Here is a 72,089-nt window from a genome sequence, read left to right on the forward strand (position 1 = left end):
AGTGGCTGGCTCAGGGCTGGAGTGGCTGGCTCAGGACTGGAGTGGCTGGCTCAGGGCTGGAGTGGCTGGCTCAGGGCTAGAGTGGCTGGCTCAGGGCTGGAGTGGCTGGCTCAGGGCTGGAGTGGCTGACTCAGAACTAGAGTGGCTGGCTCAGGGCTGGAGTGGCTGGCTCAGGGCTGGAGTGGCTGGCTCAGGGCTGGAGATGGCTGGCTCAGGGCTGCAGTGGCTGGCTCAAGGCTGGAGTGGCTGGATCAGGGCTGGAGTGGCTGGCTCAGGGCTGGAGTGGCTGGCTCAGGGCTGGAGTGGCTGGCTCAAGGCTGGAGTGGCTGGCTCAGGGCTGGAGTGGCTGACTCAGGACTAGAGTGGCTGGCTCAGGGCTGGAGATGTCTGGCTCAGGGCTGGAGTGGCTGGCTCAGGGCTGGAGTGGCTGGCTCGGGGCTGGAGTGGCTGGCTCAGGGCTAGAGTGGCTGGCTCAGGGCTGGAGTGGCTGGCTCAGGGCTGGAGATGGCTGGCTCAGGGCTAGAGTGGCTGGCTCAGGGCTGGAGTGGCTGGCTCAGGGCTGGAGTGGCTGGCTCAGGGCTGGAGTGGCTGGCTCAGGACTGGAGTGGCTGGCTCAGGGCTGGAGTGGCTGGCTCAGGGCTGGAGTGGCTGGCTCAGGGCTGGAGATGGCTGGCTCAGGGCTGGAGTGGCTGGCTCAGGGCTGGAGTGTCTGGCTCAGGGCTGGAGTGGCTGGCTCAGGGCTGGAGTGGCTGGCTCAGGGCTGGAGATGGCTGGCTCAGGGCTGGAGTGGCTGGCTCAGGGCTGGAGTGGCTGGCTCAGGGCTAGAGATATCTGGCTCAGGGCTGGAGTGGCTGGCTCAGGACTAGAGTGGCTGGCTCAGGGCTGGAGTGGCTGGCTCAGGACTAGAGTGGCTGGCTCAGGGCTGGAGATGGCTGGCTCAGGACTGGAGTGGCTGGCTCAGGACTAGAGTGGCTGGCTCAGGACTGGAGATGGCTGGCTCAGGACTGGAGATGGCTGGCTCAGGGCTGGAGTGGCTGGCTCAGGGCTGGAGTGGCTGGCTCAGGACTGGAGATGGCTGGCTCAGGACTGGAGTGGCTGGCTCAGGGCTGGAGTGGCTGGCTCAGGGCTGGAGTGGCTGGCTCAGGGCTAGAGATGGCTGGCTCAGGGCTAGAGATGGCTGGCTCAGGGCTGGAGTGGCTGGCTCAGGGCTGGAGTGGCTGGCTCAGGGCTGGAGTGGCTGACTCAGGACTAGAGTGGCTGGCTCAGGGCTGGAGTGGCTGGCTCAGGGCTGGAGTGGCTGGCTCAGGACTGGAGATGGCTGGCTCAGGACTGGAGTGGCTGGCTCAGGGCTGGAGTGGCTGGCTCAGGGCTAGAGATGGCTGGCTCAGGGCTAGAGATGGCTGGCTCAGGGCTAGAGTGGCTGGCTCAGGACTGGAGTGGCTGGCTCAGGACTGGAGATGGCTGGCTCAGGACTGGAGTGGCTGGCTCAGGGCTGGAGATGGCTGGCTCAGGGCTGGAGTGGCTGGCTCAGGGCTGGAGTGGCTGGCTGCAGGTGGCACAGGCCCCACGGATGTTAGGTGACATAATATGATAAACCCCATCTGGAGAATTACCACAATTTCACATCATATACACAGTATTATGAAAGACACCTGGTTGAGGTTGGCCGTCCGTACTTGAGCTACCATTTTTGTGCACTCGGCTGCAGTTAAGCATGTCCTGTCAAGGTAGCTCTGCTAGCACTGAGAAGATCCTTCTAAAAAATTAACCCGTAAAAACAAAGTTTTTCACTATAAATCCTTTATATGCGTGGCGGCTAGAGTCCTCTCGTCCTCTGGCTTGAGATGGCTGCCACCTATGGGTCAGATGATTGTCTGCCAGCATTAAGCAATTGGTAATTAAATATTTTTTTTAAAAATTCCCTAAACGGTGTAAAATTTTTGAAAAAGTTTTCACGAATATTAATTGTCACGCACAACGAGTCTGTGTGCAAAATGTCAGCTCGATTGGATCACGGGAAGTGGGTTAAAAAACGACCGAAAGATTTGCACGGTCGTAAGCAAGCAAGCAAGCACGCAAGCACGCAAGCAAGCGAACTTAATATAAAGGATTTAATAAAGGATTTAAAAAACAGGCCAGCCACCTGACAGTACTCAGGCCTGAACCCAAAGTAACTGATCCCGGTTTGGGCTGGAACCGGCCCATCATTTCCCTGGCTTCGATCAAATGCGAATTGCGCTACTCTTGTGAAGTTAACAGGGGTTTCCCTATTCGGACTACTCCCCGACCAATAAAGAATGTGTATTTAAACCACTGATTCAGGGTTAAGCATAATGACATTGTCACTTTTTGACCGCATCATCCTAAAACCACGAAAGTGCTGCAAAGTCTTTTCAGGAGCATTGCATTGGGGAAATAAAAGTACACCGAGGAAGGTCTGCACTTATAAGCGAGATGGACACGGATAGCCCAGCAAACACGCTTGCTGCAATGTATCGTGCCCAAGAACCACGCTGCTCCTCCAGCCGGGTTTCTGATGGACACGTTGGTAGCGAATTGCCCCGGGGGTGGCACTGCTGGGCATTGTCCCCCTGTCCAGTTTCCTGCCACACGAAGCAAAATGCTCCTTCGTGGAATTGGCGAAGCATCCCAGTGCAGGACCCTCCTCAAAAAGAATTGAGTCTCAGCGAAGCTTGCCTGGGTAAAACAAATTAAAAATTCTGCATGATCTACCAACCTTGCACCGATCCAAGTTGGTGGATGTCATGCACCCAGTCACGCAGGACATATTGGTCGTAAAGTGGAACGTAGTTGCAATCACAGTGTAAGCACGATCAAAGAAAGGCAATCGCTCCGTCTCTGAGAGACACATTAAATGATAAACGGTGGCCATATACCTCTTTATTGGTGCCCACACCGAGTGTTCTAACCACGTGATCATATCTAGTGACCACGTGGTCATGTCGAGTGACCACGTGGTCATGTCGAGTGATCACGTGGTCATATTGAGTGATATCTCGCGTGCAGGTGACACGGACAACACGGTTGCTAGGTGATAGTAGAAAGGTTGCTTGTCACCACGGCTGCTTCGAGATATTTGTGAGGTATTGCGTTTTTTTTTATGCAAAGGGCTTCACAATACCATCATCAGATGGACGGCAAGGTTGAAACGTTCAACAACAAAAAGGCCTCTCTTCACCATAATGTTCCACGTGATAATTGTGAAAGGGAGTCCACACGAATCGTCCTGGCAAGGGGGACTTTATTGTTCCAACACCGACACGAACACTTGTAGGGCATGATCAACTATTGTCGACGAGCAGCCTGTTTTTAAATCCTTTCTATTAAGTTCGCGTGCTTGCTTGCGTGCTTGCTTGCTTGCTTACGACCGTGCAAATCTTTCGGTCGTTTTTTAACCCACTTCCCGTGATCCAATCGAGCTGACATTTTGCACACAGACTCGTTGTGCGAGACAATTAATGTTCGTGAAATTTTTTTTCCAAAATTTTACACTGTTTAGGGCAAACAAATTAAATATTTAATTGCCAATTGCTTAATGGTGGCAGACAATCATCTGACCCATAGGTGGCAGCCATCTCAAGCCAGAGGACGAGAGGACTCTAGCCGCCACGCATATAAAGGATTTATAGTGAAAAACTTTGTTTTTACGGGTTTACTTGTTTCCAGTGTAGCTACAAGACCATGGAACACGTTAATTAGACAATCGGAATCTTTCGAGCTATTTAAACCTGCCCTGACAACTCACTGAGGCCTATGCATCTCTTTGTTTAGAAGCGACATGCCCTTTGATTTTTTTCGGTAAATTAATTAAATCACGACGTTTCGGAGGCAACACAAGCTTCCGTCTTCAGGTGGAACGGTCACAGCAAAATTACTGTATCAATAAAATTATTGATACGTGACTTTACCCAAAAAAACCAAAGAGTATGGACCCTTGCAGTCACGAAAACTTCAAATCTAGAATTAAGCGACTTGCCCACAAATGATCGCCCAATGCAGTGGCGTATGTGGACATTTTCAGCAGCCAAAATACTCGAACGTATGTTTCTCAATGTGGCGGCGGGGAGGAAAAAAACTTAAAACTATCTTTATTTCACCAGGGAAGGCCGACTGAGCAACATAGCTCTTTTTCAGAAGCGAGATGGGCCACAAATCAAAACTCAACGGAGTGGCTTATCACGTGGAAATGTATAGCAGGCAAATACTCTAAACGCGTGTTGATTCTAAATATGTAGGGGAAAACCGGAGGACCGGAAGAAAATCCACACGACCACAGGGTGAACAAATATACAGGCATCGTCGGGGTCGGGATTGAACTCAGGGCTCCTGCGTACCAGGCGAGGTAGTTAACATCTCGCCACCGTGGCACCCCTGTGAAGTGGTAATTCCCTACGTGGTGTTTAATCACATTATATAGCAGTCTACCGTCTCCTAGACACACTCCTGCGGAGGGAGCTGGTAGGAACTTTGGGTTGCTCGGTCAATGGCCAGGGTCAACGGCGGCGTGGTGTATTCCGCAAATATGCCCGACTGTGAGGGCGGGCACAAGCCGGCGTGAGTAGGTTAAACGTTGAGTTTTATAAGGGCACCACGGGGTGACCAGCCCCTCCCCACCCAGCCCCTCCCCACCCAGCCCCACCTCCCCACCCAGCCCCTCCCCACCCTCCCCTCCCCACCCAGCCCCTCCCTCCCCACCCAGCCCCTCCCTGCACGACGGACACAATAATCCCCTGTGGGCTGGTGTAACCAGGAGGTTCCTACTAGTATATCCGTGGGGCCTGTGTCATCTGCACCTAGGCCCTCATGACCTCAAAGCCCTCTATACTGTAGCGTAAGTTCGGGGCTATTGTACTACACGATTATTGTAATTACAAAAAAAAATCTAATCTAGGACTACAGACGATTTCTTAGCGAAATTGAGTATTTGAATACGTTTTATTTTACATTTTAATCATGACGCCCAGAATGTATGTACGTCGCCAACGGCGCTAGTTGGAGGGTGAGAGTCCACTGCGAAGCATATTACATGTAATTGCTGTGGTTTATAGACCTGCAATATAAACCAGGGTGGCCTTGGACTCGACCACGAAGCCCTGCAATAAGTGGTAAATATGTAATCGATCGGCAACGTCACCGCCACCACAAATGTAAACTGTGCAAATATATGTAAAGGTCTCATCTGTATATTGTGTAAAAAAATATGAGTTTTCACCCATGCACCTTGCCGCCCATGTTTCTATGCCCACGGAATGCAGCCCTCATCGTCAGATTAAAAAAAAAAACGGACTGGTACCAGTGCTTGTGAATGTACGTTTAAATTAAACTAAAACTCAGATGATAATTGTTTTTTTACCCTTCTATCTGGCAACAAAACTGACACCTTTTTTACAAGGAGTCATGTTTGCATAGACCACAATACCTGCAGCCATAATGCGAACAAAAAACATAACTCTGATAATATATGCACTGTCCTTGAACTTGCTTGGTCCACACCCGATCAATTATCAGTTAGTGTTTTTTGTTTGCATTATGACTGCAGGTATTGTGGTCTATGCAAACATGACTCCTTGTAAAAAAAGGTGTCAGTTTTGTTGCCAGATAGAAGGGTAAAAAAACAATTATCATATTTTTTACTGGCAGATGAGGTTCCAATGGTATAAACTAAAACTCAGTTTAACACGTAGTCTTTCGCGACCAGTATTATTCATAATACAGTTGTTTGGGTTAGATCGCGTTATTTATAATGTGTTGCAACCCTTCTGTTGATAGCTTCGGTATTTCGTCTTTAGTACAAGACACTAGTTTTTGAATTTAGTGTGTTGTACTAAAGATGAATTACAGAAGTTATCAACAGAAGGTGTATATCGGATCAAATGCTTATGCGGTAAGTGTTATATTCTTAGTTTTTTTTCGGTAAAGTGACGTAGGTAAAAAATAAATAAATGAAAGAACAAGATTTTTCTTTTTTATTTATTTATTTTATACCTACGTGACTTTACCGAAAAAAACAAAGAGTATGAATCCTTGCAGTCACGAAAACTTCAAATCTAGAATTAAGTGTTATATTGGACAGACGGGACGTAACATTATCGTAAGACTAGAAGAACACCAAAGGAACATTAAATTATCCCAAACGCAGCTGTCAGCAGGGGCAGAGCATGCTTGCCAACAAGGACATTCAATACAATTTTATAACGTTGAAGTGTTATGCAGAACTACTTATTACTGTCCAAGACTAGTTATAGAATCAATGGAAATTGAGAAGAATTCAAATAATTTCAATCGCTGTGATAGCTATAGACTCAGCGCAGCCTGGAAGCGTATTATTATGTAATACACGACACACATTTAATTCCTTACAGGTGAGTCACATGCTAAGTGTCTGATTACTGATCTATTACATAATTGCATACACCCCCGCCTCTGATCTCGAATCCTGATGGGGTTCAACAATGATGACGTCATCCTGCACTATGTAAGACCGGAAGCAGGTGGATGGCTTCACTATTCTGGCAAATCGCCCCAAGATGCTGGATGTAATTACCAGCGAAACGTCGTACAACTCAAACTGTAAATGTTGTGGATTCACTCTTCAACACACCAACGGGCTAAAGTAGCGAACTATTTATCTTTTCATAATCAACGTTTTTGGGTTTAGATCGCGTTATTTATAAATGTGTCGTAACCCTCCACCACCCGACACGGCCAATCAGTAAAAAAGTGTCACGTTGACAAAAGACTAATAGTAGACTGCTTTAGCCCACCGGTGTGTTGAAGCCACACCATTTAGCCGGTGGGCTAAAGCAGTGAACTATTTGTCTTTTGTCAACGTGACACTTTTTTACTGATTGGCCGTGTCGGGTGGTGGAGGGTTACGACACATTTATAAATAACGCGATCTGACCCAAAAACCTTTATAATCAACTAAAACTAATTAATATTTTCGTTATTTTCATCTCACCAGATAAGATTTCACCATTATATGACCTCGCACACTTCATGTTCCCAGCAGACATGCCTTTTCACTATTTCTGGAAAGAAAAAAAGATGGTGTATTCGTGTCAGAGGTCGCAACCGGGTACCCGATACCCGTACCCTACCCGATACCTGGCTACCCGTACCCTCCCGGGTACCCTCCCGGGTACGGGTACCTGTTTGCGACCCTGGTGTGGCCGGGTACGGGTACGGGTAGGCCGTGAGTCACTGTTGAGTAACCGTTTGTCACTCATTTCTCAACGTCTTGTCTCTTCTCACAATTAAAGTTCCTAGAATCATCCTAACCCGCGCCTGCACATGGCTTCATCTCAGAGGTCGCAATCGGGTACCCGTACCCTACACGATACCCGGCCGGGTACGGGTAGCCAGGTATCTGGTAGGGTACGAGTACCCGCTTGCGACCCTGGTGCGGCCGGGTACGGGTAAGGAATCAAAACCCCTGATTCGTGTGCCTTTTCTGAGTAAATAAGTTATTATTTTGAGAGATAGTGTGTCTGTTTCCCACCGCCCTGTTCTTGAGATCCTCCACTGTTTTTTCGCTACTTGGTGACTGACGGCTTCCTTGCCGGGCGGCCACATCGCCATCATGGGACGGCTTCCTCGCCAAGGCTGGTCCTTCGCAGTATTACAACACTACGTGGGTAAGAGCTCTGTAGCATTACTATCCCCGGTGGCAAGGTCGCGGTGTACGGCAAACACTTACGATAATAGAGTGATAATATAATCATTCCGATTATGCACCGATCAAAGTCAAGCCTTAAAGGGGAAACCGGTAAAACCAATATTTCGCAAGAGTGCTCCTTTCAACCGCAACCCACAAGCGAATGATAGTTGAGGCGCGGATCAAGAGACTGACACGGAATGATAGACCTTTATCTCTAGCAGGGGCGGGGGCAACCGCAGGTGGGACTCGAAATTAATTAAATCTAGGAGCAAACATGGAAAAGCAGTTGCGAGTAGCAACATCGTCAACACCAGCTAACATCATCACGCCTCGCCCAAAGAGAAGCAGTTTCAGCCATCGCATTAGGGGCGAGTTCATTAAATGTTTGACCAAACATTACAGGCTAATATTGTAAGTTGATAAGACTGGTCAACACACTTTTATTGGCATAAGGTATTCCAACGGTTTAATGTAATTTTGGGGTGCTGATCCCAAATCTGGCATCAGTTTTTGTCTATCACATCAGGTTTTTGAGATATCAAATATTGCATTTTCAATAAAAACTGCAGAAGAAAAATATTAAATAAATGTGGATATCTACATAAAATGATATTATAAATACACTATCCTAAAAATACAGCACCAACTTTTAACACTAAAGCAGTCACTGACTCGCAACAACTTGCAATCATAAGTGACAGAGTTAATTTCGGGTAAAATCAATGAAAATGGGGTATGCCGATAGCATAAAAATGAGATGTGATAGAGCAAATCTGAGATCAGATTTGGAATCAGGCACCCTGAAATTAGTCTAGAACAGCTGCAAAAGTCCAGGCCAGAATTTTTTTTTGTTGACCAGTGTAATTTTGTATGGCCCGCGAATGATGTTCTAAATATCCAAATGGCCTTCGGCAGAAAAAAGGTTCCCCACCCCTGATCTAGAGCGTGCCCTCTGAGCAGCGCGAGTTATACAGACAACTGGGAGAGGACTCTCTTGGAAAAGAAGGGGGGGGGGGACGACTGGCGCCACACACCAGCAAAGGATCTGTCTTATTTCCTGCCTTCCATAAATGGCACATTGGGATCCTTTAATGAAATGCGCCTTACAAATAACACTCATCTTCTTGGTTCTTTCGGTAAAGTCACGTAGAAGGGAAGTAATAAAATAATAAAAATAAAACATAATAAAATTATTCTCACGACGTTTCAGCCACAACGTATTGACCGAGCAACCCAACGTTGTGGCCGAAACGTCGTGAGAATAATTTTGTTTTATTTTGATTATTTTATTACTTCCCTTCTACGTGACTTTACCGAAAGAACCAAGATGAATCCCTGCAGTCACGAAAGCTTTAAATAAAAAAAATAACACTTATTATATGTATTGTTAAATCAGCCCCAACTCCTTAAGTCTTGAATTCTGACCTCACTTCATCCACAATTGATGTCACTGCACCGATTGGCATACATGCCAAGTGTCTAAATCACTGTAAAGCATACCTACACGCTTAGACGTGTAATGAAAGAGGCTAAACGCCTATTTGAAAGGCCCCATGACTCTTTATCGTGCTTCCCTTGGAATACAACTTGTTTCACAACGTGATTCATCAATGTGGCTTGGTTGCTATCAATACTATTTGGCAGTTACAGGTGTACCTGTTGGTTTTTCCATCTCTTGCCCAACACAATGACGATAATTGCCAATGTTGATTGCAGATAATACACTTGATGTTGTCAACCATTGAACGTTGACTTGAGGCATTGGGTCTGCTGCCGGAATAATCTCAGGGTATGGCACCTCCTCCTCGCCGCCCACGTGGATGTACTTAGGTTTTTTCGATAAAGGTCACGTAGGTAAAAATAAATAAATAATAGAAATAACATTTTAGATCACGTTTCGGAGGCAACACAAGTCTCCGTCATCAGGTGGGACCGTCACAGCTAAATGTACTCACTTGATACAGTAAATCTAGCTGTGACGGTCCCACCTGATGACGCGAGACTTGTGTTGCCTCCGAAACGTCGTGGTTTATTATTTTATTTCTATTATTTATATTACTTATATTTTTATTACTTATTTATTTTCCCCTACGTGACTTTACCGAAAAAACCTAAGAGTATGAATCCTTGCAGTCACGAAAGCTTCAAATCTAGACTAAACACGTGAATGTGGTTTCACATTTTCCAAAGACGGGAACATTCGTACGCTTCTTGAGTTCATCCAAGGGACGTCAAGTTGCACACGTCAAGTTACTTTTCCCGTTCCCACTCGCCTGAATGCCTTTATGAGTGAAAGATGTTTTTCGAAAGAAGATCTGGCATCAGTATTTGGCCTACGGGAGGAGTCCAAAGCACTCGGAGAATTCCCACTGTGCATAAGGGAGCATGCCCAAAGATGGACGGACTCATGTAACCCACTTTCTGTACTACCACCTCGCAGCCTCATAGGTCTGGGAGTTGCACACATCTCCACGATCCATCCTTGCCTTTAATTTGTACACATCTCTACGATTATACACAATCCACTAACGATTGCCTCCAGTCTGTACAAATCTACACGACCCACCAACCCTCTCCGACACTCTGTTAAGCTCTCCATGACCCAAAGCCCACAGCTGAAATGTAATTGTGCAAAAAGTTACAAAGAAAATTCACGCACAAATGACAACAGGACACAATTGAGGGTTCAGTGAACAAAGGCTGCATGTTCATCCTAGGACGGTTGACAATGCAAAAGCAACATTATCACTCCGACATATTCATCATCACTGTACATTTCAGTTGTAAATAATAATTGCGCTAGAACAAGCTTTCAGTAGACTCATCACCTCAAACACAAGCAACTTGTGTCGTGTGTTGTTGGTATATTGAGTTCATCTCCAAGTTGTGCATCGTGTCAACCGTGTCGTGCCGTGTGCGATGCTGCGTACGTGTCTATCGTCGAGTAAATTAACTTATGTAACCACAGACAGGTCATCAGGAAGGCAATATAGATTGGTGTCTTATTGCTGTAACTTGTACCCACGCTGCAAACATCCTTTGCATTTGCATAAAATTCCAATTTTGAAACTCGTACTGATAAAACGAGCTCTGGGGCGTCCCCCTCTCATCGGTTGTCGGCGGCCATGACCGACGGATGTAGATCACACATTGCCGTGTTGGTGACCAATTTGACCAGCCTCTCTCCCTGGGACAACCTCAGTTCAACCTTAGTTCCGCGCAATGAGAACAAGGAAGCAGCGTTGCTCCCCCTGAGCAGAATGAACTCGCGACCTTCTGATTGTTGGGACGGGTTTCGTTGACCCTCTGCTAACCTGCCTTTGCCGTGCTAAGCGGTGAATTGTGTCGGTGCCGTCGTGCGTGCGTCGCGTCGCCGTCGCGCATCGCTTCATCGCCGTGTCAGCGGTAGAGGAAGTCCGCCTGCAGGTTGCTTGCAATCTCCGCTTCCCATTTGTCGCCGTTGTTCAGCAGCTTCTCCTTGTTGTACAGGAGCTCCTCGTGTGTCTCCGTCGAGTATTCGAAGTTGGGGCCCTGAAGGGACAGAAAGGAGCGCGCGATTACACGCAAGCACGCACGCGCAGACAAGCACACTCATGTTGCTACGTTGGCACAAACAAGCACACAGAAGCAATTACAGAGACACCAGGACTCACACGTACGTATGTTGAACTTTTTTTGCACCATACATAGACAACCGTGCTAATCAGGTGCGGGAAAAGAACAACAAAGCACCTCTTCATTAGTTTTCAATCGAGATGATTTAAAAGTGCAGAGCTCCAGTCGCTTGCTAATATCGGAAGAGCGTTCCAGACGGCCTCAAACAGTGAATCACAAAGCGTGCGATGCAGTGACCGTTTTTGTTCGACGGTTCACCAAAAGCCGCTGCAAGGATGACCCACAGTTTGTGTGACAGTATATGCTCCTCGACTTAAAAACACACAAAGTATATATACATATATACACACAAACAGTAGGCATACAATAATGTGCCCCTTTTGCGATGCTATAAATGATCAAATCGTGCGCAGAAGTACCGTACACAAATACAAGCACGTGTGCCTGAACAAACATTCCAGGACACACACACACAACTACAAATACGCACAGTTGTGCATGCGCACGCACACAACAAGGACAAACATACACGCGTTACACGCATTCCATGTGTACTGTGTGTTCAGGTGTATATTTGCGTGCGTTGATGAGACTATGCAACGTATATATGTGCATGTGCCAACACGTAGAGGTGGGGGAGTGGTGGATTAGTGGATTGATGCATGACGCAATGAACCTAGCAACATGCGGTCAACATAGGTGCCAAATATTTGAACTTATCCTAGCCATCACTTAGACGGCCTTAAATGAGTACCTGGTGTGGTGTGGAAACAACAGTACGGTGTGCAGTGCTGGCCTACAGAGGTTGTTTGATGGCAGTTAATACTATACGGGGGGATCTTTGTCATCATTGAACATGCTTTTGACTACACACATTGTGGGGAGTGGTGGGCAAAGCACGTCACACACTGCGCTGTGCGATCCGAGTTTGATTGCCAGCCATGGGTAACATCAGCGGAAAATATCTTACCAATATTGAGCTTCCCTGACGTTGGCTCAACTTATGAATGAGGGACCTGGTGCATCGTGTAAACATCAGCACTGGGAATGCAAGACGGCCATACTGGCCCACACCACCCCTGTTGTACGCTGCGTTGGCCTTCATAGGCGCTCGCTACCAACACTGACCCCAACCATCTGTACGGCGATAGGGACGGGGGAACGGGCTGTTTGTCTTTACATGTGTGTACACGTATGTGTACGTGGCGAGCAGTAGTGGAACGATTTGTGTGCTACGAGACCAACCTGGCGATCCCAGTTTGATTCCCGCTCACAGCCAACACCGGTGACGATTATCTGAACCTGTCCTGGGCCGCCCTATGTCGACTCGGCCTTAAATGAATACCTGGTGCGATGTGTAAACATCGCCACTCGGGAGACAAAGCAAGCGTGGCGTGGTGCTGGCCACCCACCACCGCCTCGTGTTGCCCTGCCGACCTTGACAGGTGCTCGCTCACAGCACTTGCCCCAACAGTGTGTTAAGCTTGTACGGGGGATCTTTATCTTTGTGCACGTGTGTTTGTGTGACACCTCAACAATGGCGTCGACGGGGCACGCCTCTTGGCAGAAGCCGCAGTAGATGCACTTGGTCATGTCGATGTCGTAACGCGTCGTTCGGCGGCTCCCATCCGCACGTGCCTCCGCCTCAATGGTGATCGCCTGACAAATGCACACACACACACATCACTAATGTGAGCCAAGAATGTCTGTGTGTAATGCGCGTGACGTCACTCCACGTCGACCAGCCCCCGTCATTAATAATCATGAACGGGTGACGTCACTCCGCATGAAGCACCCCCCCCCCTCATTAATAATGAGCGGGTGACGTCACTCCAAATCGAACAGCCCCCCTCGTTAATAATTATGAACAGGTGACGTCCTCCAAATGGACATCCCCTCATTAATTCTCATGAGCTCGTGACGTCACTCCACATGGGAGGGGAGGCCCCTCCTCCTCAGCGTCAACGCACAACCCTCACTACAAAGGCAGAACCCTCACGTCACGCGATCTCCGTAACGCCGTTGAGACATCAAAGTAAAAAGGACGTCATGATGAACAAGGGATTATAACCTTCAAATGAAATAAGTCTGTGTCACCGCGGCCTTACAAATTGCACACGAATGGATGCAATGTATATATCGCGTCGTGGTCTGCTTTTCGCTTGAATGTTTCAAATTTACTGCAATACGCCCGTCCTAGGACGGGCTATAGGATGGTTATACACATAAACCACAAATCATTTTTATTTAAACTATTTTTTTCATTATATCAAGTAAGGCCCACACTGTGTGCTTTCACAGCTTTTAAGAACAGACACTGGCCACAAATGATAACTCAACGAAGTGGCTTATCACGTGGAAATTTGTAGCGTCCACACACTCGACACGCGCGTTGATTCTAAAATGTGGAGGGGAAAACCGGAAGGACCCGGAGCAAAATCCACGCGACCACGGGGAGAGAGACACGCAAACTGCAAATATACAGCAGGCGTCAGGGTCAAGGAACCAAGTTCACATTAACCACACGTACTTGTGGTGAGCATGCAAACAAAACATGCTCTGACAATATATGCATTCATACTCTTTGGTTCTTTCGGTAAAGTCACGTAGGTGAAAAAAAATAAAATAATGTAGAAATACATTTTAATTAAATTTAATTTTTATTATTAATTTTACATTTTTGACCTACATGACTTTACCAAAAGAACCAAAGAGTATGGATCCTTGCAGTCACGAAAACTTCAAATCGAGAATAAATGCATTGTCTTTGAAACTGATTGGCCTACACCAGAGACAGCTTTCTTTAGGGCCACGTCTCATCAGTGTCAAAACAGAGAATGCCAAAAGGCGAAAAGTGTAATGATAATGCACCGAGCATTTATATTCTTGGATCTTTTGGTATTTATTTTTATAATTTTATTATTTCCCTTCTACGTGGCTTTACCGAAAGAACCAAGGATATGAATCCATGCAGTCACGAAAGATTTACAATCGAAAAAGAGCATTCGTATAGCTTTGGGTGAGCAGCTATAAAATGGGACCTTTTTTGCCTAGTTTTAAAGTATGAAAAAATAAGAATAGGTGTTTACCCATTCTGGCAATAAAACAGGTGTTAAGATTTAGATTGAAAGCTTTCGTGACTGCAGGGATTCATATTCTTGGTTCTTTCGGTGTCGAAGGGAAAAACCGCCACTTTTTTCAAATTTGCATTGCTGTGGATTTCACACCTGATGATGATTGCTTGTGTTGCAGTCGAAACGTCGTGAGAATTTTTATTGTTTTATATATTTTTTAATTTCCCTTCTACGTGACTATTTACCGAAAGAACCAAGAATATAGGTGTTAAGATGTTCGAACGCCAAATAGAAACCTTTTGCAAGGTTATCAAGTTCGCATTAACCACACGTACTTGTGGTGAACATGCAAGCTTTGCTAATATAAACATTGCCTTTTAAGGGTAAATCCATTATATAATCTCTACCGTCACCGAATGCGTTGTTTTTGTGCCACTCAACACGAAGCCCAGTACACAAAGCACCGCTCGCAGTCACTCCGTATGCATTGCGATCGTTGCGTTGGGGGGCACCTGAGCGGGGCAAACGGCCTCACAAAGCTTGCACGCGATGCACCGCTCCTCGCCGGATGGGTATCGTCGCAGGGCGTGCTCCCCTCGGAAGCGTGGGCTCAGGGGGCCCTTCTCAAACGGGTAGTTGATGGTGGCCGGTTCGCGGAACAGGTAGCTTAGGGTCATGGCCAGCCCTGTATGTTTGTACACAAACACACAAAAGACAAAGATCCCCCGTCGTATAGCCTTAACAGACTGTAGGGGTAAGTGCTGTTAGCGAGCACCAATGAAGGCCGGAACGGTACACGATGGGGGTGGGTGGCCAGCACCACGCCCGACCGCCTTTGTCTCCCCAGTGGCGATGTTTACACACCGCACCAGGTACTCATTTAAGGCTGATCGACCTAGGGGAAGCCCAGGACCGGTTCAGATAATCGTCACTGGTGTTAGCCGTGAGCGGGAATCGAACCCGGGTCGCCAGGTTCATAGCGCAGCGCGCTAACCGCTACACTACCGCTCCCCACAAACACACACACACAGACACAGAGGTATGCAAACTCGGTGGGTAAAATATGACTAAAACTCATGAGGAATTATTCTATTATTTCAAGTGGATCACCAACATACCATGGAAATGCACTGAATGAGAAAGGGTTATTGGAAAACAATGGGATGATCATCATCATCGGCTGTGGGCTATCCACTCCTGGACGAATGCACCTGCACCTGAGCTGATTTCATCACTCCGTAAAGGCGGTGGCTGCTACTTCGTCATTAGTCCGGACGATCGTCCATTTGCGCAAAGTTTCCTGCCCGAGCCCATTAACTTGACAGCCAATATACCGTGTCCCTAACTTAGGTATACCCATGCGTTCCTCTTTCTGTATCAGAGCGCAACCCCGAACATGCACCTTTCCATGCTTCTTCAAGCACTTTTCAGCAGATTTAAGTAAACAACCATTTACACATTCCTGCGGAGGGAGCTGGTAGGAACGTTGGGTTGCTCGGTCAATGGCCAGGGTCAACGGCGGCGTGGTGTATTTCGCAAATATGGCCGACTGTGAGGGCGGGCACAAGCCGGCGTGAGTAGGTAAAACGTTGAGTTTTATAAGGGCACCACGGGGTGACCAGCCCCTCCCCACCCAGCCCCATCCCTCCCACCCCCACCCAGCCCCACCCTCCCCACCCAGCCCCTCCCCACCCTCTCCACCCAGCCCCACCCCTCCCATTTTTGGATGCACGACGGACGGACACAATAATCCCCTGTGGGCTGGTGGAACCAGGTGGTTCCTACCAGTATCATGATTGTGTCACTGAGTGCTGACTGCCACGCTGACTAAAGCGGAGCCCGTAGCTGAGAAGTTTCCAGACTGTTTACCAATCTACCCAGTGTATACGGGAATCAGATTAGATAAATATGCACATACGCATGAGAACACACAACCACATAGTACCAGAGGTGGGACAAAGTCATTGTTATGCAAGTCCAAGTCGAGTCTGAAGTCATCAAATTCATGACTCGAGTCTGACTCGAGTCCAAGTCACATGACTCGAGTCCACACCTCAGAGGTGGGACAAAGTCATTGTTATGCAAGTCCAAGTCGAGTCTGAAGTCATCAAATTCATGACTCGAGTCTGACTCGAGTCCAAGTCACATGACTCGAGTCCACACCTCAGCCACATACACAAGTGTAAAAACACACATGTATGCATACACACACTGACCAGCGTGGTGAAGGATGGTTAAATAACCGCCACGGCCAGTATGCTGTGGGGAGACTCACACCTCACCCAGTGGTTTGACAAAGAACTGTGCATGCACACATGTGTGCATGCACACATGTGTGCATGCACACATGTGTGCATGCACACACGTGTGCATGCACACACGTGTGTACATATGTGGCTGTACATGTGGAGATGTATATGCGGGTGTGTGTGTGCGCGTGTGTGTGTGTACATGGGGTATAAACCTCGGAACAGCTCTGTCCACATCAGCGTCTGTGCTGCCCTGTCAGTCACAGCCTTCAAGTCCATGTTCTCATCAAGGGCGTTCACATATTCTGCACACACATGCGCACAAGAACATAAAAAAGCATAAACATTTAGCGTCATCAACCATATGGTGTTAGTGTTAATGAGCGACACACCAGGCAGCGTTCGTTTCACAATATGAAAAAGTTTACACGCTGCTCCCATGTTTATTTCGGGCCGAGTCAACCTAAGGGTGGCCGTGGGGAATGCCAGTACAGGTTACGATATCACGTGCCACTTAGGTTAATCACCACCAACAACGTAACCCAAGTTACCAAATTGTCTCGCAGTCTACCAACCACCCAACTACACACACGCATGTGCATACACACTCACATACAAATATCAAATATCTCCTGTAAAACATACATATGGTCAGCTAAACACGCAGGCTTTCTGGCGAATTGCCCGATGATGCTGGATGTAATTACCAGCGAAACGTCGTACTCAAAAAAAATTGTAAATGCTGTGGATTCACTCTTCAACACACCGGTGGGCTAAAGTAGTGAACGATTTGTCTTTTGTCAACTTGACACTTTTTTGCCGATTGGCCGTGTCGGGTGGTGGAGGGTTACGAGACATTTATAAATAACGCGATCTCACCCAAAAACGTTTATTATGAATACATATGGTGTTGGGGTGAGTGCAAAGGTCTGCTGTATAACCTACATAGACTGCTGGAGCAAGTGCTGTTAGAGCTGCTTTTTTGTGTTTAGTTTGTTGTCCTTCGATTAGCACGGTTGGCTAAGTACGGTGCAAAAGAAGTTCAACATACATAGTGAGTATGGGAATCCCCCGCTATGAAATGCCGCATCACACGTTATTTCGCATGTACGCTGCCGATGTAATAGGCAACATTTCCTTATCGGTGTAATGTTTCACATATTCGTTATTTTTTAACTAGGAACGCATGTGGTGAACGTGGACTACTTTTTGCTGTACGCACACAGCACGCAAAACTGAAAATCCTGATGTTTACACATTATTCAAAGTATTGATTTGATTGATTTCTCAGTATTAAGGTGTTTTTTACTAGAATGATCCAGGGAAGACCTTGGTCAAATAAAAGGCATTCATAGAATATGAATCGTAACATTGCCGACACGGAGTAGGAAATAGATTCGAGGCGATCTAAAATTCAAGTCATACACCATTCAAATAACACTGGCAGGTAACACAGATGTACAAGATCAAATCGTGTGAGGTTCACTTGGCAATCGTGTGAGGTACTTATTTAAGGCTGATTCTACATAGATGATGCCCAGCACCAGTTTAGATTTAACTCGCTACTGATGTTAGCTGCAGCCAGGAATCATTCTCAAGTCGCTGGGTTCACAGCCGAGTGTGCAAACCACTGCACCACCTCTCCCCACACGCAAAATGCAAAAACACACACAAACGCACATGCTCACACACTTACTGTAGGAGTGTGCTGTTGCCGACAGGCTTAGAGGTCTGACGAGGATTCCAGGGAGCGGCCTTGCTGCAATAAGAGAAACCAACCATCATCACTCTTTACTAAATTACTGTAGAACCACTCACATTAGTTAACAAGACAATGGATCCATAATAGAGTTTGTTTGGGTTAGATCACGTAAATATGTCGTTAAACCCGCCACCACCCGACACAGCCTATTAGGAAGGTTTGTCACGTAAACAGAACATGGCAATTCGTTACTAATACAGCGCACCGGTGTGTTGGAGAGCAAAACCACGACATTTTTAATCTGAGTATGACGTTTCGCAAGTAATTACAACTAGCTTCCTCAGGCGACAGCCACATTTGTGGAGAAATCCTCCTGTTTAGTTCCTTAAATAGAGGGGTAGACAATTGAATTGAAGACCATCTTTAGAGTAAACAAGTCGAATTTAATACCATTATCAAAACAATTCCGATTCAGGGCAATGAGAATTTTTTCAATCTGCTCGTGTACATAAAAAATAAACCCACCAAATTCACTTCTCAAATCCCAGACTCCCGTTTCAGCAGTGTACACCAATTACGATTTTCAAATACCCCATGAAGACTGGAGTCTAAAGCCTTCCCCAAATTAAAACAAATGAAAAGTAATCAACTCGTACATGCTAAGTAACTGTAACCTGATGGGGTCTTCGCAAAATAAAGTCTGTCCTCCTATAATAATAGTTCAATTTATAACGCACGCAAATTTGCAGACATAGTGGCCGCAACTCAGAGGCGCGGAGCCAAGCTCAGAGTCGCTCGAAAGCATGATTGTAGAGGTGAGTTTTTAAGTCTCTCTTGAAGGAGGCGATTGAGGTAATGCTGCGAATGTGCAGAGGGATGTCGTTCCAGACTGCTGGGGCTGCCACCGAGAAGCGGCGCATGGACACGATGACCATCCTGGATCTTGGTATCAAGAGGAGGTCGTGCGTCGCGCTGTGCAGGAATCTGCCGTGTGCTGAGCTGCAAGTTGTCAATAATGAAGAAAGGTACGGCGGGCAGGCGGATATGAAGGCATTGTGGCAGAGGCAGGCGGTCTTGTATGTAACCCTACTGGCGATGGGTAGCCAGTTGAGAGCACGGAGACAAGCTAGTGAGTCGAGACGGGGATGAGTGTGGGCAATAATGCGGTAGTTGCGTCCCTGAAGAACACCGCGTTATGGAAAATTCAAATTATAATATAGGGTAAAGCACAGTCCACTAAACAAAATCTGAGGTGCGTGGGTAGCATCTAGAAACATTCAACAGCAGTCCGCCTTGTGTGATGCAACGCCGAGGCAGCCGTACAACCGCTTGTTGCTACTCGCGCAACATAATTCTGTTCACTCAATGGCGTTATATCCAATTCGCATCCGTGTTAAAAAAAGTGTTCCCAAATACATTTATCATGTTATATTAAATGAACGTTATGAAAACACATATTATAGGAGAACAGACTGTACTGATACACTGATTTCAATATGGGATGTACAGAAAACAGATTGATGCATAATTTTATATGGTCTACAGACAATACTTGACATGTTGGCCTCTAACATAGGTCTCAATAAAACAAACTAGTCTCCGATGGGATCTTTGACACTCAACTGGTAGACTGGTCTCTGAAGCGATATTCACATATTTGCCTGACAGCCTATGACGAGGTTTCTTGAAAATAGACAGACTTGCCTCCGATGGGGTTTCTTGACTGACACTCACAGAGGGGTCTACGATAGTGTTTCAAGATGGTAGAATGACAATCCAGCATTTTGAGATACCAATAAATTAAGTAGTTCTTCAAATCCTAGGTGGATTGCGCTTTGGTGGAACCTACCAGCCTTGGAGATGGCACACACCAGACGCAGTGTAGCCATGCCTGTACACTTCTGACACACGCACGCACATCCATTGCAAGGTTTAATACACGATTGGGGTGTACTGTGGTTAAGAGTACTGCCATCACCATGAGATGGCAGTAAATCAATGGATTCGTAAGTATACCTGTGCAAATCTGCACATTTTCTCTGGGTACTATGGTTTCCACCCACATGCCACTCACGTATGGATTTCGTCAAGTATCCAAATTTCACGGGATTTTCCTGAAAAAGTTGTGGATCGTTCTATCCATATCTAAACTAGTCCTGGGCATTCAATGGGTATCTTTATTTGCATGTTGTCATCATTATACTTTCTACTACATCTCGACTTACACGACTAAATAAGTCAGAATGGTAGGAATATCTCATCAGTTAGCAGAAGCTAAGGAAAACTGAGCTGGGACACGTGCATGGAACATGTGTAATCGACTGCTACTATGGGTCTGCGGGACAACCGTTTTCATCAGAGGAACAGCACTGTTCTTCGATGTCACCTTCCCTCGACGCTCATTGGCCAGTGTCGTGAAATATGGTCAAATAGCTCCCACAACGACTTGTCGCGTGGGTTAGAGCCACTCATCCAGCCGTCGACCGACAAAAGGGCTGGACTGCATATGTACGTACATAATACATTTACCACCCCTTTCTAAATAAAGTCATGTCCTCCCTCTCGCAGCTTAACACATTCCTTGCGGAGGGAGCTGGTAGGAACGTTGGGTTGCTCGGTCAATGGCCAGGGTCAACGGCGGTGTAAGTCGGGGACTACCTGTATAGTTTTTTTTCGATTTAAAGCTTTCGTGACTGCAGGGATTCATCTTCTTGGTTCTTTCGGTAAAGTCACGTAGAAGGGAAGTAATAAAATAATAAAAAATAAAACAATAAAATAATTCTCACTAATTATTTTATTATGCTTTATTTTTATTATTTTAAACTTATTCTCACTAATTATTTTATTGTTTTATTCTTATTATTTTATTACTTCCCTTCTACGTGACTTTACCGAAAGAACCAAGAAGACGAGTACCTGTATAGTTGTTAAATCGTCCCAAGACTGCCTACCGGAGTGACATTTCAACGACTGAACGGTGCTAGCGACACCTGGTGACCCTCCCGAGGTTTTGTTGACAACAATCGCTGCCCTTGAAACCCAGAGAGACTTCGATCAACACCGGAGCAGAAGAACCCAACGCGTGCCTCGTGACACTGAAGGCGCAGAGAACACGTTGTTTTAAAAAGAGATCAACTTAAGCCACAGCGCACTTAAACTTTAGCGCCTCCCCCCCCCCGCACCGCGCGCCTGTCCCGAGACCCAAGTCCCCGGGGTCGCCTCGCGCCTCGGGCGGCCAAAGCTTTCAGGAAACACCGAAGGCGTCGCGCGAGGCCTACCTAGTTAGGCCTCGCGCCGGGAGCGCTTCGTTATTGTTTTTGAGCGGCGGTTTGAGAAACGACATCGCGACGCTTTCTAAGTAAAACCCCCTCTGGATAGCCCCTTCCGATATCTTCGCGAGACATTTAAACAATCTCCCCCAGGAAAGATGTTGCCCGCTCTGGCGGTGATAGCAACGGCGCCGCCATCTTTCTCACCTTCCACTTCGCCCTGGACTCGCGCCGCGGTGCATTGTGGGAGCGGCAGCAGGCTGCGCAGATTCCTGTGCAGAAGGGAATCGGTGTGGAGAATCGCTCGCACCGATTCCTGTGCAAAAGTCAATCGGTGTGGAGAATCGCTCGCGCCAATTCCGGTGCAGAAGTGAATCGGCGTGCAGAATCGCTCGCGCCGATTCTGGTGTAGAATTGAATCGGCGTGGGGAATCACTTGCACCGATTCCGGTGCAGAAGGGAATCGGCGTGGAGAATCGCTCGCACCGATTCCTGTGCAAAAGTCAATCGGCGTGGAGAATCGCTCGCACCGATTCAGGTGCAGAAGTGATGGTGCAGGTTCAGGGTGCACCGATTCTGCATGGTGATGAAAAGTGTCAATCTTGATTTGAAGCTTTTTTTATTTTTTTATTTCCAACTACGTTGACTTTACCGAAAGACCCAAAGAGTATGTAAAGTGTGTTTCACTCGGTGTGGATTTTTTTCTGGTCCTCCGGTTTTTCATTCCACATTTAAAATCAACATCGCGCGTTTAGAGTATTTGCCTCCTGCTGTATAGCTCAGTGGGCCTTACCTTACAAAATAAAATAAAAGTTTAAATAGTTTTTTTTATTACTTATTTTATCGGCACCTATACCGGGATGTTGATTGAGGCCGAGTCGACCTAGAGGAGGCCCAGGACCGGTATAATCGTCACCGGTGTTGGTGGCCGTGAGCGGGAATCAAGCTCAGGTGGCCGGTTTCATAGCCTCTTTGAGACGGGGATGATATCCATTACCGTGGAGGTCGTTGGTGGATCACACAACAAGTAAACCCGTAAAAACAAAGTTTTTCACTATAAATCCTTTATATGCGTGGCGGCTAGAGTCTTCTCGTCCTCTGGCTTGAGATGGCTGCCACCTATGGGTCAGATGATTGTCTGCCAGTATTAAGCAATTGGTAATTAAATATTTAATTTGTTTTCCCTAAACAGTGTAAAATTTTGGGAATTTTTTTTCACGAAAATTAATTGTCACGCACAACGAGTCTGTGTGCAAAATGTGAGCTCGATTGGATCACGGGAAGTGGGTTAAAAAACGACCGAAAGATTTGCACGGTCGTAAGCAAGCAAGCAAACACACAAGCACGCAAGCACGCAAGCAAGCGAACTTAATATAAAGGATTTAAAAATAGTGAACATCCCTTTTCTGTGGCTGTCGAGGAGCCATACCCTGGGCTCACCAGGAGAAGGCGGTGCACAGCAAGTGGACAAATCGCCATCTGCTTCCATCTGTACGGGGATAGAGCGTTGCCCCCTCAAACCCCCACCACCAAGCACACAGGGTCAACAGCGGCGTGGTGTATTCCGCAAATATGGCCGACTGTGAGGGCGGGGACAAGCCGGCGTGAGTAGGTTAAACGTTGAGTTTTATAAGGGCACCACGGGGTGACCAGCCCCTCCCCACCAAGCCCCACCCCTCCCACCCCCCACCCAGTCCCACCCAGCCCCTCCCCACCCAGCCCCACCCAGCACCTCCCCACCCTCCCCACCCAGCCCCACCCCTCCCACCCCCCACCCAGCCCCACCCTCCCCACCCAGCCCCTCCCCACCCTCCCCACCCAGCCTCTCCCCACCCTCCCCTCTCCACCCAGCCCCTCCCTCCCCACCCAGCCCCTCCCCACCCAGCCCCTCCCCACCCTCCCCACCCAGCCTCTCCCCACACTCCCCTCTCCACCCAGTCTCACCCTCCCCACCCTCCCCTCCCCACCCAGCCCCACCCAGCCCCTCCCCACCCAGCCCCTCCCAACCCTTCCCACCCAGCCCCTTCCCACCCAGCCCCTCCCTCCCCACCCAGCCCCTCCCTCCCCACCCAGCCCCTCTCCACCCAGCCCCACCCCTCCCATTTTTGGATGCACGACGGACGGACAGAATGATCCCCTGTGGCTGGTGTAACCAGGAGGTTACTACCAGTAACATGCTAATCTCTCACATTAACATAGCCACTTCCGTGCCCTCTAATTTCTCACATTAACATCATGCTAATCTCTCACATTAACATAGCCACTTCCGTGCCTTCGTCGAGGAGGCCACTCTCCGATCTAACAATTACATGCTAATTAATCACATTAACATCACGAGCCCCGCCCACTTCTTTATGACACCTTGAGCTACACCCATTTCAAACCTTTTAAAAAGTCTGCCTCAGCAGCAGACCACGCTTTCCCACCTGATGACGGACGCTTGTGTTGCGCCCGAAACGTCGTGATTTATTTTATTTTATACCTACGTGACTTTACCGAAAGAACCAGAGAGTATGATCATTATGAACTCTATCTCTCTGGCCTGCTATGTAGAAGGGCCATTTCCAGAATCACCGATGTTTTAAGGCATTGTGACGAATTTTATCAATTGTGGTTGTGCACCAATGTCAACGCAGCAGCACCACCAAATTATTGTTTTACACAGGTACACAATGGTTTGCCCCTGTTGAGGGTCGCAGTTTAACATCTGTAATGCGGTTGTAAACGGCCCTTCTGAGGTGCCGTCAGGGGGGGAGGAGTTAGGTCACGTGGGGGGCAGAGGGGTTGAGTATAGAAGGAGGGGAACCGGAAGAGCAAGGGGAGTGACGGGGAACAAGGAACAGAGGAAGGCCACGAAGGGCGAAGCGGGGTGTGGCGAGATCGCCACGAACACGGGGGGAGCGAGGATCGGCACCGTTGGCCAGCGGTGACCGACCCGAAGCAGCGAGGAGGCTGCAGTCAGCAGCGGGGCTGCACAGAGAGGGTGGGCAGCGGGTCTGCATACAGTGACAGCCAGAGGGTCTGCACATAGGGGTAGCAGCGGGAGTCTGCATAGGGGTAGCAGCGAGTCTGCAGGGAGGAGGTTACAGTAGATGAAGCAGAGAGTCAGAGGGGAGAGGAAGCTATAATAGCAGTGAATAGCCGGGGGCTACAAATACAGGAGTTATAACAGAGTGCCGTGTGGGTAAAGACGTGAACCTGAATAAAGACACGAAGACAGAAAGAAGTGTTCGAGTCCTTTTATTACACTGGAGTCAGAAGTGAAACGGCATGGCGAAACAACTGAGGAAGAAGAATATCCCATCTCCGGCGTCGGCTTCATCATCGGACGACGACGATCTTCCTCCTGAGGTCGGCTTCACTTCGGCGAAGGGAGAGATCCGTGAGGGCCCGGGTGTGGAGGAGGTTGCCGCTGCGTCCGACCCATCTGCGTTGAAGGACGAAGATTTAAGATGGACCCGGATGGCGGAGCAACTGGCGACCCTAAAAACCGTCATCACGGAGTTGTGTGACCTTGTCACGCCAAGGGCGGCGTTGGAAGGTGATGGTGGTGATCGGCAGGAGCCCGGGTCGTCTTCGATGGCGCCGCCATCGGCCACGCGGCGTGAAGACGCCATCTTGGGCGTGGCGCACCACGGAAGGCGGGAAGCCGCCATTTTGGGGCCGCCACGAGGATCGTCCGCCATCTTGGCGACACCGCGTTGCGACGCCTTGCTGAACTTGCCGCCGGAAGAGTCGGTGACGGACGGAAGCAGGCCAAGGAGCCGCAGTCGTCACCTTACAACTGTTAAGGAGTTCTCCATCGGGGGCGATTGGAGTGCGTTCGCTTGTCGATTTTTGGCGGCGGTACGAACGGCAAGGTGGACGGACGCCGAGGCGCTGGAGGTGCTTCCGACTCTCCTTGACGATGAGTCTGTTCGTTTTTTTCGCTCTATAAAAGCTGCGAAGAAGAAAACATTGCGTGGAGTGTTCGACGAAATGGCGGACGCGTACGAGCCACCGGATGACGCCCATCGCCGCTTCGTGCAGCGGCAACGCGCACCGGAGGAGTCGCCTGTAGCGTACAGGGGCGCCGTGCTGGAACTCGCGATGGCCGCTTACCCGGAGACGGAACCTGACCTGCTGGAACCTCTCATCTTGGGGAAGATGTTGGAGTTATCCCGGGATCTGGGCATTCCTATGCCGGCGTGCGGTCACGAGAAACTCACGTCCCGGACCGCGGCCAAGTGTTTGGACGCCCAGTTCAATCTCCGCCGCTGGAAACAAGTCACGGCGTGGACGGGCGGTCCTGTCGTCGATGGGGGGGCCGTAGGGTGGGACCCTACAAAGGCCGTGTACGTGCCGGATGCGACCGGCCCAAAGGAGCTGTCGGCCGCCTCCACTTCGTGGCCGGCTCGAAGCGAGCCGGGGCCGCGGGCTCCGCCGCCGGCGCGGCCACGTCGGGACGGGGTGCCTGCTGCGCGCCGACCCGACGTCGACTGTTTCCGCTGCGGCCGTCGAGGCCACTATGCCAGGGACTGCTGGGCCCGGGTTCCGGGGCCGCCCCAGCAGGAGGCCTCGATCGCGGACGTCCCAAAGAAAGACCCTCCGGCACAGGCAAGTCGGTGCGCACCAGACACCCGGCAAGGCCTGACACCTCACTCATCGCCGTTGTTGTGCGACGCGGATGTTCTAAAATATGGGAGGCCAGTATCTGCGCCTTGTCGCTCGATAACGCAGTGGCGTAAGTTGGCTCGGCGGGTTGTCGCGGCCGCTACAGGTTCGTCCACTGTACCGGGGTCGATCCAAGGGGTGGACGTGCGTATTTTGGTGGATTCCGGGGCGTCCTTGACCATTATTTCGGATGTCATATTCCATCTTTTGAACATCCCACCGGGGGCCGTGAGGCCGGCTTACGCTTCCTGCATCGCTGCGAACGGGGGTAGTATGGGCATCGTGGGACAGGTGGACGCTAATATTTCTATCGGGGGGGTCTCGGCCTCGGGCGTTGTGTTAATTTCGAGGTCCCTGGCGGTTCCTTGCTTGTTGGGCACGGATTTTTTGGCTAAGATGCCCATTCTAATTAGAATCAATGAAAATTGCATTGAACTACCAGGGGGCCGCAAATTGGCGTTTTTACAGTCCACCTGGGGGCGACCGGCTCCGGTTGCCCAGGTGCAGGCATTATCGGAAGTTTCAGTTGATATTCCACCTGGCTCGCAGATGCTCATTCCCCTACGATACCGGAAGCCGGTTCCGGGTCGGCAGGGTGCTTGTGGAATTTTGCTGTCGCCGTCCGCCGCTGTTACGGGCGGATTGGCACTGGTGGGGGCGCAAACCATTGTCCGTCCGGATCAACGCCCGTTTTTGCAGGTGTTAAATGCGAGTTCTGAAAGCGTGTGTGTGCCGGCTGGTACCGTTGTGGCACACGCCACTACGGCGTTTACGGCTCAGAGTGACATTCCGGACGGGGGGCTGGTGGGTGGTGTTTCACACGACGGAGGGGTGGACGATCGTTGGATCGCCGAACTATGTGCGGAAAATTCGGCCCTTTCCGCTGAGCAGCGTTGTGCGATTCATAAATTATTAGCGAGCTATTCCGATGTGTTTAGCTCGGACGATTTGGACTTGGGACGCACCTCGCTGCTCTCTCATCACATCGAAACGGGGGACGCGGCCCCTATCCGCTTGAACTCGCGTCGGATGAGTCCGGCTGAGCGTGAGCACGTTCGAGGGGCAGTGGAAGACATGTTGAAAGCGGATATTATATCTCCGTCTAATAGCCCGTGGGGCGCGCCTGTCGTGTTGGTTAAAAAGAAAGATGGTAAATTACGATTTTGTGTGGATTTTCGGAAGTTAAATAAAGTGTCGGTGGCAGATGCGTATCCCCTGCCGCGTATGGACGATTCTCTCGACGCCTTGTCAGGGGCTAAGTTTTTTTCAACGCTAGATCTCTCTTCGGGCTTCTGGCAGCTTCCCCTTGACGAGCCCTCGCGGGAAAAGACAGCGTTCCGTACGCCGCAGGGGTTGTTCCAATTTAACTGTCTGCCGATGGGGTTGAATGCAGCCCCTGCCACCTTTCAGAGATTGATGGAGTTGGTATTGACGGGGTTGCAGTGGGAGACATGTCTCATTTATTTAGATGATATTATTGTCTTCAGCCGCACATTTGATGAGCATTTATTGCGGTTGGAGGCCGTTTTTGCCAGAATGCGTTCTGCTAATTTGAAATTCAAGCCTAAGAAATGTCATCTACTGCAACGTTCCGTTCGATACTTGGGACATATTGTTAGTGCGGACGGGGTGGCCACGGATCCAGAGAAAACTGCGTGTGTCCGGGATTGGGCAACCCCCGCCACGGTGGGTGATGTGCGTCGGTTTTTGGGGTTCGCCTCATATTACCGGAGGTTTGTTCCGAATTTCGCTACTATCGCCAGGCCTTTGCATCTCCTTACTGGGAAGGGGCACAAATTTGTGTGGGGACCGCCGGAGGAGGCGGCGTTTCGGAGCCTGCGCGATCTACTGGCTACTGCGCCGACGTTGGATTATCCGGATTTTGAACATCCCTTCATTCTGGATACTGATGCGAGTGACACCGGGATTGGGGCGGTGTTGTCCCAGTCAAAAGGTGGTGTTGAGCGTGTGGTGGCGTACGGGAGTCGGGTTTTGTCTCCCGCGGAAACTCGTTACTGCGTCACTCGCAGGGAACTTTTGGCTATTGTGTATTTTCTCCGCCAATTTCGACCGTATCTGTACGGTCGGTCGTTTATTGTCCGAACGGACCATGCGGCCTTGCAGTACGCTCTTAAGATGGACCAGCCATCCGGACAATTGGCGAGATGGCTGGACACGTTGCAAGAATTCTCCTTCCAAATTCATCATCGGAAGGGTGTGCGTCACGCTAACGCGGACGCACTGTCCAGGTTGCCGCAACAATCCCCTTGTGCGTGTGCGTCGGGGACGCATAGGTGTGGACCGGCTCAGCCCCCCCCTCAGCCTGTCGCGCGGGCAGTGGATGTTCTCGAACCTCCGCTTACACCGGGACCGGTTGAAGGGGGACCGGCTGACGGGATTTTGCGTCTTCCAAGGTCTGTGTGGATTCGGGAGCAAATGTTGGACGATTCTTTGGTGTCGTTACGGAAACGAACGGAGAGGGCGGGTAAGGAAGTCGGTGCGGGGGGTAATTCGGAAACTGCTCTCCGAGATGGGTTACTGATGTGGAGGGAAGGGATACAGAAACACTGGCGTCTCGTTGTGCCCGCGTCATTGCGCTATGAGCTGATTAGATCTTTGCACTGTGACACACTTTTACACCTGGGGGTGCAGAAAACCCTATTGACGCTGCAACGAGACTATTATTGGCACGGCATGACGACGGATGTCGTCGGTCACGTTCGCGCGTGTCCCGATTGTGCCCGCCGTAAGCCGCCTAAACATCCATATGTTCCGCCGATACAATCGATTAAAGTATCTCGGGTTAATGAGCTGGTGGCGTTAGATATTTTGGGACCCTTTCCGCCATCAGCTAAAGGGAATAAGTATTTACTGGTGGGGGTGGAGTACCTCTCTCGCTGGCCGATGGCCTGGCCCTTGCCTGACCAGTCAGCGGCGTCTATCACTGACGCCTTTCTATTTGGGTATGTAATGGACAAAGGGGCTCCGGAGAGGCTCCTTACGGATCAGGGACGTAACTTTTCGTCTAAATTGTTGGGGGAGGTGTGTGCGGCTCTTGGAACTAAAAAGATACGGACGTCCCCCTACCACCCGCAAACGGATGGTATGGTGGAACGGTTGAATCGGACTCTGTCCGCCATGCTGTGCCATACAGTCGGGGAAAACCAATCTGATTGGGATTTGCATATCCCTGGGGTGCTTTCGGCGTATCGCATGACGCCGCACGCGGCTACTGGATACTCGCCGTTTTTCCTTATGTACGGCCGTGAGAACGTGCCGCCGATTCATGACCAGTTGGGAACCGGTGCGAGGGGGCCTGTTAAGCCTCTTCCTGAGTATATTAAGGACAACGTTCGGCGTGTCGCTGAGGCGAGGGAAAATGCCCGCATGGCTACTGCCAAGGCTCAGGCCAGGAATGAGCGGTGTGCCCGACGTTCAAAGGGGGAGTGTCCCTGGAAAAAGGGGGACCTGGCCTGGCTTCATTGCCCACAGGTGCGGCCAGGTACATCTCCTAAATTACATCGACCTTGGCAGGGTCCGGTCCGCCTCATTGAGGTTCCCAACCCACAGTCGGCGCGTGTTCAGGTTGGTGCACGGCGTTGGTTCGTGCACACGTCCCGGTTGAAGCCATACATTGCCCCACGGCCGGATGCGTCATCTCCCGAAGTTGCCTTGCCGGGGTCTGTTGCTGCCGACTCGCCCTTGCCTGTGTCTGCTGACCTTGCGAGAGCGCCTGTCGTACCCTTCACAGACAAGCCGGCCGTGACACCGCAGGGAGGAGGACCTTCCGCTTGTGGGACGCCGACCGGAGCCGCAGAACCCACGGGACCTGCAGCTCTTCCTATCCCTCCGCAGACGCGAGTACGGGATATTTCTGGACGCGAGCGGGACAGTGGCGGGCCTCCAATGGCGACGGAAGAACTTGCGCCCGTCGCCCCTAAAACCCTTCCACGTTCCCGCTCGGCGGGTGGGCCGCCGACCGTCCGGGACGGCCCGGCTACCCGTACTCGCTCGAAATCCCTCACGTTTCGTTAGATTGTGTTGTGTTGTGTTATTGTTATAATGTTCTTCAATGCTTCGTGTCTTTTTGCGTGTTGGCCCTTTACACCCGCATTGCTTTTCAGGTTGCAATTCAGCCGAGGTCGGCTGGATTTTCTTTAGGGGGGAGGGTGATGTAATGCGGTTGTAAACGGCCCTTCTGAGGTGCCGTCAGGGGGGGAGGAGTTAGGTCACGTGGGGGGCAGAGGGGTTGAGTATAGAAGGAGGGGAACCGGAAGAGCAAGGGGAGTGACGGGGAACCAGGAACAGAGGAAGGCCACGAAGGGCGAAGCGGGGTGTGGCGAGATCGCCACGAACACGGGGGGAGCGAGGATCGGCACCGTTGGCCAGCGGTGACCGACCCGAAGCAGCGAGGAGGCTGCAGTCAGCAGCGGGGCTGCACAGAGAGGGTGGGCAGCGGGTCTGCATACAGTGACAGCCAGAGGGTCTGCACATAGGGGTAGCAGCGGGAGTCTGCATAGGGGTAGCAGCGAGTCTGCAGGGAGGAGGTTACAGTAGATGAAGCAGAGAGTCAGAGGGGAGAGGAAGCTATAATAGCAGTGAATAGCCGGGGGCTACAAATACAGGAGTTATAACAGAGTGCCGTGTGGGTAAAGACGTGAACCTGAATAAAGACACGAAGACAGAAAGAAGTGTTCGAGTCCTTTTATTACACATCAATAAAATATTGTAAATTTGGCGCCTCTAGTGGTTGTAGCGTTGATTCTAACCCACCGCAAATAAATCAAAATGGTTTCAAACATGTGCAGTGTCGTCTGTGCGTGCGTCACGGTCATCTGGAGGTCACGCCACCATCCGGGCCCCTCTCACACACGACCCCGCTGCCGTGCGCCCCGTCCCAGACACGACCCTGTCCGCGTTGCACCGACGGCGTCGATCGGGACAGCCAACTACTGCCCGGCCACGCAATGATCGGGCGAAGGCGGCAGCAACAACTTCGCTCCGCCCTAGCCACACCTCCCTTCTCAAACCCTCCGGAGGGTTCCAGGGGCTTCCACACGAGGTCTATCATGACCCTTGCCCCAGTTCATCCGCCCTTCCGGTACACCCACGTAGATGCTCAGCGGCGTGTGCGCTAAGTGCCCACCTGCAGTTGCTGCTGCTGTCCAACAGCGCTATGTCACTACACACGTGTCGGCTAGACAGCTCCCGCATTCTCTTCACACCGACACCGCTCCACTCTTGTTCCGCGCGTTAGATGTTGTCGCTCCGCGCACAGCTCGCTCACGCTCCCCCGCTCACGCACGGTGCGCAAGGAGATAGCCTCCGGCCCGCCACGTGGCTGCTGGCATGCCGGAGGCGCGAGACATGGTCTCGCCTCGAGACTCCACACACCGACCCCGAGCTGCTTCCTGCTTCCCCTTATAACCCTTCACCCACGTCACCAAGCCCCACCTAAAGCCACACCCCCTTCACGAACCTTCTGGATGGTTACCCACAAGAACCCTCGAGCTCCGCCTTTGAACTTGGCGCATCGATCTAATTGGCTGATGGCTGAACCGGCGGAGCCTATCCCACCAATCGACGACCGCCTCTCGTATTACACACGCATGACTCAATTCATGAGCGAAATAATAGATTTTATTTGTTTAACGAATGCATCATTACAGTTTACATACAAACCGTGCAGGTTTCTCGGTCATTCAACATTTTTTTCAAATTCTAAAATCGTTTCTCCATATTTAAACCGGCACACGCACAGGAGTGTGGATTAGCTGTTGTATGAAGTTTAATCAGAACGTTTGTAAGTTGTTTTATGGGAATGTAGATGTGAAGTTGAACCAGATCACGATGGGAGGTGCTAACACAATGCCCAAAGCAGGACTCTACTGGCTCATTATATCAGCATCTCCATTTCCAATGGCAGAACAGAAAAGCAACAGTTTTGAAACACGTTACAAATGATTGCCAAGTTTTATCAACCTATTCGAGGAGGAAGACACGGTATGGCTCGCACTACCAGCCAGTCTATCCAATGTTGGATAAAGGTGTCCACAAGTCACCACTGTCTACCACGATGTTCCAACGTAATAACTTTCTGACAGCCGAGCAAAACAACGGTATATCATGCCAGTCACCACAAGCGATGTAAAGTGGGTCTACGATTATGATCCTGCAAAGCTGAGAAAGATGGTTCTGCAAATTACTTTATTTGAATATGATGCATTAGTGCATTTCACCAAGTGGCAAAGTGAACCAGGAATTCTATCACTCTTTTTCAGCACCTGGGAGGTGTTCACAAGCGATGTTTAAATGAAGGTTCATTGTGGAACTTTAAGCACAATAATGCACCAGTGGACAAGCCCTTCAGTGCACCAGTTTTTTTTTTTTTACCAAGCACTGCCATTCCCATCCTTAGCCTCTCACAAATCTTTTCCTGATCTGACTTTTTTTCTTCCATTCCCAGAGCCAAACACTGCTCTACAAAGGAAGGTTTTGTGACATTCCAACGATTATTTAAACCACGAGCTCCACCACAGGTGCCTCCAAGAATTGAAGGGGCACTAGGAAACGTTTTCAAACTAATTCCAATCTCAAAACTCCTTGATCAATCCGCGTATTCGTGCAAACCAATACACGCTACGCATCTCAAATTGTTGTGTACGTGTAAATGTGTCTGTGGTATACGAGATAATTGAAACCTCTCCCTGCTCAAACAATCATGTCTCAAACAAGTCAGACGGTGAATATTTGTTGATAGCCACAAGGCAAGTTTAATTTCCACATTCTCATTGTAGGAGCCAGTCTGTCTTCAGAACATACAACTGCTGCCAAACTTCCCACATAGCTTTGTTTTACTGAACAACAGAGAGATAATGATGGGCTGTCATGTCAATCCCACCAGTTCACAACCTGGTAGAATTTGTAACAGAATTGCTGTTGTGCTTTTTTTTCCCTTCCATGGAGCAGTTGTGCCGTGGTTAAGGTGTTGTTGTGAACCCGGCGATGTGGGTTTGATTTCCCGCTACAAGGCGTAGAAGTGATATCCGAAAGAGTCCTGTCCCCACTTCAATCTGCAACAAAGTATGGGTTAAAGGACCCCCCCCCCCCCACACCACCATGACTTAAACAAAGAGGAACAGCAGATGGACAAAGGGCCGTGAAGTCTTATGCTTTTTATTTTTAAAAAAGTGTGGCTGCTCTTTCAAGAAGATGGCTCAACATTGGCCATGATGTTACACAGAGCCAAGACTTTGCACTTGAGCACAGTTGGATGTTGACGATGATACAATGGCTGTGGAGGAAGTCCAACTGTTGTCTGGCCACAGAGCAAAAGCTCTAAAGAGCCATTTAGCGTTGCTTGGTTTTCTGCTTTTTGGCCACCTTGGCCGATTCGTCAATGGCTTTTCGCTTGGCCACCAGTTTGTTAGCCTGTGCGCAAACACACACACAGACAAGAGAGAATGCACACACAATCAGACATCCACGCAGTGAGCCTCTCAGTCCGTCAGAGCGAGGATACGATGCCGCAAAGGTTGCCCCCCGAAGCCATCCTACAACAACACATGCGTACATTTTGATTTAAAGCTTTTGTGACTGCAGGGATTCATATTCTTGGTTATTTCGGTAAAGTCGCGTAGAAGGGAAATAATAAAAATATAAAACAATAAAATTCTCATGACGTTTCGACTACAACACAAGCAATCATCATCATCATCATCAGGTGTGAAAACCACAGCTTGAAAATTTGAAAGAAAAAAAACGCCACTTTTTTCAAATCTTCTTGCCGTGTTTTTCACACCTGATGATGATGATTGCTGCTTGTGTTGCAGTCGAAACGTCGTGAGAATTAAATTTTTATATTTTTATTATTTTATCGTTTCCCTTCTACGTGACTTTACCGAAAGAACCAAGGACACGCGTACATGTACAACAACTCTTCGCTCAACGCGTATTTACACAATGTGCTTTTGCGACAGCACAGTTATTCCATTCGGGAACACTTTTGTCAACGTAGAACGCGCACCGTTCTAACGCGACAGACTACTTTCTGAGCTACACGGCTGAGCGGACTGACACAGGACGCGGTGGGCGTACACTCATCTCAGTTCCTTGTCCCGCAATCGGATCACGACCGCAGGCTGATTTTATATTTCAAATGTGATTCTTGTCAATTTCCCGCTGTGCGAGGGCGGGCCTACCTCACAACACTACGTGGGGGTCATTAGGGTGATCTTACCATATTTCACCACGCTGGTCTCAATGCGAGTTAAGTGAAGGCAGGGGGAAACACTGACGTGGCAGCATAGAAGTACAGTATTTTGATGCACGGCCATCTACATCCTGGTTACCCATCCAATCGGGTGCAATACGGGTGTGATTTGACCGCATGCAAAAAACGCAAAATCGAATCTCAAACAATTTGATTTTTAAACGACATCGCGGGCATGAAAAACTATTGAAATTCGCTTGTTGAAAACCTACAGTTAAGTTGCCATGGCAGAGGAAGGGGGTGATGGTGGATGGGTAAAGTCAACTCCCAACTGGAATTTAAACTTATTAACTTCACATTGTGCAAGTAGACAACTGGAACCGCAGAATCATCTGGCCAGACATTTGTATGCATACGACATACATACAGCAAGAGCTTAAAGGTGTGTAAAAGAGGCATGGATAGGCCCATGCTTGGAATGACACCGAGACAAACAGAGGATCACATGGATCGGTGACCCTCAAACTCCCACAATAACAAATCCTCTCCTGCACAAATCGATACGTGAATAGTAAGAATACCAATCGATGTTCACAGGTTAACCGATGCGATCTTTCATACCTAGCGTGTTTGGATAGGTGTGCGAGTGTAGTATGCGAGCGTGGGTGTATGAATGTAATGTGTGTGTGCATGTGTGTGCATGTGTGTGCATGTGTTTGTATGAGCGGTAGTGTAGTGGTTAGCGCGCTGCGCTATGAACCTGGCGACCCGGGTTCGATTCCCGCTCACGGCCAACACCAGTGACGATTATCTGAACCGGTCCTGGGCCTCCCCTAGGTCGACTCAGCCTGAAATTAGTACCTGGTGCGGTCTGTAAACATCGCCACTGGGGAGACAAAAGCGGTCGTGCGTGGTGCTGGCCACCCACCCCCTCGTGCGCCGTGCTGGCCTTCATAGGTGCTCGCTAACAGCACTTGCCCCTACAGTCTGTTAAGGCTATACGGGTGTCTTTATCTTTGTGTATGAGAATATAGTGTGTGTGTGTATATAGATGCACGAAGTTGGGCGTGGAGTTGGCCACCCAACCCCTCGTGTGCCGTTCCGGGCTTCATAAGTGCTCGCTAACAGCACTTGCCCCAACAGTCTGTTCAGGCTATACGGGGGGGGGGGGGGGGGGTGTTCTTTGTCTTTGTACGAGTGTTGAGTGTGCGAGTATGAGTGTAGCATGTGTGTGCGCAGGTGATTGAGCGTGCAATACGTGTGTGTGTGCACGTGTGTGCGCGTGTGTGCACGTGTATGCGTGTGATTGAGCGTGCAATACGTGTGTGCGCGTGTGTGCGCGTGTGTGTGCGTGTGTGTGCCGTGCATCCCCCACCTCCTTGCGCTTGCGTTTGCGCGTCTTCATGATCTTGTCGTAGAGGTGCTTGTCGCGTTTCTTCATCATCATGAGCGCCAGGCGCTTCTCTTCAGCGTCCTGCTCGGCGCTCACGCGCACCTCGTCCGTCACGCGCAGGCGCCCGTCCGTCACACGCACATCTTCCTGTATGCACGCACGCACGTGAGGAGAGATCAGCATGCTAAAAACACACGGGGGCACACAAACATGCACATCCTCCTGTACGCCACGCACGAGAGGAGACACATCAGCATGCTCAAACACACGGGGACACACAAACACGCACATCTTCCTGTACGCCACGCACGCACGTGAGGAGACACATCAGCATGCTCAAACACACGGGGATACACAAACACGCACGTCAGGACTAGAGAGCACGACTGCGTAAGATGTTTGCCGTCCAGTATACAGGAGGTTGTGGGTTCGATCCCGACCAACACCTGTTTGTATATTTGGAGTTTACACGTATCTTTCTCCCCCGTGGTCGTGTGAATTTTTCTCCGGGTCCTCACCTCCACATTTAGAAACGTGCGTTTAAAGAGTATTTGACCGCTATATATTTCTAAATGATAAGCCACTTTCACCGTTGGAACCTCCTTTGCCAGTAGCAAAATATAATTGTTTTTAACCCTTTTATCTGGCAACAAAACTGACACCTTTTTTACAAGGAGTCATGTTTGCATTGACCACAATACCTGCGGTCGGAATGCAAACAAAAAACACAACTCTGATAATGTATGCACTGTCCTTGAAATTGATTGGTTCACACCCGAGACAGCTTTTCTTAGAGCCTAGTCTCACATGGTGTTGGACCAGATGAGACCAAAAGGCGCACAACTCAAAGACAATGCACCATCAGAGTATGAGAGCTCGGGGTAAGCATTTACACCATTGGAACCTCCTTTGCCAGTAGAAAAATATGATAATTGGTTTTTTACCCTTTGTTGAGCTATTATTTGTGGCCAGGTTTTTTCTGAAAAAGAGCTACTAATCTCAGTGGGCCTTACCTGGCAAAATACAAATAGTTTATTTGAGTTTCATAGTTTCGCTATGCGCTTTTCACTTCCTGAAGATGGTGCCAACACGTTGATCAAAACGTCAGTTATCATACCAAACGATGCAGGATACAACCCGTTAACACATTGGCGAGCTAAGGAACTGTGGTTATGAAGAGATGTTATAGATAATTGTGTATTAAATCGATTATAGATTACACTGGTCAACACAATTTTTCTGGCATAAGGTATTACAACGGTTTTAAGGTAATTTTGGGGTGCTGATTCCAAATCTTGCATCAGTTTTTGTCTATCAAATATTGCATTTTCAATAAAAACTGCAGAAGAAAAATATTAAATAATGGATATCTACATAAAATGATATGATAAACACACTATCCTAAAAATACAGCACCATATTTTAACACTGAAGCAGTCACTGACTCGCAACAACTTGCAATCATAAGTGACAGAGTTAATTTCGGGTAAAATCAATGAAAATGGGGTATGCCGATAGCATAAAAATGAGATGTGATAGAGCAAATCTGAGATCAGATTTGGAATTAGCACCCTGAAATTAGTCTAAAACAGCTGCAAAAGTCCAGGCCAGAATTTTTTTTTTTGTTGACCAGTGTTATAAGTCATTGATAATTCGAATCTAGTTCAACAGATTGGCAGGCGCAAATGTTCACAGATCGGTAGTTGTGTGAAAACGTATTGGTTCAAAGTCTACACGCAGATTTCGTACCCTCCTCCGTCAGCACACGGCTGGATAAAGGCTTCATGGCGCCATTCGCGGGACACGTTTGAGCGTTGCTGACCACGCGAGTCAGTGCGGGTTAGTGTAGAATGGTAAACCGAAAGTGGACTTCCTTCCATAGTTTTTAAGTTACCATTGATGAAGCTGGATTGACCACATGTAGATAACCATGTATATGTATATATACACACACCCATGCGCAAAAGACAACCCGAGTATGGACACAAAGGACCCAAAAGACAAAATACCCATGAAACATATAAATAGGTTTTACCCTTTCTGCCAATAAAATAGGTGTTAAACACCAAACAGAAGCCTTTTGCAAGGAATCAAGTCTGCATTAAACACATTCCTGCGGAGGGAGCTGGTAGGAACGTTGGGTTGCTCGGTCAATGGTCAGGGTCAACGGCGGCGTGGTGTATTCCGCAAATATGCCCGACTGTGAGGGCGGGCACAAGCCGGCGTGAGTAGGTTAAACGTTGAGTTTTATAAGGGCACCACGGGGTGACCAGCCCCTCCCCACCCAGCCCCACCCTCCCCTCCCCACCCAGCCCCACCCCACCCTCCCCACCCAGCCCCTCCTTCCCCACCCAGCCCCTCCCTGCATGACGGACACAATAATCCCCTGTGGGCTGGTGTAACCAGGAGGTTCCTACCAGTACCACACATACTTGTGGTGAACATGCCAACAAACCAAGCTGATTTTCCTACGATATGCATTGTCTTTGAAACCGATTGGCCTACACCAGGAGACAGCCTTCTTTAATGGCCTAGCCTCACCAGTGTCAGACCACAAAATGCTGAAATGCAGACAGCACAAAGCCAATGAACGTATCAGAGCATATCTAGCTTGGGGTGGGCGGCTATATCATTGGATCTCTTTTTTATGGGATCTGCATGTTCACCACAAGTACCGTGTGGTTAACGCAGAGTTGATTGCTTGCAAAAGGTTTCTATTTGGTGCTGGAACATCTCAACACCTCCCGTTTCATTTCCAGAAAGGGTAAAATCTTTTGTTATTTTTCATACAAAATACCCACGTATAACCTTTAACAGACTGTTGGGGCCAGTACTATTAACGAGCACCTATAAAGGCCAAGACGACATCCGAGGTGGTGGGTGACCAACACCATGCCCGGCCGCCTTTGTCTCCCAAGTAGTGATGCCGACACATCACACCAAGTACTTCTTTTAAGGCGAAGACGATCTAAGAGTCCAAAAACTCGTTCATTTATTCACCACTTTTCGATTTAAAGATTTCGTGACTGCAGGGATTCATCTTCTTGGTTTTTTCGGTAAAGTCACGTAGAAGGGAAATAATAAAAATTAAACATAATAAAATACAATTCTCACGACGTTTGAATGATTCAGACGCTGTCTTTCCGACAGACATGTTCTTCACAGTGAGGACGGCTGCTTGCGTTGTGGCCGAAACGTCGTGAGAATTGTATTTTATTATCTTTTATTTTTATTATTTTATTATTTCCCTTCTACGTGACTTACCGAAAGAACCAAGAAGATATTCACCACTGTAAACTGTTCATTGGCCGCGAGCGGGAATTAAACTCGAGTTGCCAGGTCTGTAGCTGCAGCGCTCTACCACTCCCCGCAGACACACACACGCGCACACACACACGCAGACACGCAGGCACACGCACTCACACATGCAGACACACACGCGCACACACACGCGCAGACGCACACACATGCAGACACACACGCAGACACACACGCAGACACACACACGCAGACACACACACACACGCACGCGCAGACACACAAACGGGACAGCACCTTCTTCTCGATCCTCTTGCGCTCCGCCTTCTTTAAACTCTTCTCTTGTTTCTTTTCCACGGCGTCGACCTCGTCCTCTTCCTCGTCGTCGTCGTCGTCGTCGTCATCGTCATCGACTTCCTCCTCTTCATCCTCATCCTCTGCGCCCGTATCTGCAAGGCCATTCGGGGGAGAGAGACAGAGAGATGAGAAACTCTTTGACCCCATATTCCTTACGTATCTCCGTGTGACCCTCTATGACCCACGTGTAACCCTGTGTGTGCCCCACACGTGTCCCCGTGTGCGTCTCCATGCGTCCCTCAAAGATCTTTCTTGTTCCTGTGTAACTCTCATGTGTCCCTATGCATCCCCGTCTGTTGCTGTGTGAGCCCGTGGGTCCCTTGTGTGACCGTGTATCCCCACGTGTCCGTGTGTCCCGTGTGACACTTCTATCAACATATGTCCGTGTGTCCCGTGTGACCGTGTGTGTCCCCACGTGTCCCCCCATGTCCATGTGTCCCGTGCGAGCCTGTATATTCCCCACGTCTTCCTGTGTAACCCCACGTGTCCCCGCAGCGCGAACCGGTGCGTCCCCGTGTGACCCTACGTATCCCCACGTGCCCCCCATGTCCGTGTGTCCCGTGTGAGCCTGTAACATCCCCCATGTCTTCCTGTGTAACCCCATGTGTCCCCGCAGCGCGAACCGGTGCGTCCCCGTGTGACCATGTGACGCGACCCCAAGCGTGCACGGGGGCGCGCCCTCTCTCACCTCCCCTCTGCAGCGCGAGCAGCTTGAGTTTCTCCGGGGGAACGTAGTCGCCCTCCTTCTCCTCGACGAAGGGGGAGAGATGGGGGGGAAGACAGACTCCCGGGAAGTAGTCCTGCACGGGCAGCAGCACGCCCGCGTTCACGCAGTCGCACACCCACTGCGGCTGCACGTAGCACCTACGAGCGCACACGCACACGACGACGACAAAGATCCCCCGTGTAGCCTTTCAACGACTGTCGAGGCAAGAGATGCATCGATGAAGATCAGCAAGGCACAAGGCAGAGGTCGCAAATGGGTTTTGATTCCTTACCCGTACCCGGCCGCACCAGGGTCGCAAACGGCTACCCGTACCCGACTGGGTACGGGTAGCCGGGTATCGGGTAGGGTGCGGGTATCGGGTACCCGATTGCGACCTCTGGTACAAGGGGTGGTGTTGGTGTGTATATTGCGTCATGTGCATTGTACAGGCGGTCCTCTACTTACGATGGAGATGCGTTACGACGACCCCCATCGTAAGTCAAAAATATCGGAAGTCGAAGATGGCCTAGCTTACCCAGGAGTCTTAAAGATTGGTGATAATTGAGCAAAATTAGAGCAATTTACAGTACCGTACTGTATAAACTATATACTGTATGTATTTATTAATTACAATACTGTATTGCACAGTAAAATGTAAAGTAAAAAAAAAACAAGGTAAATTCTTAGCCGACCTATATGAACTGCAATTTAATAGAAAGTTTTTTCAGGAAACAATTCCTTTCTGCATCACATAAGGCGGGAGATGCGTACATCCCGGCAGCGTCCCAACGTACAGCATCGTACCTCGTACAGCTGCTGCGTTTGCCTGCCGCGCGAAACTTTAAATATTTTACAATTTTGTCGTATCGCTATCGCCATCGTAAGATCGAAATATCGCAAATCGGACCATCGTAACTCGGGGGCTATCTGTGTTGTGTACTGTGTGTGTGTGTTGAGTGTATTTTGTGCATTATGTTGTACTATTATGCATTGTGTGAGCCCATAGGCTGAACAAGTAGTTTACTGTGTGCAGTGAATAGTATTCAACACATTCTTGCGGAGGGAGCTGGCAGGAACGTTGGGTTGCTTGGTCAATGGCCAGGGTCAACGGCGGCGTGGTGCATTCCGCAAATATGCCCGACTGTGAGGGCGGGCACAAGCCGGCGTGAGTAGGTTAAACGTTGAGTTTTATAAGGGCACCACGGGCTGACCAGCTCCTCCCCACCCAGCCCCACCCCTCCCACCCCCCACCCAGCCCCACCCTCCCCACCCAGCCCCTCCCCCCACCCAGCCCCTCCCCACCCAGCCCCTCCCCACCCTCCCCTCTCCACCCAGCCCCTCCCATTTTTGGATGCATGATGGATGGACGGATGGACACAATAATCTCCTGTGGGATGGTGTAACCAGGAGGTTCCTACCAGCATTATATATGTAGTGTGTATTATGCATTGTGCGTCATGTGTATTGTGAGCTCACCGGCTGATGTAGGTCTGCGGCGTTATGGTCGTGTATTACGTGTGTAGGGTGTGTTAGTCGCATTGTGACGTGTGCCTTGGTGTGTTAGTGTATATTTCCCACACCTCCGATTAGTGCGGTTGGCTACGTACGTCATGGTCATGTATAACGTGCGTAGCGTGTTAGCTGTATTGTAACATAAAACTAAATAATATTATTTTATTATGTTTTATTATTTTATTATTTCCCTTCTACGTGACTTTACCGAAAGAACCAAGAAGATGAATACCAACACTCGTAGAAGGGAAATAATAAAATAATAAAAATAAAACATTCTAAAATAATATTCTTTTATTATGTTTTATTTTTATTATTTTAAAAATAAAACAAAATAAAATATTAAATAACATTATTTTATAATGTTTTTATTTTTTATTTTATTATTTCCCTTCTACGTGACTTTACCGAAAGAACCAAGAACATGAATATTATTTTATTATGTTATATTTTTATTATTTTATTATTTCCCTTCTACGTGACTTTACCCAAAGAACCAAGAAGATGAATCCCTGCAGTCACGAAAGCTTTAAATCGAAAGAGTCTTGGCATGCATTATTAGTGTGCAAGTGTGTAGATTGTGTGTGTGTGCGTTGAGCGAACTCACCGGTTGATGAAAGTCTGTGGGGCATTGGGCCGATCCACCAGCTGGTGGGTGATAGTCTCATCCGACTCGGGGTACGTTGCCCCGATGCACACGGACGAGTCCCACGACACCTGACCCCCGAAGCTCCTAGGAAAAAAAGACAAAGATCCCCACGTAGCCTTTTAGACTTCTGGGGGCAAGTGCTGTTTTTTATGGAGATACTATTGAGGCTGGCACCAGACGCTCCTCAAGAGGTGCGGTGTATCCAGCACCACTCCCAGCTACCTTTGTCTTCCCACTGCTGATGTTTACAACATCGCATCGGATACTCATTTAAGGCCGGGTTGAACCTCGGGAAGGCTCGCTTGAGATATCACACACCGCCGACGGTAAACGAAGCCTGGAATTGAACTCGGGTTGCCGTTTTGTCACATTGAGAGTCACGCACAAGACATAGATCCCCGTATAGCCTGCTTGAGAGCACTTCATGAAGGCCGGCATGGCACACGAGGGGGTTTGGTGGCCAGCGCCAACGCTCGACCACCTTTATATGTACCCAGTAGCGATGTTTTTACACACCGCAACCATGCTCTTTGGTTCTTTGGGTAAATATTCTTAGGTTTTTTCGGTTAAGTCACGTAGGTAAAAAAATTTGTAATTAATAAAAGTAAAATTAAAATAAAATAAAAAATCACGACGTATCGGAGCGAACACAAGCTTCCGTCTTCAGGTGGAACCGTCACAGCACGATAGCTGTATCAACTTGATACAGCAATCGTGCTGTGACGGACAACTTGATACAGCTATCGTGCTGTGACGGTGCCACCTGAAGACGGAAGCTTGTGTTGCCTCCGAAACGTCGTGATTTTTTATTTTATTTTTATTTTACTTTCATTAATTTTAATTTTTTTACCTACGTGACTTTACCGAAAAAAACCTAAGAATATGAATCCTCACAGTCACGAAAGCTTCAAATCTTTGGGTAAAGTCAAGTAGGTAGAAAAAAATAATAGATCACGAACGTTTCCATCGCCACACGAGCAATCGTCCTCAGGTGGGAGAGAGAAACAGGCTGCTGAAACAATTCCTTATATATAGAGAGCCGAGAGGGGGGGAAGGGGGGGAGTTGCCGCATCGGGCAAGAGGGTGGGGGGCTAGAGATTGTGTTGAAGCGAGTGGGAAATGCAAAGATGGGAACCGAGATGGGGAGGGGGGGAAGGGGGGGTTGAGGTTGATGCGAGAGCTGAGGTGGCGGCCATTGTATCGTGAGAGATTAGCATGTCGATGTAAACGAACCAACGCAGCAGTGGCTGTGCGAGTGAGACATCCAGCTCGTTAGACAAACAAACGACATCACATCGAGGGAAGGAGAGAGACACACACACCGAGAGGCACACCCACACACAGAGAGACACACACACACATACAGAGAGAGAGACACACACAGAGAGACACCCAGAGAGAGACACACAGAAAAACACACCCACACACAGAGACACACACACAAAGTGACAGAGAGAGAGAGACACACAGGGACACACAGAGAGACACACGGAGAGAGACAGATGCACACACAAAGGGACACACAGAGACACACACAGAGAGAGAGACACACACACACAGAGACACACACAGAGACATACCCAGAGACACACACACACAGACACAAAAAGGACACACCCAGAAAGAGACACACACAAAAAGACACACCCACACACAGAGAGAGACACACACAAAGCACAAAGTGACACAAAGAGAGAGAGACATACAGGGAGACACACACAGAGAGAGACACACACAAACCGAGAGACACACACACACACAGAGAGAGAGACACACACACAACACAACATCACAGCCAGTTATAGTCTGCTAAAAAACGAGAGCCACCGCCACATCGAGGGAAAGGGGGCAACGTTGGCTTTGTTAGCGAGACATTTAGCCCGTTAACGTAAAGACATTTAACTTCCACCGCAACCAGGTCATTTGATGCTGGGTTGACCTAGAGGAGGCCCAGGCTCGGTTCAGATTATCGTCACTTGCATTGCTGGCCACGAGCGGGAATTGAACTCTGGTCGCCGTGTCCGTAGTGCAGCACGCTAACCGCTACCGCTCCCCCAGTCGCGCACGCTCACACACACACCTGATGATGAATGTGAACATCTCTCGCAGGATCTCTCTGTTCAGGAAAAACTTCGTGCCCTCGAACAGAGAACGCAGTGCCGCCTGTTTAGCGGCGTCTGCCTTCCGTCGCTCGGACAACTCGCGGTCTTCCTGCACAGACAGGCACGGGGGGGCAGACGGGGGGGACAAACGGAGACGCAGCAGTGACACGTTTAGGCGAAAGATTGTGATTCTGACGTCGATTTCACTCAAACTGGCTGCAGCTCCGAAGCTTAGCAATACCGAGGCTGATGAGCATTTGAGAAACCACCAAGTGGTGTACGCTCGAGATGCAAGACAGCTAGGAGATGTCAGCATAGTGATGGGGATTCTTGAATCCATCTGGAATCCACTTGTGCATGACGGGAAAAAACCCTTGTACATGTATGTTGAACTTCTTTTGCGCAGTACAGTAGAACCCTCTGGTCACGAACGCTTCTGACCACGACCAAATCGGGTTCCGAGCGAAAAAATTCACAAAATGTTTGAATCTGGTCACGAACACAAACTCGGGTGGCGATCAAACACGGCCGCGGCCGATTTCCCCTTTCGCGCCATTTTTTTGTTTGTTGAATTACACAAAGCGCAACAGTTATGTATATAACTTTTGTTATATAAAATTCCTAGTAAGATATTAATTTTGTGAGTGTAGTCATACCCCTCCCTCCTCATTCAAGCCGTAATTTAGAGAGCGAAAGCGCCGAGTTCGTAAATCGCTAACGTAAGAACCCGTTAATCTCTGTGTGAGTGTGTGAGTGTGCATGTGTGAGTGTGTGAGTGCGTGCATGTGTGAGTGTGTGCGAGTGTATGCGTGTGCGTGAGAGTGTGCGTGCATGAGTGTGCGAGTGTGTGTGCGTGTGTGCGTGCATGTGTGAATGTGTGCATGTGCGAGTTTGAGTGTGCGAGTGTGCGTGTGTGAGTGTGCGTGTGTGAATGTGTGTGCATGTGTGTGAGAGTGTGTGAGCTAGTGTGCGTGTGAGTATGCGTGCATGTGTGAGTGTGCGTGTGTGAGTGTGTATGAGCGTGCGTGTGTGAGTGTGCGTGCGTGCATGTGTGAGTGTGTGAGTGTGTGAGTGTGCGTTTGTGAGTTTGAGTGTGTGCGTACGTGCATGTGTGAGTGAGTGTGCGAGTGTGCGTGTGTGAGTGCGTGTGTGAATGTGTGTGCGAGTGTGTGTGAGTGCGTGTGAGTGCGTGTGAGTGTGCGTGTGTGAGTTTGAGTGTGCATGTGTGAGTGCGAGTGTGCGAGTGTGTGTGAGCGTGAGTGTGTGAGCGAGTGTGCGTGTGAGTATGCGTGCATGTGTGAGTGTGCGTGTGTGAGTGTGTGTGAGCGTGCGTGTGTGAGTGTGCGTGCGTGCATGTGTGAGTGTGTGTGTGAGTGTGCGTGTGTGAGTTTGAGTGTGTGCGTGTGTGTGTGTACGAGTGTGCGAGTGTGTGCGTGTGTGAGTTTGAATGTGTGCATGTGTGAGTGTGAGTGTGTGCGTGTGTGAGTTTGAGTGTGTGCGTGTGTGTGCGAGTGTGCGAGTGTGAGTGTGTGCGTGAGTTTGAATGTGTGCATGTGTGAGTGTGAGTGCGTGCGTACTTCTTCAACGAGGAACTCATCTGGACGCTCCTCCTCGGCCACCTCCTCACTGTTACTGCTGGAACCGGGAATCCGGGCCAGCGACTGAGACAATGCGGCCATCCTCTGCATCCACACAGCATCAACACCACCACATTACAGCATCAGCACCACCACATAACAGTATCAACACCACATCACAGCATCAACACCACCACCACCACATCACAGCATCAACACCACATCACAACCTCTACACATCCACGCAGAATCACAGCATTAACACCGACGACAAGTCGTCCTCACATCAAACACAACGCAACTTCATTCAAATTACAATGATCGCAGTTGTGGATGGCGAGCTGGCCGTGGTGCTTACAAACACCACGGCCGCTTCCTAACGTCTAACCCCAACCTGGTTTGTTTCAACTCACAATCCCAGTTGACGCTGGTTTCACATAAAAACTCACATACATTTTACTGCAACACTGGAGCCTTCAAAAATTAGTGTATATATTAAAAAAATCGGAAACGTTTTGGGCAATGGTCTTTCTTCGCAACACATAAACCGAATCACATTAAGGGACATTGCCCAAAACAACAGCGATGATTTCTATTTTTTTTTCGTTGAAGGCAACAGTGCCTATTGACGAGTGTGGTGAGATGTGTATTTGTTAAGTGTGCTTGTGCACCGCTTCCAATGCAGCAGCATCACCAAATAATGGTCATCACGTGAGGCTGTCCATACCACGGTTTCATCTGATCACGTAACAATGCCGACCTTATCAGTAGCGGATCGATTACCTTGCTGGCATGACCATTTTAGCTGATCTGGGGTCAACGCAACCTTCAAACAACGAACAGTAAAACCTTAGATTGCGAGCATAATTCGTTCCGGAAACGTGTTTGTAATCCAAAGCACTCGTACATCAGGTGTGATCACGTGACGCTTGGCAGACAAAGCGTATACACGTACTGCTCGTATTGCAAGACCTCGCTCGTTTATCAAATTAATAGTTATTTAAAATTTTTGCTCGTCTTGCAAAACACTCGCAGACCAAGTTACTCGCAAACCTGGCCGCACCAGGGTCGCAAACGGGTACCCGGCTACCCGTACCCGGCTAGGTACGGATAGCCGGGTATCGGGTTGGGTACGGGTATCGGGTACCTGCTTGCGACCTCTGCTGTTAAGGCTACACGGGGGATCTTTTGGGGTGCGCTCACCTCAAGGTGTGCTTCCGAGTCCATGGCATACACACCGCCTGCAGTCTCCTCAGCAGAGCCCTCCACCTGCACCCAACAAAGACGACGGATCCCTGTTAGAGCCTCGCCTGTACGGCGCACACCACGCACCGATGTAAACGCGCGGAAATAAATGGCGATAATGTAACATTGGCCCGGGATTGGGCACCGGGGGGCTGCAGCGCACTTCTCTGTCTTTCGCGTGGCCGATGTCGATGCAGATGCAGAGCAACAAAACTACAATTTCAAATTCGGGTGCTCAAACCAGATAACCACATCAAGAGTAGCGGAGTCTATTGCAGCTGCGGGCATTGTGTCGTTATCAAGGATGGCACAGTCGGTTTTTTTTTACAATTGGGTTTAATTGTCTTTTTATATTAAACCCGATCGTCTGAGATTGGGAGAAATCCGGTTTAATTGGTTCTAATTGCAGAACCGCACTTCTCAACGATGGGCTTCATCCATTCCAAGCTAAGGAACTCACTGGCACCCACGATTGTGGAGAAGCTGGTGTTCATCAAGACCAACCTGCCCACCGCATTCTACGACTACCCCGTGCCCGCCCCCCCCCCCACCCCCGAGTACGACAGCAGCACCGACGAGGAAGCAGCCTAAGCCTTGGATCACAGTTTCGTATTCATTAAACCGGTTTCAATTCCCCAAAATCGGGTTTAATTGTAATAAAGAAAAACACCCGATGCCTGCCTCCAGAAAAATCGGGTTTTTTCCACCCCTGGTGGTTATACATTCTGCGGCCTATTCTGAATGACCACAGTCGCACACTGCAGAGTTTAACATTTGCCAGTTGTGCATCAGGTATCATCTGCATCTGCCATGGTTTTTTGCGGATGCAGTTTAGGGGTGGACCATGAGTTTCGTGGAAGGTCATGCAGTGCACCGATGATGTCCAACGAGGGGGTAGTGCTGTACCCGGGGCGGGTAGGTGAGGTTGAGGCTCTGGTAGAGGCGGTAGTTGATGAAGCCCAGCAGGGAGGTGTAGAACTCGGTGAATGTGGACATGACGCGGTAGTCGACATCTGTGGGGTGCTGCACACACACACAAGACACAAATCAAGTACATACAACACATTCCTGCGGAGGGAGCTAGTAGGAACGTTGGGTTGCTCGGTCAACGGCCAGGGTCAACGGCGGCGTGGTGTATTCCGCAAATATGGACGACTGAGGGCAGGCACAAGCCGGCGTGAGTAGGTTAAACGTTGAATTTTAGAAGGGCACCACGGGGTGACCAGCCCCTCCCCACCCAGCCCCACCCCTCCCACCCAGCCCCACCACTCCCACCCAGCCCCTCCCCACCCAGCCCCTCCCCACCCTCCCCACCCAGCCCCTCCCCACCCTCCCCACCCAGTCCCTCCCCACCCTCCCCTCTCCACCCAGCCCTACCCCTCCCATTTTTGGATGCACGACGGACGGACAGACTGACACAATAATCCCCTGTGGGCTGGTGTAACCAGGAGGTTCCTACCAGTATAACCCAACAGCATACCCATCAGGAACACCTACCAATTGAAGCGCAGAGTTCTCCTCGTGCATCCTTCTTAAGAGCTTTCAAAACCCTGCTCGACCCTAAAGCTAAACTATTTTTTTTTACCAGGTAAGGCCCAATGAGCTATATAGCTCTTCTAGAAGTGACCTGGCCACAAATGATAGCCCAATCAAGTGACTTATCGTGTATAGCAGCCAATGTAAAAATGCACACACACTCTCAAAGACAAAGAGATATCCCATATATATTTGATTTAATTTAGTTGTTTTTTCATTTATTTTTTATTTTATTTTATATTTTTACCTACGTGACTTTACCGAAAAAACCAGAGTATATCCCATATAGCCTGTAACAGCCTATTGGAACAAATTATGTTAGTAAGCACCTATGAAGGCCGGCACAGCACACAAGGGGGTGGAGGGTGGCCAGCACCACACCCAACTGCCTTTGTCTCACTCGCGGCGATGTTTACACATCGCACTAGGTACTCATTTGAGGCCAAATCGACCAATGGGAGACCCAGAACCAGTTTCAGAAAAGCGTCACTGGTGTTGGCCACGAGTTGGAATCGAACCCGGGCTCTTAGCCGGGTTCGTAGCGCAGCGTGCTAACCGTTGCACTACACACACAAATACCAAAAACCAATAGAGTTACAGCCAGATACACTGCAAACATAAACTCACACGCTGAATTCTCACGCACGCAAAAACATTCACTCGCGCTTACTCGCATTATAACACTCACAAACACATTTGCACACTCACAAACACGGTCTCTCACACACACAAAACGTGGTGTAGATGTGTGTGTCCTCACGTTGTGCGAGTATGGATAGGGCATGACCCACGTCACCGTCTGGCCCTGAACCTCAGCCTGAAAGTAAATTCCCTTTATCGACAAGAACACCTGCAAATGCACAAACACATGCACATAAACACAAGCATGTAAACACACCCAACAGCTACCATTCACCACGAAGTGGCGGTGATGTCACCACAATGCTTATGGCAGGCCATACGCACTTTGAGACCAAGTGAGGTGTGTGAAAGGCTCCCGAACAGGTGATCACGGGGACAGGCCTAGTTCTTATGGCTTAACCTAGAGACGGCTGGTAGATACACCACCTGGGCCTCCCCGAGGTTGATGAAGCCTTAAAAAAAGTAGCTGATGCTGGTGTGAAAACATCAGCACTGGTGATGTAGTGTTAAGCACACGGAATCATGCGCGCAGAAAACTTCCACAATTAGCAATTGCAAACCAGTCACAGTCTTCGGCCTCCCCAAGGTTAACTCGGCCATAAATTAGCACATGGTGCGGTGAAGACGAGTTGGCTGGGTGTAGCGGCGGCGGCCACACCACTCGATCGAGTGGCGTGCCGGCATTAAGAGATGTTCGCCCACAGCATTCGCCACGACAGCCTGCCTGTGTTAGTGTACCGTGCTGGGCATGTTATTGTGAGTGTGCAATGACGTATTGTTGCGATTGTGGGGCCGGCTCGAACCTTGCGCAGGGCGCGCGCCTGCACCACGTATCCATGGAATTCGAGCGACAGGCGACGGCACAGCTGCACCGAGTCCACGTGGCAGCGGCCCGAGCGTGGGAACGACGAGAAGAGGCAGCACATGGAAAGGCCATCGTCCACGTCCCGCACGGCATCCACAAAGGTCGGGTACCTGGGATGCACATAGACACGCAGGGGGGGCACAAGTCGTACACGGGATATAAACGCCGATGCAGAGATGCACAGAGAAACACAAAAGAGACATCATCATGCGGACAGCGTTTAGACCGCGTCCCGCAGCGCGTGGGATAAGCGCAAATGGAAAAAAACGTTTCAGCACGCAGAGGGATGCGCGGACACAACGGGAGATACGTGGACACAAGAGGGACACACGTGGGCAGAGAAACGAGTGAGGCACACAGTGATGCAAAGGGGGACACATTGGCAATGCACGCAGACACAGAGGGCCCAAGGAAAGTGCAGATACACGTCATGCGGCGTGTCCACAGACGTCGGGCACCAGGGACACAAGGAGACACAGAGGCAACATGGAGACGGGGCACTTGGTGACACATGGCGAGGACACGGGGGGCACTCAGAGAGACACAAGGACATGAAGACATGTAGGCACACAGGGAGACATACAGGAACACACACAAATAAACATAGGATGGCACATAGACATGGATACATTTTTATCATTCATGGGCAAGGCAAGGGAGGACACATGGCAAGGGAGGGCAGGTCACCTCTCCTTGATGATGTGATCGAGCTTGTAGGTGGGTTTGGTGGACTTGAGGTGGTCGACTCGGCCCCACTGCGTCTTGGCGTACGCCTTGCGCAGCTTCCGCACAAACACCTGGCGGACAGAAATAACGAAGGGATGGGGAGACATGCAGACACAAAGACACAGAGATTAGAGACACGAACGTCAATTAGAGATCACACACTCCCCTTTCTCAACACACAATATGCGCACTCCCACCCCGTCTCTCACACACACTCCCCATGTCTTCCTCACAAACACTACCAATCTCTCACATACACTCTGCCCCTCTCCCCCGTGTCACAAACACACACTCCCCCCCCTCTCTCACACACTCCCACTGTCTCACAAACACACACTCATCGTTCCCCCACACATACTCCACCTCTCTCCCCCGTCTCCCGCACACAAAAACAAAGGTCCCCTGTATAGCCTTAACAGACTGTTGGAGCAAGTGCTGTTAGCGAGCACCTATGAAGGCTAGCACAGTACACGAGGGGATGGGTGGCCAGCACCAGGCCCGGCCGCCTTTGTCTCCCCAGTGGCAATGTTTTTACACACCGCACCAGGCACTCATTTGAGGCGAAGTCGACCTATGGGAGGCCCAAGACCGGTTCAGATAATCGCCAGGTTCGCAGTGCCGCACCCTAACCGCTGCTCGACCACTCTGATACACAACAAAGAAATAGATCCTGCGAACAGTCTTAACAGACTGTTGGGGCAAGTGCTGTTAGCGAGCACCTATAAAGGCCGGCATGGCACATGAGGGAGTTGGTTTGGCCAGCATCACGCCCGGCCGCCTTTGTCTCCCCAGTTTCAATCCTACCACTCTCTCACAAACACACATTCTCCGTCTCCCACACATGCTCCACCTCTCTCGTCCCCTGTCTCTCGTACACTCACTCCTCCCGATCATCTCCCTCACCCTGTATTCGCGGAACTTGGCGACGATCGGCTCGTGCAAGAGGAAGCGCACATCCTTGGCGAGGTAGAAGGTGCGCGGCGCCGTCGAGCCCTTGTTCGCTTTCTTCTTGTGACGTGGCTCGTGAGGGTACACGCCCTTGAGGATGCAGAGACGCCTGGCGGACACAGGGACACACGAGGTCAGGGGTACACGCCATTGAATATACAGCAATGCCTGGAACACACTTCAAGCGAAGTTACATCTTGGGGCCCACATAAGTCGCAAAGGCTTTCAGGGCTGGAGGTCATCAGGTAAACCCACAGCCCTTTATGTTAACCCTATGCTGGATGAGGGCCTCCCTACACCATGTTGGTTTTGGGGTTATTTTAACCAAGCTGGTCATTGTGGGTTGGTGAAGACTGGGAGCATAATTGTGGAAGGATAAAAGCACGGTACAACAACGGACTTTTCTGAATTTCTCTGTGCAACCCATCAGATAGCTCAGCAGTCAAGAACCACCCAGATGTTGCAGGTTTAAATGACTGACGAATCAACTTTGACCCTTGTTGCGAGCGCCACTCCTCCACCTCACTCACCGGAAGTCGGGCAGGCTGAGTTGGAGCTTCTTGCGAGCTTTGTTGCGGGTGATGTAACTCGTGGCCTCGCCGCTGGTGTACTGCAAACAGAGCACAGCGCCGTTCACAACACAACCACATTTCCCCATCCATACACGACCGCACAACACCATTCTAACATCCACATCCAAGACTACACCAAAACACAACAGTACAATGGGTCACGTCACATCACACCACATTACGTTACAGTACGACAGCTCTTTACAATATTAATTGTTAACCCTTTGATAATATATATATTTTTAGCAGGTAATGCCCACTGAGCTATATAGCTTTTCTTCAGAAGCAACCGACCACAAATGATACCTCAACGTGGTCGATCATGTGGAAATTTCAAGCAGCGAAATATTCTCAACACATGTTACTAAATGCGGAGGGAGAAACCAGACGACCTGTAAAAAAAGGCATGCAACCATGGAGAGATGCCGCAAACGCCAAATATACAGGCGTCAAGGTCGGGATCGAACCCACGACCTCCTGCATACCAGGTGATGTAGTTAACATCTCGGCATCGTGGCGCCCTGGGTGCAGGACATGCTGTGTCAGTCACGGAGGTTGTTTCACTGAACTTTACCATATAGCTCAGAGAATGCTTATGTAGGGCGGTGAGAGACCCAGCGCGTGTTCAGTAATCACTCACCACTGGTGGTGGCCATTCGCAGAGCATCATGTGCTAAGGTCAACACCACCACTCACCACTGGGTTGCAATACACCACAGTAAAACATCTAAATGACAAAGAACCACGCTAGCAACCTTAACCAAGCTAAAACACACTTAAAATGTCACGAGTGATAGCACCATGTGAATGGATATTAATACTGGACTGCAAAGTCGGGAGTCTAATCAGCCTATCATTCCGTCAAGGTAGATAAAATGAGAACAGTACCATATTGTAATAAGTCAACAGTAGTCATATTGAGACTGGCCCCAGCATCTGAATGTGTAATTGCTCTTATTACAAAACAAACTCTAATTGTTAGTGCCGAGCGCAGTCGTGCAATTTCCTTTCCTTCGGCAGGACGAACTGCACCAATATATAAGACTTTAAACAAATCTCCTTATGAGCCATGTCGTATCCACTGCTGCTTGACGGCCTCCCCGTGCCATCACCCCATCCCTCACTGAAAAGCGATGCCACATTCCACCTCAATCTTGCATAGGAGCTGATCTCATCATCGCTGCATCTCCACGGTGGTCGTTATTTTGGCCATTTTCCCACTATTTTTTTTGACCAATCACCAAGTCTCTTTCGTTGGTGGCCGTCCCTTCCAGTGATGTTTCCCACGAAAAACCACGTATAGTAACTTTCCGTAACAATCAACAATGGACTGTATTTTGCTCCCCTGTTCAATGTGGCCCTCTTCCTGTGCCTCAGTGTAACTCCAAGCACGCACTTCACTGCGGTTTGCACATTGCTTAAGTTTTGTTCCAATTTTTTTTTCGTTGAAGTTTGTGATCCATATCTTTAGGCCCACTGCCAAGACTATATTTCATAAACATTATCAGCTTTCAAAGTGCTCTATTCCGTTTTCATTCGATTGTAGCTTTCTAACTCGCCCGCCTACTGGACATGTGTGAAAAAGAGCTTTACAGATCATCGGATTTCTCCAGAATAAAGATTCTGATATTCTCTCATTTCATCATCCGTAAAACAAAGCATTGTAAAAATGCGCAGTGAACCTTCTCTCGATGGCAGTCGTGTTCTTCAAAGAGTTTTATTCTGCACAACTTCTTCCATAGTCGTCTCTAGGGCCTGTAAAATCTACCCCTTCCTTCCCCGCACCAAACCTTTAAAACTCTTTAGATGGTTGTGTTTTCCCTGAGCTTACAGCGTCTTCAGAAGCGACTGCATTTAGTCGCTTTATAAATCCTAAGGGTTCTTTCTTGTCGCGTGTGCACACGAGTTCGCGCTAAATCAGGCGGACCTTGAGTTCCATTCCTGGCCACGGATCAGTGGAGTGATATCTGGAACCTCGTGTACTGCGAGATGACCGGGACATGCCAAGGCAGGGAGTATTTAATCTATATATGTAAGAGTCCGAGTTTTCTTCTGCGTACTTCCAGATGGAACGATTTTAATTAATGTAATGGCCATTGGGCAAATATTCAGGATGCAGGCAAAATATAAAATTTCCCATCTGCGGCTAATATCATTAGATTATTTGGCTGCTATAAATTTGCACACACATGGCACTTCGTTGAGCTATCATGCGTGGACTGGCCGATTCTTAAAAATAACTATATAGTTCAGTGGCACTTAACTGGTAAAATAATAAAAGTTTCGTTTGAGCGATATCGGAACAGCCCCTGGAACCTCCTTCACCAAAACGCACTAAACCAGTGTGGTGAAGTATAGTCAAACACACGTAGCTGAGACGAGATGGAGAATACCTTCAGTTATCAGTTACTTGTTAAAAAGTTAGGTAAGTTACAAGTAGCGAAACATCGATGAAAACTGCGTAGAGTGTGGCGCAACTTTAAACGGCACCAAGGCCGCAAAGGCCTAAGCCTCGGCCTCGCCTAGAAACCCGACCGCGCAATGCGCTTGGGCAGCGGGCACCGCCTCTAGTTCAGACCGGTAGCGCCCGTGGGGCCTAAACACGGCACGCTTACACTTTACCACGAACAGTTTGCTGCAAGGTAAATCTCGTTCATAACGTACCTTCTTCTTCGGCTGTCCTCCCATCGTGTCTCGCTGCTCGTGTTTTGTGTTCAAGTGGGAGGGTGAAAGCTATTTGCGAGCGCGAATTCACACACCGCGTGTTTCCACGTGGAGGTACGGACACACGTGGGGAAGTGTTGAATGGGGGGGGGGGTGTAGCGGGGGGTGGGGGGGGGCGGGGCTCGGCACCTAATTGGTCAAGAGCCGCAGGGGTCAACTGCGACGCTGGTTGGGTCACGTAAAGAGGCAATGACACATTTTAGGTTTTTTATCAGTTCATTTATTCTTAATTTTGGAGCTTTCGTGACTGCAGGAATTTATTCTCTCTTTGTGCCGATATGTGTCCTCTCTCTCTCTGTGTGTCCTTGTGATGTATGTCTGCTTGTATGTCTTTCTATAGTTTTTTCCAGTTAGATTTTTGTTGCTATTTCATTGCTGGATTATATATATTTTTTCCACCTGATGATGATTGCTTGTGTTGCAATCGAAACGTCGTGATATGCTATTATTTAATTTATTATTTTATCTTTAGACGTGACTTAACCGAAAGAACCAAAGAATAGTTCATTTATTATTATTATATTTTATTATTTATTTTACCTACGTGACTTTACCGAAAAAACCTAAGAGTATGAATCCTTGCAGTCACGGAAGCTTCATATCTAGAATTAATACCCTCTACGGGGAAGATTTCACCTATCTGTTCATTTTTTTTATTATTTTACCTACGTGACTTTACCGACAAAACCTAAGAGTATGAATCCTTGCAGTCACGAAAGCTTCATATCTAGAATTAATACCCTCTACGGGGAAGATTTCACCTATCTGTTCATTTTTTTTATTATTTTACCTAGGTGACTTTACCGAAACAACCTAAGAGTATGAATCCTTGCAGTCACGAAAGCTTCATATCTAGAATTAATACCCTCTACGGGGAAGATTTCACCTATCTGTTCATTTTTTTTATTATTTTACCTAGGTGACTTTACCGAAACAACCTAAGAGTATGAATCCTTGCAGTCACGAAAGCTTCATATCTAGAATTAATACCCTCTACGGGGAAGATTTCACCTATCTGTTCATTTTTTTTATTATTTTACCTAGGTGACTTTACCGACAAAACCTAAGAGTATGAATCCTTGCAGTCACGGAAGCTTCAAATCTAGAATTAATTTCCTCTTCGGGGAGGAATTTCACCTATCTGTTCATTTATTATTATTGTATTTTATTTTTTACCTAGGTGACTTTACCGAAAAAACCTAAGAGTATGAATCCTTGCAGTCACGAAAGCTTCAAATCTAGGGCAATGTCACATTTTAGGTCACAGGACTGATAAATTCAACTATAGGTAGTCGTCTACTTACGAAGGAGATGCGTTACGACAACCCCCATCGTAAGTCAAAAATATCGTAAGTCGAAGATGGTCTAGCCTACCCAGGAGTCTTAAAGAATGGTGATAATTGAGCAAAATTAGAGCAATTTACAGTACCGTACTGTATAAACTATACACTGTATGTATTTATTAATTACAATACTGTATTGCACAGTAAAATGTGAAGTAAAAAAAACAAGGTAAATTCTTAGCCTACCTATATGAACTGCAATTTAATAGAAAGTTTTTTCAGGAAACAATCCTATCTGCTATAGAAACTTTTAACATGCATTGAACGTATCGTAACGTATCATATTGTACTGCACGCTGCTGCGTTTACAATTTTGGCATATCACTATCGTAATATCGAAATATCGTAAGTCGGACCATCGTAACTCGGGGACTATCTGTATTTGTTTATTCTAAGAATAGATTTACCTTCATTTGAAGCTTTCGTGACTGCAGGAATCCATACACTTTGGTTCTTTCGGTAAAGTCACGTAGGTATAAAATAAAATAAATCACGACGTTTTCAGCAGTTTCACTGCTGGATCATATGTTTTCCGCCTGAGGACGACCGCTTGTGTTGCGATCGAAACGTCGTGATTTATTTTCTTCTATACCTATGTGACTTTACCGAAAGAACCAAAGAGAATAGGTTTACCCTTTCTGGCAATAAAAAAGTGTGTTAAGATGTTAAAACACCAAACAGAAACCTTTTACAGGGAATCGTGTCTGCATTAACCACATGTCGTTATAGTGCGTTGTCTTTGTGCCTTTTGGCGTCCTCTGGTCTTACACTGTTTGGACTAGGCTCTGAAGAAAGCTGCCTCTGGTGTGGACCAATCAGTTTAAAATACAATGCATCATTTCGATTTAAAGCTTTCGTGACTGCAGGGATTCATCTTCTTGGTTCTTTCGGTAAAGTCACGTAGAAGGGAAATAATAAAATAATAGAAATAAAACATAATACAATAATTCTCACGACGTTTCGGCCACAACGCAAGCAGCCGTCCTCAGGTGAAGAACAGGTCTGTCGGAAAGACAGCGTCTGAATTCAGACACTGTCACGGGAAGTGGGTTAAAAAACGACCGAAAGATTTGCACGGTCGTAAGCAAGCAAGCAAGTGAACTTAATATAAAGGATTAAAAAATCCACGCAGCCACGGGGAGAGCATGCAAGCATCAGGGTCGGGATCTAACCCACGTGATCCTGCATACCAGATGAGGCAGTGAATATTTCGCCACCAAAGCGCCCTGTTATAATGGGGTTTGTATGGTGGGGTCCAGTTTCTCTGTATACTGGACCTCTGTGAAAAATAACTTCATAACTCTATTATATATTTTTGGCAGTATCAAAATGATGAAAAAATAAGAATAGGCTTCATCCTTTCAGCAATAAAAAGGTGTGATGTTGTTGTGTGTGTGTCTCTCTCTCTGTGTGTGTCTCTTTGTGTGTGTGTCTCTTTGTGTGTCTCTCTGTGTTTGTCTTCATATATGTCTCTCTGTCTTGTGTCTATTTGTGTGTATGTGTGTGTCTCTCTCTGTGTCACTTTGTGTGTATGTCTCTCTGTGTGTTGGTGTGTCTTTCTGTGTGTGTCTCTCTCTCTATGGGTGTGTCCCTCTATGTGTGTCTCTTTGTCTGTGTGTGTCTCTCTCTGTGTCTCTCTCTCTCTATGTGTCTCTGTGTGTGTGTCTCTCTCTGTGTCTCTCTGTGTGTGTCTCTCTCTGTCTGTGTGCGTCTCTCGCTGTGTGTGTGTCTCTCTCTCTGTGTCTCTGTGTCTCTCTCTGTGTATGTGTGTCTCTCTATATGGGTTTCTCTGGCTGGGTGTGTCTCTGTGTGTGTGTCTCTCTCTGTGTGTGTCTCTCTCTGTCTCTCTCTGTGTGTGTCTCTGTGTGTGTCTCTCTCTGTGTCTCTCTCTGTGTGTGTCTCTCTCTGTGTCTCTCTCTGTGTCTCTCTCTGTGTGTCTCTCTCTGTCTGTGTGTGTCTCTCGCTGTGTGTGTGTCTCTCTCTCTCTGTGTGTCTCTCTCTGTGTATGTGTGTCTCTCTATATGTGTCTCTCGCTGTCTCTCTCTGTGTGTCTCTCTCTGTCCGTGGGTGTGCCTCTCGCTGTGTGAAGTAGTAACAAATTGGCACGTTTTGTTTACGTGACAAACCTTAATAATTGGCTGTGTCGGGTGGTGGTTGGTTAACGACACATTAACTTGTATTACAAATATTGGTTGCGAAAGCCTACGTGTTACATTTATTAAAACACAGTTCGCCATCTTTAAATGGTTATTAAAAAGTTTCATGACATCATTGGAACAAGAGGCCATTATGAGCTAGTTTTATACAAGAATACAGTACTACATATTGTAAGGGTATTGATAATGATTTACCGACAAGTCCTTGACTTACGAATGGGTTCCATTCACAAGTCGGAACACAGTAATGTACTGTATTTAAATACGGTCAGTGTTATAAAATGCGTTACCGTTGAACAATAAAGGGAAGTATTGTTAAACTCAGAAATACAAATAAATATTGTACATTTGCATGTAATAATGTCATAAATATTGCGCAGCAAATAAAACATCAAGTCAAGTAACAAAATAGGAAAAAAAATCCCTTTTATTTTCATTTCATCTTGAGTCTCGATGTTGTCTTGCTTCTTCTTGGTTCTTTCGGTAAAGTCACGTAGAAGGAAAATAATAAAATAATAAAAATAAAACATAATAAAATAATAAAAATAAAACATTACTTTATAATGTTTCATTTTTATTATTTTATTATTTTAATAAAAATAAAACATTACTTTATAATGTTTCATTTTTATTATTTTATTATTTTAATAAAAATAAAACATTACTTTATTATGTTTTATTTTTATTATTTTATTATTTTCCTTCTACGTGACTTTACCGAAAGAACCAAGAAGATGAATCCCTGCAGTCACGAAAGAAGCTTTAAATCGAAAGTTGTCTTGCTTGTCGGAAAAAAGCGCAACCAGTCCCCACAATTGCACAAACACACACGGGGGCACACGCGCACACACATACAAAGACCCCCCGTATAGCCTGAACAGACCGTTGGGGCAAGTGCTGTTAGCGAGCACCTATGAATGCTGGCACGGCACGCGAGGAGGTGGGTGACCAACGCCACGCCCGGCCGCCTTTGTCTCCCTAGTGGCGATATTCACATATCGCACCAGAGGTACTCATTTGAGGCTGATTCGACCTAGGGGAGGCCCAGGACCGGTCCAGATAATCGTCACTGGTGTTGGCCGTGAGCGAGAATCGAACGCGGGTCGCGCAGCGTGCTATCCATTGCATTACCGCTCCCCACAAACATAAACACAGGGGCACACTCACTTACACACTTACTTTCACACACACGTCCACGTGTACACACACACACAAACCCAGCGCGAAGCTGACTCATTACATCTTGTGGGGGATCGCTCCGCTTAAAAAAAAACAGCTCAGTGGTCCAGTTTGCAAATGGGAGTTCGCGCTTTAAGTAAATATTGACAAAATCTCATCGAATCTGGTTCGTAAGTGAGGATGTTCGTAAGTCGGGTGTTCACAAGTCGAGGACTGCGTGCATAGCATTCATTATACCATCTACATAACAAAGGCTCAGTCCCATTAGCAGCAGCCGCACATTAACAACTCTGACACCTCCCCCTCTCAACCAGTCTACATAACAGAGGCTCAGTCCTTTGTTATGTAGACTAGCCGTAGCTTCAGCCGCACCAACCTTATAATAAAAAAATTAACCCGTAAAAACAAGGTTTTTCACTCTAAATCCTTTATATGCGTGGCGGCTAGAGTCCTCTCGTCCTCTGGCTTGAGATGGCTGCCACCTATGGGTCAGATGATTGTCTGCAGTATTAAACAATTGGTAATTAAATATTTAATTTGTTTTCCCTAAACAGTGTAAAATTTTAGAAAAAATTTTTCACGAACATTAATTGTCTCGCACAACGAGTCTGTGTGCAAAATGTCAGCTCGATTGGATCACGGGAAGTGGGTTAAAAAACGACCGAAAGGTTTGCACGGTCGTAAGCAAGCAAGCAAGCACGCAAGCGAACTTAATATAAAGGATTTAAAAAAACTCCAATCCAGGGGCCTACTCTGGCTCCTCCCCTCTCAACCAATATATATATACAAGATCGGGTCTCTTGGAATTTATCTTTTACTTGATACAGCGAGCGTGCTGTGACGGTTCCACCTGAAGACGGAAGCTTGTGTTGCCTCCGAAACGTCGTGATTTTTATTTTACTTTTATTAATTTTATTTCTTTATTTTTTTTACCTACGTGACTTTACCGAAAAAACCTAAGAGTATACACGAAGTGCTTACCACAAATGAACCACAATACCTTGCTGATCTCGTCAAGGAGCATAAACCATCACAAAAACTCCGGTCATCCTCGCAGTGACTTTTGGCTAGCCATCAAACAAAGATGGTTACTGCATCGCGCACTTTCACATGCGCTTCTGCGGCCGTCTGGAATACTCTTCCTTCCGATATTAGGATGCCACTGAAGCTATGCACATTCAATTCTAGTATGCAAACTCGTTTTAGAACAGATGTTTGTGTTTCGTTTGTTGTCTTTCCTCCACACTTACGATTGGCACGTTGGCTACGTGCAATGCGAAATAATACTCTTCGGTTCTTTTGATAAATTCACGTAGGTAGAAAAATTAAATAAATCACGACGTTTCGGGGGCAAACGCAAGCCCTCGTCTTCAGGAAATGAAGGGAAACCAAGTAAATATAATTTAAATATGGGAATACTGTACGTTATTCCTGAGTGGTTTTACAGGGTACCTGAGTCGGCCACTATTGGCCAATGAGTATGTTTCGCTTGAATGGCCACTACATCTGTTAAAGCTACCTGTGGGCCGGGGAGGCTGTGGTAGGTGAGAGACAGGGAGACCCTCGGTACTCTACCACATCCTCACTATGTTCCGTCCGATACGAGGCTTCCAATTTGGAGGATGGCGGGCAGGCGGCCTGGAGTAAGGCCTCGCCCACCTGCTTGTTTTTGAGGGACACTTGGTTTTGGATCTGCTCTCAAGCTGCTTAAGGTGGCCCCCGTCAAGTGCCTTGGGCCGTTTGTTCATCTCGGTTAAGAGGGAACATTTATTAAGAAAATAAATTATTGGTGTCGATTGGTGGTGGTTCTCGTGGGGCGCCGATGCTGTATGCCTGTGTCAGAGTGCTACACCAGCATTACGAATGTCAGTGGCGGTAGCATTGGTTTCATGGCTTTATTTTGGTGATTTCGAAAAGTGTATTGGTTTAGCCATGTTTGTTTGTTGTAGTACAGAGTTAGACTGATGGCCTTAATCTAAGTTGTCTTGTGGTTGTTGTTGGTTGTTTGACTTGCATCCCACTGGGATTTTTGCACACAGCGTTGGTGTACGGTGTTTTTTGCTGCAATATTTTGCTGTCTTTTCTTGGATTTTCTGTTTGCACTCAGTTACATAGTCACTTTAAGATGTTTTTTAGTTCATGCTTTTGTTTATTGTTTGTTACGGTTGCACCCGATTCAAGAGCCGAATGGCTCACAGGACTATACCTAATAAATGAACTTGAACTTGAATGAACAGGCAGCGCAACTGCGCGAAGAGCCCAATTTTTGGGGTACAAAAAATGGGGCAGCGGGATGGGGGGGGGGGGGACCGGAAACAGGTGACCCCGTTTAAATCCTTCGACCAGAACCCGCTGACATTCAAGACCTGCTGTGGTGTGGGACTTTCACTTGTGAGGGGGCTGATTGAAAGACACAGCGCCAGCACCATTTTGAGGGCTTGCATTTCAGGGATTGGAGTCGGAGTGTCTTAAGATGGTCATGTCAGTTTAAATATGATTCTATTTTAACTGTTTAATTCAGAGTAGTGTCATCGTGTGTGTGTGTGTGTGTTCGTGCATTGCTATGGGGAGCAGTGGAGGTGCAGCGGTTGTTGTTGGACTGTCTGTTATTTTGGCAAACAAAGTTAAATTCCTGACCCTCCCCGTAGTGATGCTTGCTATCAGAACTTAGCCTGGGCCAACCAGTTCGGTTTAGCCTTGTGACTGCACATGCATGCGTGTCTAACATTCTACTGGACATTTGTGAAAAAGAGCTTCATAGCTCATCGGATTAATCCAGTAAGAATAAATGTTCTGATTATGAATGTGTCGATGTATGTCCATTACAACATGGGTGCGTGTTGTTTGTCATTGACCTGTGTGTTTATATTTGTGTGCGTGTACAATGGGTCTGTGTGTCATGTGCCTCAATGTGTGTGCACGCGTGTATATTCGTTTGCGTTTCTCCTGTACTGGATACGTGGATGTGTGCATAATGGACCCAAGTGTATGTATGTGTATTTTTCGATTAAAGCTTTCGTGACTGCAGGGATTCATCTTCCTGGTTCTTTCGGTAAAGTCACGTAGAAGGGAAGTAATGAAATAATAAAAATAAAACATAATAAAACAATTCTCACGACGTTTCGGCCACAACGCAAGCAGCCGTCCTCAGGTGAAAACCAGGTCTGTCGAGGCGACAGACCTGGCTGTTTGCGTTGTGGCCGAAACGTCGTGAGAATTGTTTTATTATGTTTTATTTTTATTATTGTATTACTTCCCTTCTACGTGACTTTACCGAAAGAACCAAGAAGATATGTGTATTTTGTAACGTATTTTTGTGTGGATTTGTATAAAGAGATCCATGTATGGTGTAGATGTGTTTAATTGGCCACGTGTGTCTACGCTCAGACCGACTCCACCACACCAGCAACCGAGAGCTGGACGCCCTCCCTGAACACCCGGCATAAGTACATACATTCCGAACGATTCATCAACACCAAATGCAAGTCTTCTTGGTTCTTTCGGTAAAGTCATGTAGAAGGAAAATAATAAAACATAATAAAATAATTCTCACGACGTTTCGGCCACAACGCAAGCAGCCGTCTTCAGGTGGAGAACAGGCCAGACAAGAAAATAGCAACAACACAGTCCCAGACCACACTATAGGACAACCCAATTTAATTGCACATTAATTCTAGATTCGAAGCTTTCGTGACTGCAAGGATTCATACTCTTAGATTTTTTCGGTAAAGTCACGTAGGTAAAAAAAATATAATGATACAATAATAATAAATGAAAATAAATATTTGAAAATAAATAATTGAGTTATTTTCATTTATTTTTATTTTATTATTATTCTTTACCTACGTGACTTTACCGAAAAAAACCTATTGCACATTAAATTTGAACTATCGATACATGGCTGAGGATTTCTAATCATCTGCTTCAGGATATTTTTGAAGGAAGGTTAACGATGTTAAGGGAATGAAACACGTTTGTTCCAAAATGTGTATTCCTATCATATATAACACGTGCCCGCATATGTGTTCTGTGCACGTGGAAGTACATAATACATACAAACTACATCATGTACATAATATAGATGCACATTAAACGATGCTGTTTTCACATACTGTTATGTTTGATCTCAATCCATAGGACTCACAAGGTAAGTGATGATGATGATGTTGAAGATGGTACAATGCTGTTTGTCTTGATCGTGTTGATTGCAGTGGTGATGGTGGCGACGGTGATTGTAGTGATAGTGATGATTTTAGTGGAATTATAATGATAATAGTGGTCGTGTTAGTAGAGGTATTGACTATATATGCATACAATATATTACATGTAATACAGATTAATCATACTTAATACACTCAAAAACAATTGTAGGTCCACGTACTATAATGTAATTACAGTATACATACGATGATGGTGTGTGGGGGGGGTTGAATGTATATGCATATTAAAATAATTTAACACGTGTTCATCCTTGTGTTTATTTTAATACGTGTAATACACAGACGCATCATCATAATATGTATCGCATTTGTATTATATACACATGCAAGCACGCACAATAGACACACACGTGCAGATCCATTGTACTGTTATCTAATTATCTAACGGGTGGATTAAGATGAACTTAAACCAAGGGGACCCACGAGTTCCTATGGGAATGTATTCGAGGCATTTAGTGACGTATCAAGAAGCCGAGGATTATTACCAGGAGCCCACGTGACCCTCCACGCTGAAAAAACGGATGCCGTGACGTCACCACTGACGTCATTAGCCTTGCGCGTCATTCTTCGCTGAACCTGGTGGAGAGAGCACGCGGCCCGCGTTATTTCAGGTGAACATACTACAATGTAATTACAGTATCCATTTGATTGTGGGGGGGGGGGGGGGGGGTTGAATGTATAGGCATAATGATATAACTTAACACATTTATGCATCCTTGTGTTTATTTTGATACGTGTAATATATACAAACATTTCGATTCAAAGCTTTCGTGACTGCAGGGATTAATCTTCTTGGTTGAAACGTCGTGAGAATTATTTTATTATGTTTTATTTGTATTATTTTATTACTTCCCTTCTATGTGACTTTACCGAAAGAACCAAGAAGATATACAAACATCATCATAATATGTACTAGGAATTTATATTATATACACATGCAAGCACGTATAATAGACGCACTACATCACACGTGTACATTAATGTACTGTTATGTAATTACCTAAGGGGTGGATTAAGATTTACTTAAACCGCACGGGACCCACGAGCCCCTAAGGGAATGTGTACGAGGCATTGTGACGTAGCAAGCCGAGGGTTATTACCGGAAGCCCACGTGACTCTCCACGCTCGGAAAAAAACCGGATGCCGTGACGTCCCAGTGACGTCACTAGCCTGGCGCGCCATTCTTCGCTTAACTTGGTGGAGAGAGCACGCGGCTCGCGTTACAGCGCCCCCTAGTTACTGACTCTGCCACTTGTGAGCGTGTAGAGCGTTGTCCCATATCGTCTGTGTGGGAGTTTCTCGACGAGGGATTTATCCAAGGTAAGTGGTGATGATGATGATGTTGAAGATGGTGCAATTCTGTTTGTCTTGATCCTATTGAGTGTAATGGTGATGGTGGTGTGGAAGCTGCTCTATGATCGTGTTGAGTGTTGTAAGTGATGGTAATGTGAAGTTTATTATGAGTGTGTTAAATTTCGATTTAAAGCTTTTGTGACTGCAGGGATTCATCTTATTGATTCTTTCGGTAAAGTCACGTATAAGGGAAATAATAAAATAATAAAAATTAAACAATAAAATAATTCTCACGACGTTTCGGCCACAACGCAAGCAGCCGTCCTCAGGTGAAGAACAGGTCTGTCGGAAAGACAGCGTCTGAATGAGTTCATTCCCTTCTACGTGACTTTGCCGAAAGAACCAAGAATATGAGTGTGTTATAGATTTGAAGTTTTTGTGACTTCGTAAAGTCACGTAGGTAAAAAAGAAAATAAATTAAATCACGACGTTTTCGGAGGCAACACAAGCTCCCGTCTGCAATTTTGCTGTGATGGTTCCACCTGAAGACGGAAGCTTGTGTTGCCTCCGAAACGTCGTGATTTAATTTATTTTCTTTTTTACCTACGTGACTTTACCGAAAAAAACAAAGAGTATGAGTGTGTTGTTGGTGGCAAAGGTGATGGTTTCATTGTTTGTGGAGGTTGTGATAGTGATAACATTTGTGATGGTGGTAGTGTTGGTGGTGACAGTGATGAAATACAGAGACCCTTGAATATTGCGGGGGTTATGGTCTTGAAAAGTGCCACGAAAGTCAAAACCAGAACAGCCAAAACCGCAATATTAAGGACCTCAGCCTTACCTAAATAATAGTGTTAGGTACACGGCAAACAAAATAGACATATGACAATTAAAAAACAAGTACTGTACAATAAGCCAAGTAAAAAAAAACGAATTTGAAACCAACATGCAAAGTCACTATACCCAAAACATTCATAGACAATAAATATCGATTTCAAGCTTTAGTGACTGCAGGGATTCATCTTCTTGGTTCTTTCGGTGAAGTCACGTAGAAGGGAAATAATAAAATAGAATAAATAAAATAAAAAAACATAATAAAATAATTCTCACGACGTTTCGGCCACAACGCAAGCAGCCGTCCTCAGGTGAAGAACAGACAGTGTCTGAATTCAGACGCTGTCTTTCCGACAGACCTGTTCTTCACCTGAGGACGGCTGCTTGCGTTGTGGCCGAAACGTCGTGAGAATTATTTTATTATGTTTTTTATTTTATTTTATTATTTTCCTTCTACGTGACTTTACCGAAAGAACCAAGAATATGAATCCCTGCAGTCGCGAAAGCTTTCAATCAAGATTGTCTTGATCTTGTTGATTGTAGTGGTGATGATGGTGTTGAAGCTGCTCTATGCTCGTGCTGTGTGTTGTAAGTGGTGGTAATGTGAAGATGGTAATTCTGAGTGTGGTGTTGGTGGTAGAGGTGATGGTTTAATTATTTGTGGAGGTGGTGATAGTGATATTGGTGAATTGTGTTAGTGATGGCAATGGGACTTGTAGTGTTGTTAGATGCTGTTGGGGATGGTGACGGTGATAATAGTGATGGTTGTAACATAGATGATTGTACAGGAAATTATGATGGACAGGTTAACGGCAGCGGCGAAACTGCTGATGATAATCGTGATGATTATAGTAGTGGTGTTTACTTATGGCAATGGAGATAATAGCGATGACAGTGATAGTGGTAGTAGAGGTAGTGACTATATGTGCACACAATACATTATATGTAATACACATGCACATGAATCATACTTAATACACTAAAAAATATTTCAGGTGAACATACTACAATGTAATTACAGTATCCATTTGATTGTGGGGGGGGGGGGGGGGGGTTTGAATGTATAGGCATATTAATATAACTTAACACATGTATGCATCCTTGTGTTTATTTTGATACGTGTAATATATACAAACATTTCGATTCAAAGCTTTCTTGACTGCAGGGATTCATCTTCTTGGTTCTTTCGGTAAAGTCACGTAGAAGGGAAATAATAAAATAATAAAAATAAATAAAATAATAAAACATAATAAAATCATTCTCACGACGTTTCGGCCACAACGCAAGCAGCCGTCCTCAGGTGAAGAACAGACAGTGTCTGAATTCAGACGCTGTCTTTCCGACAGACCTGTTCTTCACCTGAGGACGGCTGCTTGCGTTGTGGCCGAAACGTCGTGAGAATTATTTTATTATGTTTTTTATTTTATTTATTTCATTTAATTATTTTCCTTCTACGTGACTTTACCGAAAGAACAAAGAATATGAATCCCTGCAGTCGCGAAAGCTTTCAATCAAGATTTGTCTTGATCCTGTTAATTGTAGTGGTGATGGTGGTGTTGAAGCTGCTCTATGCTCATGCTGTGTGTTGTAAGTGGTGGTAATGTGAAGATGGTAATTCTGAGTGTGGTGTTGGTGGTAGAGGTGATGGTTTAATTATTTGTGGAGGTGGTGATAGTGATATTGGTGAATTGTGTTAGTGATGGCAATGGGACTTGTAGTGTTGTTAGATGCTGTTGGGGATGGTGACAGTGATTATAGTGATGGTTGTAACATAGATGATTGTACAAAAAATTATGATGGACAGGTTAACGGCAGCGGCGATACTGCTGATGATAGTCGTGATGATGATAGTAGTAGTGTTTACTAATGTCAATGGAGATAATAGCGATGACAGTGATAGTGGTAGTAGAGGTAGTGACTATATGTGCACACAATACATTATATGTAATACACATGCACATGAATCATACTTAATACACAAAAAATATTTCAGGTGCACATCCATTGTACTGTTATCTAATTATCTAACTGGTGGATTAAGATGAACTTAAACCAAGGGGACCCACGAGTTCCTATGGGAATGTATTCGAGGCATTTAGTGACGTATCAAGAAGCCGATGATTATTACCAGGAGCCCACGTGACCCTCCACGCTGAGAAAACGGATGCCGTGACGTCACCACTGACGTCATTAGCCTTGTGCGTCATTCTTCGCTGAACTTGGTGGAGAGAGCACGCGGCCCGCTATATTTCAGGTGAACATACTACAATGTAATTACAGTATCCATATGCTTGTGGTGTGGGGGGGGGGTGAATGTAAAGGCATATTAATATAACTTAACACATGTATGCATCCTTGTGTTTATTTTGATACGTGTAATATATACAAACATTTCGAGTCAAAGCTTTCGTGACTGCAGGGATTCATCTTCTTGGTTGAAGCGTCGTGAGAATTATTTCATTATGTTTTATTTGTATTATTTTATTACTTCCCTTCGACGTGACTTTACCGAAAGAACCAAGAAGATATACAAACATCATCATAATATGTACTAGGAATTTATATTATATACACATGCAAGCACGTATAATAGACGCACTACATCACACGTGTACATTAATTGTACTGTTATGTAATTATCTAATGGGTGGATTAAGATTTACTTAAACCGCACGGGACCCACGAGCCCCTAAGGGAATGTGTACGAGGCATTGTGACGTAGCAAGCCGAGGGTTATTACCAGGAGCCCACGTGACTCTCCACGCTTAGAAACAAACCGGATGCCGTGACGTCGCCAGTGACGTCACTAGCCTGGCGCGTCATTCTTCGCTGAACTTCGAGGAGAGAGCACGCGGCTCGCGTTACAGCGCCCCCTAGTTACTGACTCTGCCACTTGCGAGCGTTTAGAGCGTTGTCCCATATCTTTTGTGTGGGAGTTTCTCGACGAGGGATTTATCCAAGGTAAGTGATGATGATGATGTTGAAGATGGTGCAATTCTGTTTGTCTTGATCCTATTGAGTGTAATGGTGATGGTGGTGTGGAAGCTGCTCTATGATCGTGTTGAGTGTTGTAAGTGATGGTAATGTGAAGTTAATTATGAGTGTGTTAAATTTCGATTTAAAGCTTTTGTGACTGCAGGGATTCATCTTATTGATTCTTTCGGTAAAGTCACGTATAAGGGAAATAATAAAATAATAAAAATTAAACAATAAAATAATTCTCACGACGTTTCGGCCACAACGCAAGCAGTCGTCCTCAGGTGAAGAACAGGTCTGTCGGAAAGACAGCGTCTGAATGAGTTCATTCCCTTCTACGTGACTTTACCGAAAGAACCAAGAATATGAGTGTGTTATAGATTTGAAGTTTTTGTGACTTCGTAAAGTTACGTAGGTAAAAAAGAAAATAAATTAAATCACGACGTTTTCGGAGGCAACACAAGCTCCCGTCTGCAATTTTGCTGTGATGGTTCCACCTGAAGACGGAAGCTTGTGTTGCCTCCGAAACGTCGTGATTTAATTTATTTTCTTTTTACCTACGTGACTTTACCGAAAAAAACAAAGAGTATGAGTGTGTTGTTGGTGGCAAAGGTGATGGTTTCATTGTTTGTGGAGGTTGTGATAGTGATAACATTTGTGATGGTGGTAGTGTTGGTGGTGATAGTGATGAAATACAGAGACCCTTGAATATTGCGGGGGTTATGGTCTTGAAAAGTGCCACGAAAGTCAAAACCAGAACAGCCAAAACCGCAATATTAAAGACCTCAGCTTTACCTAAATAATAGTGTTAGGTACACGGCAAACAAAATAGACATATGACAATTAAAAAACAAGTACTGTACAATAAGCCAAGTAAAAAAAAACGAATTTGAAACCAACATGCAAAGTCACTATACCCAAAACATTCATAGACAATAAATATCGATTTAAAGCTTTAGTGACTGCAGGGATTCATCTTCTTGGTTCTTTCGGTGAAGTCACGTAGAAGGGAAATAATAAAATAATAAAAAGAAAACATAATACAATTTCGATTTAAAGCTTTCGTGACTGCAGGGATTCATCTTCTTGGTTCTTTCGGTGAAGTCACGTAGAAGGGAAATAATAAAATAATAAAAAGAAAACATAATACAATTTCAATTTAAAGCTTTCGTGACTGCAGGGATTCATCTTCTTGGTTCTTTCGGTGAAGTCACGTAGAAGGGAAATAATAAAATAGAATAAATAAAATAAAAAAACATAATAAAATAATTCTCACGACGTTTTGGCCACAACGCAAGCAGCCGTCCTCAGGTGAAGAACAGACAGTGTCTGAATTCAGACGCTGTCTTTCCGACAGACCTGTTCTTCACCTGAGGACGGCTGCTTGCGTTGTGGCCGAAACGTCGTGAGAATTATTTTATTATGTTTTTTATTTTATTTATTTTATTTTATTATTTTCCTTCTACGTGACTTTACCGAAAGAACCAAGAATATGAATCCCTGCAGTCGCGAAAGCTTTCAATCAAGATTTGTCTTGATCCTGTTGATTGTAGTGGTGATGGTGGTGTTGAAGCTGCTCTATGCTCGTGCTGTGTGTTGTAAGTGGTGGTAATGTGAAGATGGTAATTCTGAGTGTGGTGTTGGTGATAGAGGTGATGGTTTAATTATTTGTGGAGGTGGTGATAGTGATATTGGTGAATTGTGTTAGTGATGGCAATGGGACTTGTAGTGTTGTTAGATGCTGTTGGGGATGGTGACAGTGATTATAGTGATGGTTGTAACATAGATGATTGTACAAAAAATTATGATGGACAGGTTAACGGCAGCGGCGATACTGCTGATGATAGTCGTGATGATGATAGTAGTAGTGTTTACTAATGTCAATGGAGATAATAGCGATGACAGTGATAGTGGTAGTAGAGGTAGTGACTATATGTGCACACAATACATTATATGTAATACACATGCACATGAATCATACTTAATACACAAAAAAATATTTCAGGTGCACATCCATTGTACTGTTATCTAATTATCTAACTGGTGGATTAAGATGAACTTAAACCAAGGGGACCCACGAGTTCCTATGGGAATGTATTCGAGGCATTTAGTGACGTATCAAGAAGCCGAGGATTATTACCAGGAGCCCACGTGACCCTCCACGCTGAGAAAACGGATGCCGTGACGTCACCACTGACGTCATTAGCCTTGCGCGTCATTCTTCGCTGAACTTGGTGGAGAGAGCACGCGGCCCGCTATATTTCAGGTGAACATACTACAATGTAATTACAGTATCCATATGATTGTGGTGTGGGGGGGGGGGGTGAATGTAAAGGCATATTAATATAACTTAACACATGTATGCATCCTTGTGTTTATTTTGATACGTGTAATATATACAAACATTTCGAGTCAAAGCTTTCATGACTGCAGGGATTCATCTTCTTGGTTGAAGCGTCGTGAGAATTATTTCATTATGTTTTATTTGTATTATTTTATTACTTCCCTTCGACGTGACTTTACCGAAAGAACCAAGAAGATATACAAACATCATCATAATATGTACTAGGAATTTATATGATATACACATGCAAGCACGTATAATAGACGCACTACATCACACGTGTACATTAATTGTACTGTTATGTAATTATCTAAGGGGTGGATTAAGATTTACTTAAACCCCACGGGACCCACGAGCCCCTAAGTGAATGTTTACGAGGCATTGTGACGTAACAAGCCGAGGGTTATTACCAGGAGCCCACGTGACTCCACGCTGAGAAACAAACCGGATGCCGTGACGTCCCAGTGACGTCACTAG

The 72,089-nt window shown here is 47.2% G+C and overlaps 2 protein-coding genes across 2 annotated transcripts; both read right to left on the reverse strand.

The window, feature by feature from the left end:
• Positions 1-10,359: 10,359 nt before the first annotated feature.
• NDUFS8 (NADH:ubiquinone oxidoreductase core subunit S8) lies at positions 10,360-21,875 on the reverse strand. Its single transcript, XM_061577463.1, has 7 exons — positions 21,798-21,875; positions 20,171-20,222; positions 18,316-18,378; positions 16,835-16,924; positions 14,883-15,055; positions 12,827-12,955; positions 10,360-11,212 (listed from the first exon to the last, which is right to left on the reverse strand). The coding sequence occupies exons 2-7, from the start codon at positions 20,208-20,210 to the stop codon at positions 11,081-11,083; spliced, it is 627 nt and encodes a 208-aa protein (XP_061433447.1). The 5' UTR covers positions 20,211-20,222; positions 21,798-21,875; the 3' UTR covers positions 10,360-11,080.
• A 9,990-nt stretch (positions 21,876-31,865) lies between these two features.
• Positions 31,866-55,347, reverse strand: PES1 (pescadillo ribosomal biogenesis factor 1). Its single transcript, XM_061577543.1, has 15 exons — positions 55,208-55,347; positions 52,502-52,581; positions 51,927-52,080; positions 50,985-51,094; positions 50,236-50,407; positions 49,551-49,640; positions 48,161-48,277; positions 47,213-47,278; positions 46,010-46,114; positions 44,411-44,541; positions 42,289-42,414; positions 40,152-40,327; positions 39,404-39,555; positions 35,831-35,995; positions 31,866-33,674 (listed from the first exon to the last, which is right to left on the reverse strand). Exons 1-15 carry the CDS (start codon positions 55,229-55,231, stop codon positions 33,594-33,596), a joined length of 1,749 nt encoding a protein of 582 aa, XP_061433527.1. The 5' UTR covers positions 55,232-55,347; the 3' UTR covers positions 31,866-33,593.
• Positions 55,348-72,089: the final 16,742 nt, after the last annotated feature.

This window comes from Lethenteron reissneri, chromosome 64 (genome assembly GCF_015708825.2).
Source record: "Lethenteron reissneri isolate LAM-NWPU_2019-01 chromosome 64, ASM1570882v1, whole genome shotgun sequence".
NCBI lineage: Eukaryota > Metazoa > Chordata > Hyperoartia > Petromyzontiformes > Petromyzontidae > Lethenteron > Lethenteron reissneri.

What these genes read in the sequence shown, in the direction of transcription:
- NDUFS8 (XM_061577463.1), bottom strand. Translation starts at nt 20,210, where the DNA reads ATGGCTACACTGCGTCTGGTGTGTGCCATCTCCAAGGCTG. An exon ending in GTGTGCCATCTCCAAGGCTG is followed by an intron (nt 18,379 to 20,170) that starts GTAGGTTCCACC and finishes CTCTTATTGCAG; the next exon opens with CAAGGCCGCTCCCTGGAATC. An exon ending in GGCAACAGCACACTCCTACA is followed by an intron (nt 16,925 to 18,315) that starts GTAAGTGTGTGA and finishes ATGTGTGTGCAG; the next exon opens with AATATGTGAACGCCCTTGAT.
- PES1 (XM_061577543.1), bottom strand. Translation starts at nt 55,231, where the DNA reads ATGGGAGGACAGCCGAAGAAGAAG. An exon ending in ATGTTCACATTCATCATCAG is followed by an intron (nt 42,415 to 44,410) that starts GTGTGTGTGTGA and finishes TTTTTTTCCTAG; the next exon opens with GAGCTTCGGGGGTCAGGTGT. An exon ending in GCTCGCGCTGCAGAGGGGAG is followed by an intron (nt 39,556 to 40,151) that starts GTGAGAGAGGGC and finishes ATGGCCTTGCAG; the next exon opens with ATACGGGCGCAGAGGATGAG.